Source organism: Ostrinia nubilalis, chromosome 14, assembly GCF_963855985.1.
Source record: "Ostrinia nubilalis chromosome 14, ilOstNubi1.1, whole genome shotgun sequence".
In the NCBI taxonomy this organism is placed as follows: Eukaryota; Metazoa; Arthropoda; class Insecta; order Lepidoptera; family Crambidae; genus Ostrinia; species Ostrinia nubilalis.
This window is the reverse complement of record NC_087101.1, coordinates 14182836-14254379: the sequence shown is the minus strand read 5'-3', so window position 1 is coordinate 14254379 and position 71544 is coordinate 14182836. Positions and strand designations below refer to the sequence as shown.

Below are 71544 nucleotides of genomic sequence, written 5' to 3'. Positions count from 1 at the left end.
TCCTTGATGTGCTGTCGCCCGTACAACCTGTATCCTACCCATATCTACTTATTTAACAGCCATCGCCATACCGGGTGGAATCGCACTCGAGTTTACGAGCCGCCGGCGCGAATTCAATTTGGGCCCGATCCTAAACCTCTGACCCTCCTCATAAACGAATATATCGAGCCATGACAATAAAGGGCCACTATGGGCTATTGTTTTATCGAGATTGCGTTTACGATGTCCTGAGGTTTAGTGGGGTTTAATCGAACTTGACAGTTTGGCCACACATTTTTGTAGCAGGCCCACTTATACGAGTATAACCGACTCTACACGTTAAGGTTTTATTAAAGAAATAATGTTACTGATTGTTATTAATGGATAGGTTCACAAGCAGCTTATTGACTGCAGTATGTGGAGGAACACTATATGTGGTCGCGAACCTTACCAGTGAGGGACCGAGGTAGAAGGTTCACCCGCAACGCAACGAGTACCTATTTATGAACTTAATAAAGCCGCAATGAAATTAATCAGTATAAGATAGGAAAAGTTCGAAGCTAGGATAAAGCAATAGTTCGTTCGTTCGTTTCAGCCAAATGACGTCCACTGCTGGACAAAGGCCTCCCCCAAGGTTTTCCACAATGAACGGTCCTGCGCTGCCTGCATCCAGGCTCTTCCCGCGACCTTTACCAGATCGTCGGTCCACCTAGTAGGAGGCCTGCCCACGCTACGTCTTCCAGCCCGTGGTCGCCACTCGAGAACTTTCTTGCCCCAACGGCCATCGTCTCTACGAGCTATGTGCCCCGCCCACTGCCACTTGATTTTAGCAATTCTGCGAAAGCAATAGTACACTGTGAAAATTAAAGACACATACTTCGATTGTACTCTTTTATGACAGTTTCCATATTTATTTCTGTAACCTTCAGGATACGTGAACCATGTCAGTAAATAAATGAAAACGCCTTTACATAAGTATCCCTAATGAGTTTACTCTAAATCCCGAACAGTAGCCGTTTTGTTAGCCTCCTATAACGCCGCAATAAAAAGTGATCAGCGTCGGCCGATAACGGTCTCGCCCGAACTGCTCATCCCATGTGTGTGAGCACTTGTGGGCTGGTGCCACCGACGGTTAAACTAACGTTTTGTCAATGTTAAACGATTGGTTATGACGAATAAGGCTGGGTATTTTGATTCGTAGTTAAATTAATCAATGGTCAAATTTGACAGATGAAAATGACAATAAGTGTCAATGGTTAAATATCAGAAAAAAACGTTTTTCCAACAATGGTTAGCTTGACTTTTACTACATTTTTTAACTATTAGTTAACATTTTGTTAATATTTAACCATTAGTAGCAAAATTTAACAATTTGTTATTTTAACTATGAATCAAAAAACTGGGCCGTACATTAAATTTTTTAACTATTAGTTTACATTTTGTTAACATTTAACTATTAGCAACAAAATTATGACTATTAGTTATCTATACTATTTTTTATAGTTACTTTTGTGAAGCCTCAATGTAACCTTGTTGGTGTTCAAATAAATAAATAAATAAATATACTTATAATAAATCTGTAGAGAGGTCAATTCTGTACATGAAATATATTTTCAAAATAACTATCAGGGGGTGATTAGTGATCGATACTGATGCCAAAAATGCAATCAGTAAAATTTTTGCCTGTCTGTCTGTCTGTCTGTATGTTCCTTATAGAAACAAAAACTACTCGACGGATTTTAACGAAATTTGGTACTAATTGTACCAAATTTCGTACTCCTGGGCAGGTTATAGGATACTTAGGAACTCCCACGGGAACGGGAATTAGCGGGAAAATCCTTTTGTATGAAAAATCTAAACCGCTTAAGTTAGACGCTTGAAATTTGGCATGCAGGTATCTTAGTAAATTTAAAGCTTAGTTGTAACAGGATATTGCAAAATTCCCACGGGAAAGGGAGTTAGCGGGAAAAAACATTTGTATGAAAAAATCTAAACCGCGTAAGATAGATGAAGGGGGTAAAACGGGATCCACGCGTACGAAGTCGCGGGCGGCCGCTAGTTTTAACTAAAAATCAAAAAACTGGTTCTAAGTAAACGTAATTTATAACACTGACGTAGAATTCTTTTTCAGGAATGTTAAAACCTCAGCTAACTCTCAGCTTAAAAAGTTAACTAATAATAAATAAATAAATAAATCTTTGGACAATTTCACACAGCGCCAGCTAGCCCCAAAGTAAGCAACTTAATGCTTGTGTTATGGGTGCTAGCTTAACGGATATACTACTTATATACTTTTTTTTTTTTTAAATACATAAATATTATACATAGTCACACCCAGACCCGTCACAGAAATTAAAATTCATCATTTCAATTTCTGCCCGGCCGGGAATCGAACCCGGGACCTCTCGGCATAGTAGTCCGTTCTGAACCACTACACCATTTCATTAAGCCAAGTTATTAGAACCGAATGACTAATGTTTACTTGTGATCAATAAATCAACCGTGTTTTTATACTTCAATTTGTTCCGGTGAATTTATTGACAACCAAATAAAATATTGTAACACTGATTAAGCATTGCTCTAACACTTTAAACTGCGCAAAATTAGATAACTGTTTATTGTTAACTATAAATTCGTTATTAACACAATTTTCGTATCAGCGAGTCGATTTTGGCGCAAATTAGAGCATCGACGTGTGGATAGATTGTAGTTTATTTTAAAAAAGATATTCACCAAGCCTGTGTTTCGTAGAGATACGCTACTAACGCGCGGTGGCGGCGCCGGCCCGTAAACAGCGCTCTACCCCGATGACAGATCAGATTCAGACCGCCTCATTACCAGCTTTTTTAAACAAAACTCATGCTTGCAACACACCAAAATATCATAAAAAACACACACTTCAACAAACCAAAACTTATTTTATACCTCAAAGATAAAGCTCAGTTTCGTGTTTTACTCGAAGAACAAATTTTCAGTTAAGTGGAGCACACAATAGAATCTTTAAAGCGAAGATGCTGCTATTATTAGGTGTTAGCGTGATTATTTGACAGTTTGAAAACGTTTACAGATTGTAGGTATATTGCCGGCAATCTGGCTTCCTGCTTTTAATGTAAACAGTGCTTCGCCGGGCGTTTGGTTAAAAATTGAATATTACAAGATCTTAATAAGATTGAACGGGTAAATAAAACAATACATATTTGCCAGGATAACGTTCACTTTACATAACAGAATCATTATCAAGCCTTAATTGGTTTTAATTCTTGATTGGTAACAAATCTCTACATTTTCAGAGCGAGGTTAATTTCAGGATATAAGCGTGATGTTTTAAAGTAACTAACTTATTACTTATTTCTTTTGTTACTTAAGGCAGTAGTGTAAGTTGTAGTGAAATATTTTATTAAAGTTTCATCTTTAATTTACAATACATAGAAAGTGTTGGGCGTGGGTGCATCATCCATTGTTAATACTGAAATAAATTGTCATGCTTCATAATAAATAGTTTAATCTAATGCCAGTCAGTCTTTATTACGTTGTACAAACCGATATTTCATTAGTAGATAAACACAAGTTGTGATTCCGCGAATAATTGGTTCATTAGTGTCCACCTTTATCCGCTTGACTCCACTTGGCATATCCTTCACAAAACCGCACCATTGCATCGAAGAGTTGTTCTGGGGGTATATCCACAAAGTTCGCCAACTCGGCATTTCTTTTCTTTCGTCCGTAAGACGACGAAAACTGAGGTTGAGGTTTCTTCTTAATCCCAGCACTGATGAAGAAGGCTGGGGTCGCTGTTGTTGTGTTCTGAGATTCCTTAGCTTTAACAGCTTGCACGATGAGACACAGTAAATAGCCACCAAACGCGAGAAAAGCCAGCGTCGTTATCGACATGGAGAACAAAGTACCCAGCTTGCTCTGTCCACCCTTCTTGAGTTCATAATCGGTTCTCTTTATTGGTGCATTTAAAGCTAGAGCTTGCGCGCCAAATGTGTTATAGGCAGGCGTAGTCGTCACGTTATCGTAGTTCGCCGTCACCAGCTCTTGCAGCGATGATTTCAGACTTATCAATTTATCCAGGGGCAATTCATTGAGGTAATCCACATCTTTAAGAGACAGGTCTGCTGATGCGACCTTGAGAAATGTAAAAATGAACAAGACAAGCATTTTGAGATGCTGTGTGTGCTAGACTGACGTCGGCGACAGCTAGGGTGGTTAGCGTGGTCTGCGGACCAAGACGTAGCGGTTCATGTCAGAGCATATCTTCAAATGACACTTTCAGTGCGACGTTTTCTTCGTGACAAACTAATAAGCATTGATGTCAGAGTCACAGTGATGCAGCATATTGAAGTGTTATACTGAAGTTTAAAGGCATTTTTCGAGGTAGAGAATAAGATTATAGGGGTTATTAATTTCGCCTAAAACTTGAATTTCTTAGTGATTTATGATGATAATTATTTCAATCAATCACAAACGTTGACAATGCTTTGTCTATTAAGCTGCATGTTCAACAATTTCACAATGTTTTAGCAACATTAACGTCTTTGTTTACTTCGGACCCAGTCTTACATAAATGTTAATTTTCAGCAACGATGGTGCCTCAAACCTATTGAGATTTCCGTGTCTATTGTTCTCGTTTTAACGATTTATTTATGCTTACAAGGTGTATCCAAATAATATTATTTTGTAGTTTATTTTCGTAAGGAAACAAATAGGTAAAATTATTTTTGAAATAAAGAGTTTATATCTCCCGCATAGAATCCATACAAAAAAGATTTTTGCGGTATCTACAATTTAAGTGTAAAGTTATTGATCATGGCTATGAAACGAGATGTAGAAGATATCATTTCCTACCTTTAGAAAAAAGACGGCAAGTATCCGATATTTCTTATCTGTTGAAAATTGTTAGTGGCGATGTCGACTGTCCAGATCTATTACAAAAAATAGATATCTGGGTTCCGAGAAAACTACCAGTAAGACGTACTCAGCCGCTAGCAATTCCCAAAGTTAACACAAATTATCGCCTCAACTCTCTTTTTTTATTCGTGCGAGTAAAATGTTTTAAATATCAAAAAATTATAGTGATCTAGAATTATTTCGAACCAAACCCACTACTATAAATAAATTATTCAATTCAAACTTTTTCGACTCCCACTCCAGCGGCGCTTAAAAAGTATTGTTGACTGTTAAGTTTTCACTTGTAAATTATTTAAATGTCTGCTATGGCATATGGTCTATTTGCATCTTGACTTCCATTTGCGATTACCTATAAATGGCTAAGCAGATACATAATTTTAAGGTCCCATTATTTGTATTGTATTGCTGTTGGTTTTCCGAATAAAATAAAATAAATAAAATAAAACTTCAGGACCTCTATCTACAACGTCATTAATATCTTACCAAGGAAACATAATTAGAACCAAAAAAAAACCTAATAAGGTACAAAGTATATTTTCTATCGATCGACCTTACCTAACACCGATCTCTTCATGAGCTTTCGCAAAACGATCGATCGGATCTCAATACTACTAGCGCCATCTATTCATCCTGAAATGCAACAAGTATCCAGTCTTCACAAAAAAAAACTCCTGAAACACTCTTCTAAACAGAATAAAAAATCTCAGACATAAATTAGTTTCCAAAACATCCTGTACCATAAATGATAGACACAATTACCTCAAAAGATATGCTCTACTGCGAGCATTGCACACGCGTGGTTGTTAGGCCACCAAGCGGAGCGTGCGACGCGCCACTGTAGTTCCGACGGTCGCCGCGAGATGTCGCGACTGGTGTGGTTAGTGTTGGTGCTCCAGGCTGCGTGCGCGCAGGAATATGCCAGAGAAGGATTCATTGATAGACTTAGCAGTGGAATGAAATTCGCTACGGATTTACTTGGTGAGTAGAATGTGAATATCAATAATTAAAGAAAAACCTAAACTTTGGCTCATAGTCCCTGCCCATAATTCCTGTTGCAAATGTGGATAAAAAATTATTTACTTCATTATAATTTTTTTATTTACCTAATTCTACAAAAAATTTGTGTTTCAGGGCATATAAATTACATAACAATAATGCACATATTATAATAGAAGTTAAGCCACACATTCTAAGAAATAAAGTCCCTTAGTCAAAAGTACTTAAAGATTCCGACATATGTATAGGAAGAAATACGCTAAATGACACTCATAAGATCCTATTACCTCAATATTCAGAAATCAGGATCAGGATACATAATTTACCCTACTTGTTATTTAGCGAATGTTACAAACACCATGATTATGCGTTTCAGGAACCGAATCCGTAGCCCAGAAGGTTGCCGAATTCGTCGTGAAAGCTTTCCAGATAACGAACAAGCCTTTTCCACACAAGCGCCCACCTTTGGATACTCTAGAAGAGTCTAGCGAAGAGAGCTTCGCAAGCGAAAAGCGACCTAACTACAATGTGGAAGAGGCTGCAAACCCTATGTCACCGCTGAAGTACTTAGTGAGGCTCTTTGGACTGCAGCCAGGCCAGATCAGCGCAGTGGCCGTGAATGCTTTGGTCTTCGTTGCGCAAATGGTAAGAAAATTGTTCCTTGCTCTAACAACCTCTACGTTATAGCACACCAAACATAAGAATAATTTTAAAAGAGTACTCTTTTTTACAGTTATTTTTACCTAATTAGGTTCTGTTACTAAGTTGACAGTTTTGCAGACCCCTATTTTTAAAAGCCCACTTAGTAAGAGTACCTTACTTAGAAAGGAGAGAACACAATGCAGTAGTTTAAATACTTAACGTTAGAACTCCTCCTGTTCTTCTGATTAATTTCGTTGCGGGTCCAATGACAGTTTAACTTTCCCCCGGGACAAACTTGAGACCTTCACTGGTTGGGTTTTAATTCAAGCTGTAGATCCTGCCTACACAGGAGTTACAGCGGTGGAAACGAGAGGTGGGAATAGACCCGTTCCTTTAACAACCTCTACGTTATTACACACCACACAAATATGACACGAAAAATGAGTTAGAAATAGAAGAGCACGAAAGATCTTTTACAGTTATTTATTTACCTAACTAGGTTCTGTTACTAAGTTGTCAATTTTGCAGACCCCTCTTTTTAAAAGGCCACTTAGTAAGAGTACCCTTTTGAATAAAACCCTTATAAAGGAAAGAAGACAATGCAGTAGTTTAATTACTGAACGTTAGAACTCCTCCTATGTTCTTCTGATAAATTTCGTTGCGGGTTTTCCCCCGGGACAAACTTCTTGACCTTCACTGGTTGGGTTTTTATTGGCGGTCAATCTGTAGATCCTGCCTACACAGGAGTTACAGCGGTGGAAACGAGAGGTGGGAATAGACCCGTTCCCTTAACAACCTCTACGTTATTACACACCACACAAATATGACACGAAAAATGAGTAGTCTCTTTTACCTACAGTTGTTTATTAACCTAACTAGGTTCTGTTACTAAGTTGATAGTTTTGCAGACCCCTATTTTTAAAAGGCCACTTAGTAAGTGTACCCTTATGAATAAAACCCTTAGAAAGGAGAGAAGACAATGCAGTAGTTTAATTACTTAATGTAGGCTTACCTAAAGGCTTTACTTATAAAGGCCTTATTTTATCTCAACAAGAATCTGTCTTGTTGGTTATCTTCATAAATAAAATGAAATAAATAAATAATTAAACCAATTTATGTATCAAATCTGCTAAAGGTAAGAATTTTTAATTTACGAACGCATACAAACATCATTTCCGATCGGAAATAAAATAATGCCATTTCAATCGATGCCAAGGGATACGACGATTAAATAGTTAACTTTCTTCTGCAGCTTTTATGTCAAGTTCTCACACATAATTTTCCGACTGAGTACATAATTTCTCTGCCTTGATCAAATTGAAAACATAATTGATTTATATTCATTAGATTTCTAATGATCATGTGCATAATAATTCTATTATTGAACTATCTATCATTTTACAGATATCGACGTTCTTAGCTGGGAGCAGGCGCCCTAATAGACCATATCGATCCGATGATCCGATCGAATGGGTCCTTAACAAGAGATCTAGCAGACTCCAGGAACTCATCTTCAGAGCTAAAAATGAGTCTTTATTCAACGACATAGAGGGCATAATCGAGGAGCAAGGTTCAAGCGAAGAAACCAGCTGCATAAGACTGCTGGTTTGTAAAGTAACTCCGTTCGTGTATAAGATGCAAGAAGTCGTATTTGGCAAGGAGGGGAGGGATGTGAAATCGGGGAAATTTCGCGGCGCGGCGACAATGTACCGCCATCTACCGTCGGCGGATGAAATCAAAGAGCGGAGCGACATCTGTGAACGAAAGCATAGAGACTGTGATCTAAATCAATAGTATTATATTGACTAAATAAATAATGAAGTTCTTTCACCAATGCCTTAGTTGGTAGTTACAGTACAAATCAATAATTTCATTGTCTTTATCTCAATATGTCTTATTAAATATTGTAACATCTTTATGTGTGTAGTTGTTATAAGTTATATTGTGTTTTTCACAATAATTATAGTAAATGAATCCTCTGATGTGCTGCCGACTCTAGTTTTACACTTGTTGTACCCAAGAGTTATAGATACGTATGTGCGTCCGAGGACTTTCTTGATACTAAATATCTAAAAGGGTGCATTTGGAACAGCATTAAAATCTCACAGAGTCGTAGAAATGAACTCAAATTCTTGTTGCTTTGATAATTATAAACATCAGGTATTAAATGTAGGAGCACCTGCGTTAGAAGGCGAGGCCACAAGCACCTGTTCTGTTATGCGACCTGCTGACCCATTGACGATTCGTCCACGTGCCAACGAGTGTAAATACTTCGGTGGTTCCTATTCAATCGATGGATGAAAATTCACAAGTTGGAAGTCAGTAACTAAAGTAGTAGACAGAGTGGTAGCGTAAAATCAATCACTTTATGTATTCGTTCCTAATTCGTTAGGCTCAAGTCTCAACCTCTGTGGTTGAGGATTCCGGATGAAACGCGCTTCCACCTTCAGTTTGATCATCACTTTCCCGTTGTGGACTTAAAATTCCGAATAATTATTGATTTATTCAATTCCAGGATAAATTGTGTTAAACGAAATCTCTTCAGACTGGTTTGAATTGAATTTGCATTCTTTGAAAAGTGCTTTTTTTGGTATTAAACTTTAATTTAAATGTAAACAGTAACTTTGGCTTGGTAACTTCTTTTCTATTTTTGTTTATTGATAAACAAACATTACATAGGCTCTAATATGTGAAAACATGTAATGGTTAAAAGTTTCCTAAAATGTTTGTCTACATAGTTTATACACTGTATTGTTTTCCTTGTAAAATAAAATAAAATAAATAATAAATAAAAATGTATGCTTCGAATGGCTAGCCCGTCGATCCGATAGAGACACAGCAGATGCCTATGGCATTTAATTAAGTCTGACACCAAGGAAGGATATTATCTCGGTTGGTGAAAACCACACGAAAGAAGAAGACTGTATTCAGTACTAAGCAACAAACCTTCAAATTTTAATAAGCTAGTTCTTTGACTTTAGACGAACTTTGGATGGGTGTATGATCCATCTTTATACAAAGAGTTGTTGACATGTATAAACAACACGGATCAAACCAAATCAAAACCAGGTCAAATCATAATTCGATCCAAACATAATTTTAGATTCAATGTAACACTTATTAGGAAAGTGGCCTGAGATTCAATCAGCATTAAAACAGCAGTTACGGTTTCCTTTCTCATTCCATCGGCCTCAGGACATGATATGACATAAGAGGTCGTTGGCAGAACACATGCCAACGACGTAATTGACATGTGTTTTGTAAGTGTTGCGCAAGAGTCTGCGCAGACTGCGCGGCGGACGGCAAGTTCAATGGAAGCTGGCCAGCCCTGGTTCGAAAACGATTGATAAACTCAGTGGATTAGCTATAGTGGGTGGGGCAAACGCGAAGACGGTCCGATAGGAGGAAAGTTCGGTGCATGGAGAGTAAGCCACCAGCGTATCCGCGAAGTACTTGTACATAGTTTTTAAAGAAAATTAAACTACGGAGGTTTCACGCGTCGGCAACAGAGAGAAACGCTCAATTTATGTTTTTTTTTTTAAGATTATTAGCAATTTGTCTGGGACAAATTACTAATAGTCCCGTTAGCCCCTCGTGTTAAGCTAAATAAGTATGCTTGTGTTACGAGTGGGCTCACCACAATATTCAAGCGGCGGTGGGATTCGAACCCGTGTTCCTCGGATCTCGAGTCGGCCAGTCCGACAACTTCACCATTGGGCTATCATAGCTATATTATTGCAACATATCAAGGGACGCCTCTGTGATGGGTTAATGGGTATCTATTGGGATTTAACCTTTCATGGTCGCTAGATCTTTAATTACTCCGTGATCATGGCGTTTGCAACAATGCCGAAATATCGGATGCTCAAACTCAAAATTATTTTATGCTATTCCACACGTTAAAGGATGTTCTAAGATAATATTATAGGTACAGTATACCCTGTCGGGCTAACTACTAATTTGAGGAGAGGAGTGCTCGTAAATAAAAAGGTACATGGTAGCAATCCCGTAGATAACTATTGCAATTATTGGGTTGATCCTCACTTACTCTTGCTCTGCTATTGACGTATAAATTTAAAATTCCTTATCAATATGATGACCGAAACCAAATACTTCGTTTACCGAGCATGCGTTTTGTATAGCAATTGGACTATTAGACAGCGCGGAATAGAAACCGGTTAAAAACTCCAATTTAGCAGAACTCAAATAGATTGCTCATCAATTTCACACTCAGCAGGTATTAACACTACAGCCTTCAAGCTATTCTGAGGGCAACACCACACCAAACAGGACTTGGGCGGCAGTTTGAAACCTCAATTGTTTAGGAGACTTCCCCTAACAAACAAAAGAAAATGTGTACGGAATATTTTACGCCATTACGAGAGAGTAATTTGTTAGATTGTTACATTAGATTAGTCATCAACTAAGATTCATTGAAGAGTTCAAAAAGAGAGAAAGTAAGCCTAAAGTAAGGTGTTTTAAAGATGTTCAAGTGCTTTATTCATTCATTATTCATCTTCGTTAAGTTCGGGTGGGAAAGTGAACGCGGTCGTTGACCCCACTCCTGCGCAGCCTGCAGCTAATTAACTCAAGATTATGAAAATTTGTTCGTTTTAAACGGACAGATTTTTCAGACCTTAAGACATTGGAATAAGGTTTTAAGTACGGTGGGAACAATATTCCCCCTGCCTTGTAAAGGGTTAATATCAAGCTGAGGCACGGTAAGGTCTATTTCTTCATCCTTATCCCATATTATTATTTGAAAGCTTTCCTTGCCATACGTCAGAAAATATTCTCCCGCATTTTTCTGCATTTTAACTGCTCCAAGTAGGTATTTTAATACTTACCCTAAAAATCTAAACGTTACCAATATTTTTTAAAATTCTAATGATACAATTTTAATTTACTTGATTACTGAATTTCTTATCATGGATATTAATGAATATTACGATACCCAATTAATTTTATAATTACCTTAAGAATTGATTGTATTCGACAGACTCTAGATTTTATTATTAGACAAGTATGAATTATTAATATTGATGTGAATATAATACTTACACAATTTAATTTTAATTGTTTGACTATAAATTATAAAAATTCTGCTGTTAACAAGTAGCATTTTTAGCTATTTATATGCATATACCTACGTGCATCTAATAAATTATTTTAAATTAGGGCTAAATTTAATAATTTTTTGCACCGGAACATTCTAAATAACCACAAATTTTATTATATAAAAATAAATTACCTCGTACGAACTACTTTGTGCCTTTATTAAACACTTAAATTCAGTTCGCAGTGCAATAAATAAACAAAAGTCATACAAATTCAGCCCGAGTACAAAAGACATCAACGCGTCAGCACCGGCATTGCCATCGGCCAACGCTTGTAGTACAATACTAATCGCTAATGTATGATAATAGTAAACATTATTGTTTACGTAACGCTAGAAAGTCGATCGGTTGTTTGAAAGCATCAGCTTTTATGTTTGCCGATGACATGATAGAGAAAATTTTGTAAATGATGTTTGGACAGCTTTACTTTGTGTGAACTCCGTAATTCACTTGTTATTTAATAGTCGTCGTACAATCTTTTTGAGCTAGTTTGAAATGCGTAGCCACTCAACCAATATCAATAAGTGAAGTGCTGCCCATGCCTAACTCGAGGATCGGTGAATACAAGTAATAAACATTGACCAAAGCCGACAACAATGGCACTGATTCATCGTCGTTTCTTTTTAATAGAATGGAATGCATACTGACAAATCTACGCGTCATAAGCGAATTACTGTCAATTCCTTACTTGAGGATCGGTCAACGCAAGTTGTAAACACTGAACTTGACTAAGTAGTTGCATAGTATAATGCAACTGAATCATCTAGTTTCTTTCTAACCAAGGGTGGAACGCATTCACTGTCAATGCCTAAGGCCCAGTTTCCACCATAGCGGAGCGGAGAGATGTTTGAATAACCAATTAGATTTCGTTATTTCAGCAGGGTACTCATCTAGCTCTGTAGCATGTAATGTATCAGATACTGTATCAAGTGAGGACATAGGCACGAGCGCGCTGCTCGCGCGTGGTTCGCAGGGAGATCGCAGCGACCCGCCGAGTGGCGGTATCACTGCGAGCACAAGGGTGGCTCGCAGTAGGAGGATTCAGGAGCTCGCGGCCAGATACGCGATGACCGTGGACGAGCCGTACTCACTTAAAGGTTGGTTACGTTACATGCTACGTTACGTGCTACATGGCAGGTGAGTACCCTGCCTTCCACATCACCTCCTTCGCTCAGATTAGGTTCGGAAATCTGATGGTTACTCAAGCACTTCTCTTCTTCCTCTCAGCTTTGGTGGAAATGGGGCCTAAGTTGGTGATCGGTCAATACAAGTAAACACTGAAGAAAATCAACAACAATGCTACTGATTCATTCACTCAATCATTCTTTCTTTTCACCTAGAATGGAATGCATACTACCAAAACTACGTATAATCTATGTACTGTCAAGTCTGTCAATGCCTCAGTTGGTGATCGGTCAATGCAAGTAAACACTGAACATAGTCGATCTGGCAAGCGTGGCAACCGTGACGCAACAATTAGATAACACGTTGCGCAACGCGTTTAGACGAAAGTTGACCGAGAGGACGTCGACACTTGTGACGAATGTCCGGACACCGGACATTTCGGCGATTCGCTTGACGGAATGATATATGATTGTGAAGGTATGTGATAAGTTTTCGAAACGTATCACCATCACTTGCCTGTGTCATAATAATCATCTACATCGTCCGCACCAAGCGCTTTGCTACATCGATCGTATAGAATGTGCACAGCAAAAAGGATAATTCTTACCGACGTCAATAATCTGGGCAAGCCCTTCATCATAAATCGCACATATTATGTATTACAATACGATCAATATTATAACAACTAATTACCGTATCCGTCTGACTATTGCGGGAGATCTACCAGTGACATTACTGAATCCGCTCCAAAACTATCTAAATCACTGAATGTTTGCAGTTTTGAATCACATAAAGCTGTCTTCAATACCATTTCAATGTCCATTCAGGAACACGTTGACTCCATCGGTTATCAGTTTTATGTGACAAGGCGGGTCGCATCATGTGAGCAGTATGATCCTACGACGGCACATCAGAGTATGTGGTTGAAAAATCTACAAAACTATAATTGACTTCAGATGACTGACTTGAGTATAAAACACGATAAAGGTTTATGTGTACAATCCATTCATAACTCACAATACACCCGTGCGAATCTGAGGCGGTTCGCTGTCGCTACCATAATTGGCAAAACGAAATCGCTGTAATTGCTAGCGCAGCGGACCGCGGTAAGGTCTCGCTTAGAAGTTCATTAACAAAAGGCGCGCGGGTAATTATTACCCACTGGGTCAGTGTGTCGGTGGAATGCGTAGAATAAACTCTACGGCGCGTGGGCATATGTTGACGAATTGATAACTGGACATGTTAGTCCTTGCTTGTAGCTCAGGAAAGGCAGTGATGCGATAAAGCTGAGACCTACATCATCATCAACAGCCTTTACAGTCCACTGCTGGACTATGAGCTTCCTCTACTATAGTGGAGGGTTTTGCTATAATCCCCACGCTTGGCAGGAGGGTTGGAGATCGCAGTTTAAAAGATTGATGTTTTTCAGAGAGCGCTGCTGCCCGTTCTCTGTTTGATGTGTAGTCCCTAAGTCGCCTCTTACGACACCCGTGGGAAGAGTAGGGGTTGGTGACAAATGTATTCTACTCTGCCGTCACCACACGGCTTAATAGGCCTACATACGCCCATCAAAAACATTTCTAAAAAAAAGTAAAATAAGCTTTTCTGATCGTAAGATTTGTGTCACACTTCGCACGGCTCACTTCCACCTTATTTAGTCTGAATGAGCGGGCAATTTTGTTTAATTCGATGCTGCTATTTTAACAATGAAAATAATTTCTCATAGGTACAACAGAAACACAATGGATAAATAACATTCCAAAGAAGAGTTTTTGTTCCGTACACAGTAATAGTCATGAAGATTGATTAGTGAAATGGTGGATGTTATAATTACAAAACTGATTACCTAAATAGATATCCACTGCGTTTCAACGTCGTCTCTGTTTACAGATGACTGATAACCATATAAAGAAAGGCAAGTTCTTGAAACGCAAGCGAAGCTACGACTAAAATACGAAGATTTGTAGATCAACGATATACTTCAAGGATATACCGATATTTATGGTGTGTAAGTGCAAATACTGCCCTCAATACTGGCTGGTTATCAGAAAGCAAATTCTGAATAATAACAATGTAATTTTCACTTCTGCCTTTTAACACCTTGCCCTACTTCGATAGCCCATGTAAGTAGCTGCAAACCGAATGTTATCTTTCTAATCGTGAAATACACTGGTCATCACAAAAATCGGCCCACCTACGTTACAGGAAAACTCGTTTGACACAATCATGGTGCCCCAACAATATTGGTGTTATTTGAAAGCCCAATAAATATCCTTAAAGAAAAACACATTTAATTTATTAATAAACGATTAACATATACAATAAATGTGACTTGAAAAAAGACCTCACTTTGGGCTCACCTCTGGGATCAATTAGAACAATTTTTATAGTTATAAAACCAAATAATGATTTCACGTGTCCTCTTTAACAGACGGATAGCGATTAATCCCAACTTAACAGTTTTATAGCCATAAAAGTTGGCTCAAGCGTAACTACCTATTTTTTGAAGAAGTGACTCTGGATTCTTCTACAGACACATTTTTGGGGTGAAAACCTTTCCTTTAATGAAATGAAGTTTAGAACTAGGCTTTAAAACGGTGCCAATATTGGTGGGAAGTGGGGATGCATACGTTTAAAAGTGCTTGTCGCGGGAGGGTCAATTTTGTGATGACCAGTGTATTTTGCGTAGTAGACGAAGAGTCACCAGAACTGATAGACTGTCTTGTTGTTCTTTGCATCATTGTCATCATTTACTTTCTTCCACTGCAAGAAGACTCTATCAGAAGCCAATTAATGACCGCTAGCTGACCCGGTGAACTTCGTAGCGCCATAAAATATCATAGTCAGATTTTTTGTTTTCAAATCAGTCCTGTAGTTTCGAAGCCTATTCAATACAAACAATGAAATCTCTCCTCTTTGTAATATTAGTGTAGTTGTCAAAGTACATGTTTATCGGTCCCAAGGGGCGTGATGGCATAGGCCTTGTATTGTCCACGGTGCCGTCCTGCTTGGCATCGGGCCCGCTTCACTTTCGCCGGCGACTTGCGCGCGCGCAAGTATTGTGGGGCCTCCACACGACGCGTTTAGCAAAGACGATAAATGATATAAATGGACGCAACTGTTCAAGGAATAAATTAACCACTTCTTCGTCGTCTCCCACTGATGCCGACAACACTGCTGCCCGCATACAAGACAACTACGAAACGTTGTTTACGTAGTTTCGGATCTCTCCGTTACTGTCGATCATGCTGGCATCTCGCTTTGCGTGAGCCGTGAGGGGAATGCAACATTCGAAACTTCGAATAACGTTTTTACCCTAGTCCCGCCCGCAAGTGCGTCTTGCAACCTTCACCAGATCGTCTGTCAACCGACCGATCCTACCTTTTTATGTAGTTCAATTAATAGTCTTATTCTATTCTATTCTAATTAGGTGAAATTTTGCAACAAAAATGTGTATTCCGATTAGCTGTCGACTGTTTAAAGTATTTATTACAAACACTGGAGATCATGTTCGAAGCTTTTAGGTAAGTGAGTAAAGGGACTACAACGGTAGTAGATATTAAAAAAGGACACCGTTGACTCTCAAACTTTCGTTATAAGGAGAATACCCGAGGTAGACTCGTAGATATATAGACACCAACATCGCTGTACACTTGTCTCAGCCTCTGAATGAAGCTGTTTCCCTTTACGTTTACGCACAGCTACACTGTTGTATGGTCGAACGTTCGAAAGTCGTCGCATGTAAAGGGCCGTATTGTCCATCCGTCACGGTCGTTAGTGAAAACGAAGCGAGAACTTGTTGACGGCTGCGCTCCAGCCCAAATGACCATCGCTTGAAATGGTGATGCATCGCACCCAAACACAGATTAATGTGGAAATCTACTAAGTTAATTGCCCTACTGCCATAAAGATTCCGTTTATTCTACGAAATGGCACATTATAATAATACCGTTTTAATTTGTTTATGATTAATCTAGATTTTAAGCGGACATGCAAATTGCATAGTGTGTGTGTAATATAACTAATGCTTCTAGATTAAGCATTTAATGCTAAGGTTTATTGTAGTTAAATTAAATTGTTTTGAATGAAGGGTCCTTTCCTTCGTATAAGTCTACGTACTTATTTAAAGAAAGATTCATGAAGATACCTTCTCTTTTCTTGACAAATCGAAAAGATCGCGAGTTCGCGAGCAAGCTTCAACATTTTTCTATCTACAATGGTTTTGAATACTACAGCAAAATTTTGATGAAAAAATAAAAGCTTCTTTTTATGTCAAAACATGAGGTCAGAAGCATCAAGAACTCAATCCTAATTCAAATCCTAACGTGCGCCCGCGCACAAGCGCCGCGCGCGCAACTAAGGCCTTGGAATGTGTCCTTTTGGGTCGATCGAAAGCATTTCGCCGCCCCACTGGCCTACTCAGGTGTTTACACGCGATACGACCAATTTTATTTCATGGAAACAATACGTTACACCGGCGATTTGAACAGAAAATAACACCAATTTTGTTGGTGTAGGTCTAATTTGGTAACAGATAAAATTTGCGAAAAGTATAATTTGCCTAATACATGCCAATGTGTTCTCCATTTGCCTCTGGTAATCTAGAGGAGAGGATCGTGCCCCTACAGTATGTACCATCATCTACACCAGGTGATGATGATAATATATGTTCTACTTAAAACTAATTGTTTACAGCTACTTATTTCAGCTATTAGAATAAAGAAGTGCTACAGCAAGTATTACCACCACAGCTTTTTTGGTATTCCAACCACCAATTTGCACACAGATTTCGAGGTAGATAACGTCCTAGCCTGCCTCTTATGGATACCATAAATATCTAGATAATTAATCTACTCAAACTATACAGTTTTTCTGCAAAATAGACTTAGTACAGTTAGAACCATGCATCAGCCCGTATTTACCTAAAATGAAGTGTAATGATACTGCAATAAACATCAGTTTGTTCAAGACAGTTTTTTCTAAGAGTTCTAGTTGCAAATGTTAACCGTTAAAAGTGAATGGTGATTTTGCTACATATAACCGGTGCAAGTGACATTTACCCAAATCTTTCTCTGAAATTATCGTTAAAATAAAATTAACCGAGCTTTATTTGGCGCCGGCCCAAGTGAAAGTTGAAGTGGTGGGGGCGACTCAAACATCGCAACCATTGTAAACAATACGGATTGAAGAAAATATTTATTTCAAAACAAAATGGTCTGTAGAGTAAGCACTATGGTACAAACAATTAATATGTTTACTCCCCAGAGTAAAATAATAATGAAAACTACTTCAATTTATTTGATACAAATACAAAATCTTTATTTGTGAATCATAGGTGAAATGCTGACATGTTACAATAGTATCATCATGTTCCACTCCGCTTCCATAGGTCCGAAAATCGATTCCATAGACCGAACATTCGCAAAATGTACGTCTTCACAGAATATAGCCTTATTCTATTCAAATTCAAATCAAAAAGAGCATACAATTTGTCAGACAATAGAAAATGGTAGGTACATAAATTAATTATATTTATCGTCAAAGAATTCAGATATGTATATGTTACGGTCAAAGTGATAAATGTGAAAATTATGAATAATCGCCGGTTATTATGAATAATTACCGCATGATTTGGTAAATGTGATTAATATGAGGTCATTTATGTGTGTATAAAACTAAATAGGCGGCTTAGGGGTGGCCCAAGGGCCACCCCCGCCGCACCTTAACCTATTTTTCACTTTAAATCAAAAAATTATGTTATAGGCATCATGGAAAAGTAGTATTATGCAAGAAACGTTCCAAACTCATTATGCCAAATTATATTAATATTATGATATCAAAACGTTCAAAAGTTTGGCTGTACACGAACATGTACACAAGATGTTGTTCTCTTTTATGAAATTTGTTAGTACTAAGGTTGAATTATTAAATAATCACTGTTAAATGTGATTAATTTATCACTTTCACCGCTACTGTCGGGAATTATTCATAATAACCGGTTATTATTAATAATTTTCAATTTATCACATTAACCGTAACATATACATACATATTATAATAGCATTTATTAATTAAATATTGTTCTCAAAGTTTTTTTGAATTTAAATTATATCGGTATTTATGTATTCTGATGTAAATGTGCTAGAGAAATTAAATAAGTAAATGAATTTACTATCGCAGTTAAGACACGAGTTGGTTGGTACCGTTACTTAGTAATTGCCTACTTATTCACAAGTTTATAGTTTAACTAACTATGAAACTACCACAATATTATCCTGCAAGCGGTTTTACTACAGGCAATCTATACATATTACACACTTTATAGACTTTAGTTTAATCAACGTGCAAAGTTACAACCGAGAAACTGCACTCAGGAGGAATTGCTGTTAACGCCACTCTTGTGGCGGAGTTTTGGGCTGACACTGTGTAGGTTTGTTGTCGACACGATAATAAGAAGAAGAACGTGCAAAGTAAAACCTAAGCCAAATGCATAGATATAATATATGTATTTACCTATCTAATGTAATAAAATAAAATTAATCGGTACGAAAGGAAACTCTTGTATTAGACATACTATAATTAGGTAGGTAGGTATTAAAGTGACACAGACTTCTAAGGCAACCCAATCAACGCACCCTCTCGTCTAATCGTTAGTTAACTATTGATTTGTTTTCCCTTAATCAATGAAAGTATTCGATCATGTACAGTAATTCTTGTTTTCTTTCAGTTAACTAACTTTTACCAGCTATATTGAATCTATCTACGTGATGTAAAATTTAATCACTAACTCCTACAAACAAACATAACAGAAATATGTTATATTTTTATACTATTACATCTACATAGGTACATAGAAAAGATTATGCATTATAAGTAATTAGAGAAATGTTCTTAACCAATTTACGCTGCACCATTTAGTCCCAATCAAAGACAACTTTTAGGTACCTACCTACTATGGGTACCAGGCAACGGATAAATAAATCTTTTTAAGGGTGGATTCGACCAAAGAGTAAATATATTAATCTCAGAAAAAATCGTCCGTTTTGACATATTTGCCATACTGAAACTGTCAATGTGCCAGTTATACCATGAGTTATTCTCTGATAAAAGTTTGGTCGAATTGAGCCTAAGGCTCTCAAAGACTAACGAGTAGTACTGAAAGGTTCAAAAATAGATCTTTAATTAGGCATCCACGTTATAATTCACTCACGGACGTAATCAATGATGTTAATGGTTGTTAAATGCCGGCACCACTGCGCCACAAATGCGCGCACTCCTGCGCATAACAACTCGCCGCCAAAAGCAGGCCTGCTATACAGGGTGAAATTACAGTGTTGCCAAATTTTTAGAAGCGACGCAGGATCAGTAAGATAATCGATTTACGTAAAGAAAACAACATTTTTTTTCTCATATTTTATTATTTTTATCAGCTGCGTGCGGTTTCAAAATTGACTTACGTGTATAATTTACTTCTATCATAGAAATATACGCATAGACGGTTAACTGCAAAGCTTAATAGACAATTTATGGTGCGTGAAAATAAGCCTTAGCCTTTACCTGGTAGTGGCAGAATTGTTGCCACCATATTTTGAACCTTATTGAGAAAACATAAGGTACAAAACTAATGAAAAATATTTTTCTCTATACCAGATAAAGGGTAAAAACTTACGATAGGCACCCGCGAATTACACTTTATATTTTTTTCTCGAAAAATACAACGATTCAAAATAATTACGATAAAGTTATATTGTTTTATAGAGCTTATCAAAAAATTTTGGCAACACTTTGCAATTTCACCCTGTATAGCATAGCTCATATGAGCTCTTCGCTAAATCTAGCTCCGAAGAAATCTAGGATAATACTGTTGACTGAATTATATTTCCCAATAAAAAAACGCTAACAATCGGACACGTGATTTACTCGTAGGTGTTATTAATTTAATGTCTAATATTATTAGAGTTATGATAATGAAAACTACATTTGGAATTATAAATAAATCTTCTGCTTTATTGATCTGATACATAATGTAGCATAGATTAGCGTGGGACTACATTGGTGTAATGTAGAGCTATTGAAGTGGAGGTAGTGTTAGTCACCACTCTACTAATACTCATATGAAGGACTTATAATACTCTCCACTTTCTAAAGAGTCTTGAGTAGCTATTAAGGAATCCTGAAAGGCAAGCCTTCGTTTACATGCACACCACTATATTATCTTCAATTGGGTTGACACCATTAATCAGTAATTTCAACACATAACTTCTTTAATGTCATTGACTAGTGGTATCAGTTGACCAGTTGAGAGAGATGATACGGAGTTACTATTTTGCCCGTGACACCTCGAGATACTTAGGTGGCCCTGCTAAAGATTCTCGTGTCTCAAATTGTTGAGAGTGGCAATTCGACAAGTTTCAACGGTACTGAGGGAAGTTACCATTTGCAACATTTAACACGAGATGTTCAAGTGCCTACTTAAGATTCCCGTGTCTGAAATTGTTGAGCGGCAATTTGTTTTCCGCAGCCTGTTACCCACCCATCGAGGAGCGTGGGCCCGCCCAGCCCTTGCGGTCGCGTTGATCACGTCCCAATTGCAAGCAGTTCCGTTTATGACTGCACCGCGTTCCGGATTCCGCAGCTGTTGTAACAGGAGACTTTCTAATAAACTTTAAAGTCTATCCTTCGAAGGTGAACGAACTCCGACCGAGATTGTTTATATGATCATGAGTCATGACTCAGTGATCAAAGTTCAAAGTGAAATGGCAATTCGATACACGAAGAAACATATACAATTTCTGCAAAACTAAAAAATATTGTTCGTTTACATTTTACTACAAGGAAATACTTAATTTTCACGTGTATGTAACTAGGTCAACACCAAAGGCGACAGTGAAAGGATGTAAACATAAATTCTCTGTGGGTATCGATTCACTGGTTTCAATAAATAAAAGCTGTATTAACAAGAATACTTATTAAATACAGATCAAACTAGTGTTTCATATTAATCAACCGGGCAGACGTCAATTAACTGCACTTGTTCTGCAGAATAACTAGCCCATTAGTGATTACTATAATCGCATCATCTGGCTCCATTTGCATCGCGACCAGTCGGTGCTTCAATCGCATGTTATCATCACAAGTAGTATCATTACTAGTTCAAGCATATTCAGATCACCGAAGTAGGTGAGGTCGCATACCAGCGGTACAGTTATAGTTGGAGATGCAAATTGACAAATATTACCGGATCCACGACTCCGGTTTCGTACCAGCGTGTTTATTTATCTGATTTTAGTTGTGTGGGTCAAGTCGATATGATAACGAGTGGTAAAAAAGAAAACACGGCGGCGAAATGGACAATACTAAAACTACTACTTTGGGGTGCTACTTCTACGTCTGTAATGTTTTAGGCAAGGCAACCTAGAATGGACTGGGACAAGCTCTCGCCATTACCTACATGTGCGTTCTTAATTTTACACAAGACAATATCTCAGTAAATGAGCACATGTAAAACAGATAACAAAATATATTTTTTCCTAATGTTGCGACTTCATATAAATTTGATTGACTCAACAGCATTTTTTCGAAATGCTTCATCCTTCGGTTACGAAACGCAACTCAGGTCAACCAGTCAGTCAGGATCTTCCAAAGTTAGACGAGCTCGATACTGACTCAATGATTTAATTTTATTAATGACTGCGTCAACTCTGACCAAAATCCTCAAGGTCACTTTCTCGCAGGAAAGTCATGGGATTCCTGAACCCACGCTAATCGGTTATTGTAAGTCAGATAGGGCTAGCAATGGTCCAGAAAACGTAAGGGTTAAGACTCTAGGATCTAAGTGAACTATTCCGATAAGACTTTAGGAGGCTTCTAAAGCAAAAAGGATGGTCTTACAATCTAGTTATGAGTAAGACTTAGCCCATTTTGTGATAGTGTGATTTTCGGAGGTTGGATAAAAAGGGCAAAAATATTTTCTAAGATGACACAAAATTAACCGACTCTATCAGACGCGAAATCTTTACGTGTTCATTTTAGCTTGACCTGGCAACCCTAATATTAGTGCGTTGACGCCGAGAAAGCAATTTGTCGGGTAGTGTTCAGCGTGAAAGCCCGTTGAAGCTCGACGCAAGGGCACAATGGAGCTTGGGAGGTGGGCGCTTTCGAGATATTACCTTATGCAAAGCTATTGAAAGAAATATTTAGACGCTTAAAGACACTGCAAGAAATTGTATAACTTCTAATGTAACCATGCCGAAGTTTGTATTCAAGACACACACTGCATTATAGAACTGCGATGGACAGAGGATTATGAAACGACATCCAAAGCTCCAAACAAAAGCCAACCACTTTGGCGAATGAAATTGACGTCATCTGTACTGTAAAGCTCATCTCAAACCGTCAATAAGTGACGCACATTATGTTCTTATTACGAAAGTGAATCGCACAATGTAATTACCCGAAATAAGAAAGTGAAATGAATCACGCGCAGGTCAGTGTAGCAAGTAAGTCCTGCAGTGTGCAGTGTTTGTCGCTTGTGAACCCTCAAGTATAATCGACTATACATTTCTGTTGCAAGATAGCTCTTATTACGGCTACGTCATCTGTACTTTTTACCTTCTAATTAGGCACGTAATTACAATTTTGACGCATTGATTTATCTCTTACGTCTGGCTTACTTACATAATAATCTTAGTTTTAATTTAATTGCCTTTCATCATTCATTCATTCTAGTCAGAATTCGAATATCATTCTATCAAAAAGTTAAGTTGAATTCTGCCAGCAAAATTAAGTTGTTAAAAATCATTCATGAAGTATAAGAATGACATACTCGTATTTTTAGCATTCAGACATTACTCACCTGTACCTCTATTACGAAAAACTTTCGAGTTCGTTTCGTTGCGTATTCAAAGTGTCATCGAAAAATTTTGTATGAAAAATTAAACAGCGCCCCCTATATTATAGCCGCCCTAGGGGGCGCTGTTTAATTTTTCATACAAAATTTTTCGATGACACTTTGAATACGCAACGAAACGAACTCGAAAGTTTTTCGTAATAGAGGTACTGTTTAGCTACTTTTTACTTTAAGTTACATTTAAAAAGTAAGTATGACGAATGTCCGACTATTGTCGAGGACTTTCTTTTTAACTAAACAGTAATTAGCAAATGAAATTACTGTCAGTTTAAAGCCTCTTTGATTTGTAAAGTTGCAATAATTCTATCTATTGGCAAAAATGTCAGATGTTTTCATTTCGTGAAAATACAATGCAATGTTTTATACATTGTAGAGTTCAATTGGGAGGTTTTTTGTGGACAGATTATTAATCTATGTGGCCAGATATTCCAGATCTGGTCATAAACAAAAGAAGAAGAAACAAAGTACAAAAAGATAGCATATTCTAGAAAGGTATCCACTCAAATGGATGCGTCACAACACTCACAACACATCCTATTTGCAATTTAACGAGACGTCTTTTATAGCGGGCCTCTCCTCGCCGTTCAAGGAACCCAGCGAAAGTATTCTTTTGTGTTTTCCTCGTACTATACTATAACACTTTCATCTTATTTGAGACACTCATTAGCTTGCATAAGAAAATAAACAAAACAGTCATTATATCACCCAGTGTGTTAAGTTTAGAAAGTAACCTAAGTAATTACAAACGGATACTGTTGTAGCAAGAAGTCCATCGTAAGTAAGATTGTTGTAATATTGCAGTAAGTAATATTATGGCAATGTGTTGCCAATTAGAGACTTTATTAAGTTAAAGGCCTTACCTTTACCTCTTACCTATTTTGAGACAAATAAATACTTTCTATCTTAAATCATGAAAGGAAACTCAAAAATAAATTCATACTTAACATAAAATTTAGATTAGTCGTTGGCATCCTCTTAAATAAGACTACCTGTAGGTACTCATGATATTATGTAATTCCCCAAATATGAGACAAATCTGATGCTGTGATTTTTGTCTTTATGTTTACTATTTATTTGCAATAGTGTGTGTTGTCTAAAATGCTTCTCTTTACGATAAAAAAAACTCTTTTCTGAAATAAGCAGTTAAGCAGTATCTGGAGAAATAATGCTATCGTAATGCTATCTTAATGATAGAATAGGGAGGCATCGAGCCATTCGATTTCGCATTCTTTAGTATATTTCTCCAGCTTATCACTCGGATCTTAATTAAAGGGTCGTCCAATAAAACGCGGCATTTGAATTAAGTAATAATTTATTCTTGAAAAACAAACATGCAACGTATATCCACTAGAACGGTAGCTAATTTGCCAGCAATCGGTAGATAAGCATCGGAATAAGAGCAATGCGCAAGCACAAGCGGCCAGTACCCCAAGCACGAACAACTCGTAATCGTAAACCTCCTTATTACAAAAAGAAATTAAATTGACTTTTAGCATGGAAATGTCATTTTAAAACAGAGTGTTCGTCCCGGGTTTAACTTTTTTTTACCAAGGGAGATAGAGATGTTGTGGTCATGACAACGGATTGTTTGCTGTCACAAGAGAAAATAATTTAGTTAATAATTTTCATAAATAAAGTGTAAAAAGACATCCTTCGGCAAAAAATACCTGAAATAAAGACTGATATTATTATTAAAAGTTAGTGACTCACGCTGTTTTTATAGTTTTCTTTTTTTATCATTTACGTAAATTAATAATACTTTATCTTGTGACAGCAACAATCCGTTGCCATGACAATGAAAGCTCTACGATTACGAGATTTATTCGTGCTTGGGTTACTGTCTTATAAAAGACATAAACCACTCACAACATCCTGCTGAACCGAACCGAGACCTGCGGGAAAGACGTACCTTGTAATTATTTGCAAATAAATTAAACTTATGGTAATTAATCGAGTGTTTACTCGTTTATGATTGAAATATTATTTTAAAATAACATTTTATTAATATCGTTAATTAATAATGGTTTAGCATACACATTTCCTTTTCATATATTTTACTTCAATTCAACTTTTTTATTTAATAATAGGTACATACACATCATAAATGGAATGTCACATAGTAAATTGCAGAAATTATTTCCAATGATAAAGACACTTAAATTGTTATAAATTATGTTAGGGTTTGTTAGTGACGGAGTGCATGCGAACAGCGATCCTCACGCAGAGGTATGTTGGTAACTTTGAAACATGATTGCCATTTCATCAAAGTCTCTAACCTAACGTAACCATATCATCATCATCATCTCAGCCATAGGACGTCCACTTCTGAATATATGCCTCCCCCAATGCCGTTCAGCGCCTTCCAGCTACCTTTATGATTTTGTCGGTCCACCTTCTGAGTGGACGTCTCACACTGCGTTTTCCGGTACGCGGCCGCCACTCTAGAAACTTGCTGCCCCATTTCCGTTAAGCCTTCCTCCGAAAAAAATAAAGAAAAAATATGGTAAATGTTAAGACCTGGAAGTATGAAGTTTGGTTAGATTACTTACCTTATAGAATGTCCTTTTCGTCAACCTAATCTTCATACTTAGGCTACTCTAACGCGTCTGCTTTAAAATATTGCTTGATCTATGTATAGCTCGATTATTCCGGCATTTCACTTTAACAGACAAGCATGCATGGATCTGACCACACCACAATTTCCGTATTTTTCAAGCAAAATTAAATGAATATGACGAGACATAAATGAATGACAACATGGGTCTTATTAATGCGTGCTCGCAATTATGCATTTATTCAATGCGCATGAGTTGTTTCTATATTTCTTCTGTGGCAGCGTTAGAGAAATGATTTATTGATTTAGAGACAAGCTCGTGCATTTATTAGAATAAATAAGCTATAAAATAAGGGTTCTGTCACATTCAATTAGAGTACCGCAATCTGTTAAAATCAAATATTCATTTAGGTATAATAATTATGTTCCAAGTGTAGAAAATTTTCTTTAAAAAAATATAATAATATTCCTTTTTCACATTAACATTCCTCCAGCTTTCGTTATGAAGGAAATTGTAGGAACGATTCATTATTGGGATAAGACCCTCAACATCAAAAAACAGTACATCTGAAATCTGAATGCTTGGTCTGAATGTGACATCACCTTTACGAGATATGAAAGGCAAGGCATTAGGCTCGTAAGCATAAAGTCGTGGGACGTAGGTAAGTACACGATTACGGCAAGCAATGTAACATGAAGAGGAATGACGTACACATATAACAGAGAATGAAGCATCTTTTTCAAAATTTATTAGCGAATTGAGTCGCTTCTCAAACTAAATTTTAAAAAGTAACAGTCGCCAGACAGGCAAGAGCAGTCGCCCGGCAAGCGGAAGGTCATGGGTTCGAGTCCCTCCTTAGGCAGTTCGATTTTTTCAAGTTGTTTATTTAAAAAAGAATGAAGCATCCTCTTGAAACTAGGTTAGTAAACATAAGGTACATAATTTGAACGATTGAAACCTTTTAGCAATTCGTTCAAATTCAAATTGTCACACCCTTTCATCAATTTCGCATGTAGCAGTATGAGCATGTCTCTACCAACAGAGATGGTAGAATATTGTGTGGAAAGCTGTATCCGCCTCTACCACCCAAATGTAAGCATCAACGTGACCACGACCACTCTAGCATAAATGAAAAAGATAGGAAAGAAGAAGAGAATAGATAAAGAAAATAAGTAGGTACGATTTCCTAAATCACAATAGAAGATAGAAGTTAGTGACATACCTACTCCAAGGCTCTAAACTTGACTTAAAAAGTAGCGTAGTGGTAACAATACCCCGACAACATGCACTTCACCCGCAAGTCGGCTAATTCATAAGATCGTACGCTAATTAACACACTTATAGTCGGCAATTGCCCCTAAAGCAGTACAAGCGACGACAGAACAATTAGTGTCGTGAGAAGTGCCATAACTAAAGTATTAGCTTCCCAAATAGTCTACTTTATTATTTTTACGGAGACCATGGGGCAGAACTAATTCGTTCTGGAACGGGCTATGGTCAAATATTTTGCCTCAATTTATGCGTAAAGCGATCTATGAAAGTATTGCTACGTCAATGACTAATTATCAATAGTAGTAATATAATTATTACACTGGCCTACAGCCATTTTGGTGCCGGGGATTTAAGACCTGATTTTAAGTATGTCTTACATGGCATGGTGATATCCAAAATGTAATCAGTTTTTCTCTATCAGCTCTAGTCCCCGAGATAAGTGAAAAACAATTTTCACAATTAATATTAATTTTTATTAGCATTAAACATCAAGAAATTGTCTTTTGAGTGATTTTTTCGAATGAAACTTACTTGGGCAATCTCGCATGATTCCCAACAGTAGTCGACCATCATATAAGTGTCCCATCTTCCTTGGTATCTACTCTCCATTGTTTTTATATCTTGGTGAAAACGTTTTTCTTGTTCTTCGCTTAGTTCTCCTAAATTTTGTTGGAGTGGATCTGGGTTACTGTTGAGATAGTTTAATTTTATACCCATATAACAGCCTAAATCTTTGAATTGAACTAGCACATCCTATACTACTCTACATAGTTGTCAGCCTTATGTTGTCCGAGGAAATTTTGTAGAACTGGTACAAAAGATATCCATGCAAGCCGTTCCACATAATTCATACAAATCGCAAATTTAGTGGTGTCTTTTATTAATAGACTCATTTGAAGTCCATCAAAACCACCTTCTTTTAGTACTTAAACCACGAAAATTCTGTGAAATTAACTGCAAAAATTGACTATTTTTGCCATATCATAGGCACTCCAAGCTTCAAAAACTTACGTGTGCCTTTCTCCCATCGTCGCAGATGTTCAACGCATATTTTACATACAATATGAAGCAGTTACACTTAATTTTTGTGCCGAATTTAAATACTAAAGTGAGCAAAATACAAACGATTTACCGTGTTTTTAATGGTTTGACGCTGATCTTTCAGTAGTATTCACCACAAACTTATCAAAATTAATCAGGATCGTTAACACAACATCTGGCAGTACTAGCCATATTAAAATAGTAACATAAAGTTTATCGATATTAATGTAATAATTACTATTTGCTAACAAGGCGGGAAAAAAATTAAAATGAGGGTAGTCGACAAACTAGAGCTGATGAGATGAAATGAAGTATGTGAATATATTCTCCATTACCCATTTTATCGACCGTATAAGCAAAAAGAGCTGCACCAAAAAAAAAAAATTTTTTTGCAGGCCTGTGTTATCAATACACCCTGTATTGAAGAGTCTGATCGTGATCACTCAGAAGCTCCAAACACACACATACACATAAAACTGTACAAAAAGGCGAACTTAATGCCATGAGTGGCATTCTCTTACAGGTAACCTTAGGCAAAACAGAAATTCTGAGTAAGCGGTGCAAAGTATTATTTTTCAATACATAAAAAGTAAAAAAAATATAAGGTGGAATGATGAATATTGTTCATTTAAACTCAGAACACAGTAAATAAATAGCTCATATATCTACTGTGCTCAGAATTCGCTAGACCTTCAAGCGTATTTGAATAATGTTATTCTGCCAAATTGCCAATGGCTGGACTTGTCGTCCTCTTTCAAACCACTGAAATCATCTTCGGCTATTTCATATAATATTTATTGACAAAAGGTTGAGAATTCATGGCTTTATAGCGTGTTCTATAGCACGGGCTAAATGCTTGGTTTCCACGAGGGCTGTGCACTTTTCCATTTAACTAATAAAGCATGCTTTTTATTGAATCCATGAGAAAGAGGACAGAACAGACTACATAATGACCACACAAGAGCTACAGCAATTACTGTGCATTAGCGAAAAGCTAAAACGCTTTCTTCATTGTTTGAATATTTGTCAAACGTTGTTTATTGTACGAGTACGTTTAGGAGCATGCAATCAATGTTAGAATTGTTAATAGGGTGTATTTTAAGTACCCAAGGGCTTGAAATAAAAAAAATCTCCCCTTATTACAATAACAAGGGTCGTAAAGTAACATATTATAAGAAAGATACATTTGTACTCTGGCGAAGAAACATCTGGCATTAAAAAGAGAAGCAGAACAAAACGGTTAACAGACGCAAATGTATGATAACCAGCATAATAGTAAAAAGAGTGATGTATGGTAGGTAAAAGGAAATATGAATTGAAAATAAGAAATATTGAAAATCTACTCCGTTCCACATGATGGTGTCGACGATATGCAATAAATTAACTAACAAATCATAAATTCATAATAACGATAAGTAATGAACTCGAATATCAATAAATTCATTCAAAAATCATCATAAAAATGTGTTAGACTTTCTAATTTGCACTAATTTATTAAAACACCGTTAATTAAAAGCATGCAGGCGATTGTTATTGAAAAGCAAGATAATCGCATTCTTCTAAAGGAATTTGCAAGGATATACGGGAGTGACGTCAGAATAGATATCAGCTGAAATAACTGTAACAAGCCTGCAGAAAAACAAATATAAATCGTCCATAGCTAATTGGAAAACTGTCTAATGAATAAATACAATGAATGCCAATATGATTGTAATTAAAATATTCTGCGCATTAAATTGGTCTACTAATGTACGTCTCACGATGAAGGTTGTCTGAATTTTGCTTTATAATTTATTTTTCGTTTTTTGTTATTCAATTATAAAAAAAAATCACTACTAGTAGACTTTCATAAAGGGATGAAATAATTTTGATAACGATTTTTTAGGTAATTGTAAAGCTTTACTGATATTGTTATTATTGAATTGGCCTGTTTGTACATTTAGAAAAAGACTTTCAGGTATGTTCTTCTTTGCCATCTCCCATTTCCTTTACGCAGGGTCAGTTTTCTCTATCATGCGGCGCCATTCAATTAGCTGTTATGCATCGTTAAAAAATCCTTTTACGTAGTTTGTTTAAAAGCTGTAAGAGTTTTGTTAACCACACGGGGTCTCTCTGACAAGTTGGTAGCTGATCTAGGAATACATTTGCTAAGCGATACGGAACCTTATTACCATCGCTGTCCGAACGAGATAGGTAACGGTCAACTCACCTGCATCTGCTCACGCCGCTACCTGTAACAAATACAACGCAATTATAACACTTGTCCGTACTAATAATTATACTAAACTAGCTTTCCGGCCGCGGTTTCGCCCGCGTGGAATTTCGTTTGTTAAATTTTCCTGAATTTTCTTTGCTATAAACCTCACGGAGCCCGAGACCTTTCCAACGAATGCAAAACCGTGGAAATCGGTTCGTGCGTTCTGGAGTTATAGCGTCAGGAAGGAAAACCCGACTTATTTTTATATAGTAGAAGATAACTGGCCGATGTGTGGAGTTCTTTACTAAGATGTTCCAACTCCAAGAAGAGTGAATTATAGGGACTCTTCTTTCATAAAGACGCTATAAAGGATATCGGTAGAGCAGTTGTTGTTTTTAATTCGGTTTTTGCGAAATATAATTTTTGATTCGTTTAATAAAGGTCGTAGTAGGTACTGAATTCCATAATGAAAGCATTTCAATTAGATAACGTATAAAATATAAAATCAGTATAAAAAACCATTGAATTACGGAATTAACTCTACAAAAACATTATTAAGGATCCGTAGGAATTTAGTAATTATCTTTTGTTTTAAATACACATTTGCGTGGCCGCGTAATAATAAGTTTCTCATAAACCAAACTATAAATAAATAACAGAATAATATAAGGTTACATCAATTAAGCTTACTAATTGAATAATTCTTTTTACTTGTCTACCGACCAAACACATTTGTGTTGGAAGAGGTTGGAAGCTTATCTCTATTGATTAATCTAAAGTGGGCATTAATAAAGGTTCTAAAGATGTGCTTGAAGCGCTTTCTGAGATCTTATCAGATGGGATAACATCTTCAGGGTGTGAGGTCGTAGGGGCATTAGAAATAAATTGAGGTGTCAATCGCTTTATCGACGATATTTGTAGTACTATTATCTCTACATGGTTGTTGAATGAGTCAATTGTTGTTTTTAAAGCTGAATTTAGAAATAGTGACAAACTTAAGTTTGTTGTTCTGGAATCAGGTTATAATTATCTGGAATCTTAAGATGTAGGTATTTTTATTTACAAATCTAATGATATAGAGTTCAATTAGAAACACCTGATTTAAAACAATAAACATGTAATTAAAGGAACTTATTAGTTGAAGTTAATATTAAATAAGGTACATAATATTGATGATTCTCGGTTAATTAACACACTAATAGAAGTCTTGCACTAAAATACGAGTATAATATCCACATTAGATACGTAATTTGGATTATTTTAAATAATTAAATCTCTTTTACTGATAGAGCAGCTAAAATCTTCTAATCAAACTAATTCAAAGCTTTTTTTCCAAGCTTCTCCTCTATTTGTCCTCAAGGAGCATTGAACCCGCGTCCTCCCAGGCGTCCTTGGTCGGGACAACGGGATGCGCGGGCGCACGGACGCACAGTTAGCCGCCGTAACTAGGTCACCATATATATAAGTGAAGTTCAAGGCATAAAATCCATTGCAAGTCGCACGCTCAGACAAGCACCACGCACTTTCACCGTGAGCTCAAGTGTTGTGAGATAGTGATATTGCAAGCAGATAAAGGTGAGTTTTAGGATAAGTGCGTGCGAGGTCAAAGGATAAAGGACATTTTGTGTGATAACTTGCTAGTGATTTTTGGTGGTAAAAATGTGTTGATTATTTTTTTTTTATTAAAAAAATGTGGTGATTTTTCAAAGCAGTGGTGGAGTGTTTAAATTTTTGAAATAGCTTTTCGAAAGCTGGAGTTGAAATGGACAGTTGAAATAAAACTAATTCGAAGAAAAGTGAGAAAATGTGGCGCAAGAAAATTTTGTTTCAGTGCATTTTCCTTTTTTACTTTTTAACCGACTTCAACATTTTTTGTGAATTTTATGTGTGAAACATTATTGAATGAATTTCAATTTCGAATTAAAAGTTTTTGTGGCTGTTAGATTTTCCTTTTTATTACCATATAAAAAAAAAACAACATATCTTTTACCACCAAAGCAAGTAAAATATTGTTTTTGGATTTAACGTTTTGGAACCGAAAAATCACAAAAAATATTTTAATACGAAGAATAGAATATTGTGTGAAAATAATGTGATTGGCATAAAATATTTATCGTCAGTGAAATTTTCAACAGCAAATTTTAGAGGTTAAGTTCCACGTTGACCCTTAGCTATGAAGAATTGACAAGTTGCTATTTTTGTGTTAAGATTAATATTTTTTTCAGCATTCTAATGAAAATGTGCTTCTTTTCGGAAGTTCAGTAACACCTGTGCAAATTATTTAACAAATTACCCGACAATGCCCATTAAAACTTAAGAAGACTTTTAAACTCGTGTCTAACTGCTTCGCTATTAAAAATTTTACACATTACACAATCCCAACAAAGCACTGTGTAAATTCAAAACAAAAGCCACGTAAGTAACTCGAAAACTTTTCTGAATGACTAATTTTCTTTTACTACAAACGTAAAAATACCAATTTTCACTCTTGCTGCGGTTACAATACGGTTCAATGAATAGCTTCTGCGATGAACTAAAGAAAAGGTATAATTTGCGTCGCTTCAGTCATGTAAATATGAACCTTCACTTTCTAAAGTGAAGTATTCGTTATACTGGACCCTGAATTAGGCACGGCTACGAACTGTTGTATAATGTTTTAACACGATGTTGTTAATCTCTTTTGAATTTGAAACTTAAAATTTCCCTGTATTTGGCAGTTATTATTTTGACTGTTTATAGTCACGTAAAAGCAGGGCTTACTTTAAATTCTCATGTTGATGCTGGAGCAGCTTTACATATGCCGCGCTTCTCAAAGCGGTGATAAGAGTAAGAGAAATGGTTCTCAGTGTTGAAACGGCTTAATCTTATTGGACTATTGGACGATAAAGTGAACACCTTACATCGTAAAAATAATTAGAGCCGCTGTTCGACGCGTATGAAGCTGGATCTCTGCGATACGGGACTATCGGTAGAGCGTCAAGAAATAAAACTGCCATCGAACTTTAGAATAGTTTTGGCGTTCATTGATGAATGAATTATATTCAAGAGAAGGACTGAAGAGACTGGGTTTAGTTTTTGACATCAGAAATGTCATGAAGAAGATAATACTTACCTAATTAATTTAGAAAAGTGTAGTTACTAAAAAAGAAGTAAACGATTGTAAGTTTCAATATAATCAATTTGAAAAATTAACGAAGTATCAGTAAGTTATCACGCAAACCCCCAATACAAACACTCTAGGTACTCTTATTTAATATCCTAGAATTCAAGATGACGGAAAATCCGTGAAAATTTTCAATGAATCTGCTTCCTCGAGAACGAGAAAATTTTAATATCTACAAATTTTATAAAACAAAACGCAAGACTTAACTTGCTACCTCTCGCTTATCGCGCTCTTACCATCTCTCTCTTCGTGAATTCACCCCACCTCGAGCAATGATTGTTCAAGTGAAAAAAACATGTTTACTATTATAAATGCAATTAGATATATTTAATGAACCCTTATAATAACTAATTATTTTAAATCACGAGTAAACACGCCGCCCGGTGTAACTGTAATCGGCCGCAAATTGCGGCTCTAGTTAATTGTTCCGATCTGCAAATGGAGCGCGTCGGTCGAGTTCGCCTCTCAGTCCGTGAAAAGGCTTCGGGGAATCAAACCGAGACCGAGTAAATTAATATTAATAAACATCTTAATTTCCATGAGAACGGATGATTTAAGTTACAATTCATTGCAGATTTCGGTCTGTCACAGAAATGATTCATCACCCACTTTTGCATTTGACATAACTTTATTTTAGCCAGTATTCGTTCTTAATCTTCTTCTGTAGCATTACGTAGTGAATATGAATATTCAAAAGATATCCTGTGAAACAGGGTATTAAAGAGCTTATAAGTGTAATTTGGTTCTAATAATGACGGTTACTTAAAACACACCTTGTTCTTCCAGTTCAAATTATAACCCATCCTAACCCAGCCAAGCGTATCAACGTGAGACGACTACGTCCAAATACATGGTCCTCATTGCATTAGTTACCTATTGATTGATTCAAGTTCTCAAATAGATAGAGCATCTTTTAGGCGTACTTTAAAAATCGGTCCTTACTGTAGTAATAACGTAACATATACATAAACAATAGTCCACAATGATGTAGACGTCGATGTTGAAGTCATAATTTACGTACCAAAATCAGTTTTACTTTCACGTAATTATAAATGCATGATCCCAGCTCCCGTGGTTGAGTGACCTGTTAGCCCTACTCATTCACCAAATCCGGTTTCAATGTTTCGGTCCAAATTGCTCGTCGCTACTTACTTTTGATTTAGTTTTCAAGCATTTAATTTTAAGGTTTACTCGAAAACAACCTCAATTACTGTCTCTCTGTATAAGTGCCCTGAAAATGGCCTACATACTAATAAAGAATTTGAATTTGTTTTAGTTAGACCTAAAAACATTCCTTGAATAATATCTGGCTTGGTCAGCATTCATGAACAGTTTAGAAGCGTTTCGATCAGTTTATGTAGATTCGCTTAGCAATGTAGGTGAACAATGCGCGATTCTCGATTTGCAAGTGAGATAAGACACTGAAATCCGTATTTGTTAGTATTAAGAAGGCATTTTCTGTAGCAATAGAGGAAAGCCGCGAAGAATGAACGAGAATTTATAACATAATCTTAAAGTCACACCTGCTGTAACCTGACTTCAATAAAGTTATCTGATCGCGGATTAGAAAGCACGTTCTTACATATCAGTGTTTTGATCTCCATTGATTTGATCTCGAGACACCATTCAACCACGTGTCACAGACCGTATAATGGTAGCCGGCATCTTCAGATATATGAAAGATGGGGATTAAACTCAGCGTGAAAACGATGTAACGTAACAAAGCATTGGAAGACCGTATAGATGTGAAACGTGGTAAATCAATATTGCATCAAGATTCCAGACCATACAAACATCATTCATGACATTTGTTGCTAACTGCACTCCAAGACAAAATAAAAACGATTTAGAGAAATGTGACTCGTTATATTTATTAACTTTAATACTTCATAAAGCTGACTGATCATTTCGACACTAAAATAATTAATCACTTACAACTTTTGATCGAAATGTAGTTTCAGTTTTAATAGGTAATCTGCTGAAGTTAAAATACCAATCTATATTGTAAAGTTGATAAGAGGAAAACAACAGTATCTCCAAACGCGGCCGCCGTTTCACTTTGGCGAGCAATTGCGATCTCAACTTAGCGCCTTCTTAACCCAACAAGAAACGAGTTGGCTTTTTATTTATTCCAGTAGCTCAAGTTATGACGACGAGACAAGTTCGGTAATTAAAAGTCTGGAAACGGCGACGAAAGTGGCGGGAAAGCTGTGGAATGGTCAATGGTCTTGCGTGCGAGTGGTTTCTAGCGCGCCTGCGCGACGTCTCGGAGGAACGACGTAATACGTTTTTCAAACATTTTTAACGCGGGAAAGCATTTTAATACTGCAATAAATGTCAAAAAATAATTACAACCTTCTAAGTTATCGTTGCAACGGCCAGTGATCCAGAAATCAAGCGCTTCGACAACTTGTTGTGACTCTATTTTGCTCTCTCCGCGAAGTGATAATATACCACATATTAACCATCAATCGTTTGAACGTGAACATCATAAAATTTTAATTGATAAATCATTATTAGATATACGAAGGACACGTTGACAAGCTCATCAGAACAGGGAGTATAAACATTAAATTTCATTTAGAATACATACACGATGTTTATCAATCAGTAAGTAATTCTCATCGTGGTTTTGCTCATTAGATAGGTACTCCTCATAACTAAAGAAGAGTTTATAACGAGACTGAAAACATAGAAAAGACACGCGCCAGATGCTAACCGAAAACTATTTTACCTTTTCTACAGAAGCTCATCATCATCCCATTTTCTTCCAAGTTACAGAACGTGTTACATATCAACCTGCCATAAGATCTAGCAGGTACAAACATTCAAAAGAATCGCACCTACTTACCATTCACACGTTTTTACGATCGGAAACGGTCGCAAGAGACCACGAAGGCGAATGTCACCGGCCGACGCTCGCGTGTCCGAAAACCAAGTGAAAGTTGGGGAGAGGCACGTCACGTTGGGTAACCAAATCTTTAGGCCACGCTCACACCAAGGCATCAAGTGATTGATGTCCAGAACAAAATTGCAAGATAAGATATATCATCCTTGAATGTCTTTATGTGGAGTTCCAAGCTAACCACGTAGAAAGAGTGATTGTGTGCATTGAGGAGAGTTACAAAGACAGCAGAAGGATGATAGTAAGGTGGATAATATTTGTGACAGATAGAATCGAACTACGCAACACCTCTCGATTAGAATAAAAAATATAGTAACCACAACAATATTACCAATTAGTATCCAATTAACATTACCTATCAAGACGAACTTTCGTAAGCAGAATCCCATTCAATAAAATGTTCAAAGCTGTTAAGCTGTCCAAAATGCTTTACGAATAAATTACGACCTGCGGGCGTTCATTACGCGCCTCGGTCTTTTTATGCCGGAGGAATGTAGAGTCATTAGTCGGCGAGAAAGTGACGAGGAAGACCTCATATTCGGACGATTGATATGGGAGAGATACAAATCGGAGGAGGAGTACAAAAAGAAGCCAAGGCAAAAGCCGACTTCGAGCAGGAGTCTGAAAACACTTTTAGTAAGCCGCTTGAAGCACAATTCAAAGTTCGACCACAGAATAGATTAGCTGCGGCATCAATTTCAACTGAACAAGACCTACACCAACATTAAGCTTCAGCCAATGAACTTGCATAGCTTTACGTAAACCGGTGTAATAGTTTATTCAACAACTCTCACAGTGATGTAATTACAATTTGCAAAATTGTTAAAAGGCGGGGCGTCATAAATATTTTTCACGTTATTTAGCATTCAGGTTGTGTGCATGTTGCAGCTTATCTAATGTTTAAAAGGCTCAGCGAATGAATTCGTCATGGCCACAGAGACCGCGACTAATTTCAATAAAAACCATTATAAAATCACACATCATTTAAACAATACATGGCATAAAATTGCCGTCAAATGACTCGATTTCTTCTCGAGGTGAAACCTTAAAAGCACCATATATAGAGCGCGGTTAACTTGATCGTTTGACATTAGAACAATGGTTGCGGTGAATAATTTAATGCTGCTAACGTGGGCACCTGCGAATGCATCAAACGTACCGTATACTTATCGGCAAAGAAATAGTGTTATAGCACGCAAAGATGCAGTTCTTCAGGCATTGCAATAAGGTGTATAGTTTGCGTTAGATAGTTATAGTTTACGCGGACGACTGTGTGATCGGTCCACTTCGGACGCGTAACGGTGAAGCTGCGCGCACGCATCCGATAGCGTTATTGATAGGTAGAGCCGCGAATTGAATTTTATGATTACCAGTTGAAATTACTAACGACTTGAGTATCTTATCTGGTAACAGTTATGTAGATAGTTTCTGTTTATATTCAATATCGACTTGAAAAGCACGAGTTATATTTGAACATGCTCTAGTTCTATCATAATTATAGTTTTTCGTTACGGTTTTACCATAAACTCAGAAAATAAAACCGTGTAATTAAATCATGGCTATTTCCTCGGAAACTACTTTGATCTAGTTCACAAGCTCTCATCGTCTAAGTACCTAGTAGAGCTATTTGCTTACAAACATCTTTAACTCGTATATTAGTATTGTATTTACAATAGATTTGAAGGAATTTTGTTTAGATGATCGAGTAGCACCATTGCATAATTTTGAAACTTTGAAAAAATGCACGCGAAGTCACCAGTTCACTACGGATATGACATGCATTCTTTATAGAAACACCACTTCGATTATGGAAATCATTTTAAGAACCGTCTTCCTTTTATAATTAGGCTGCTGGCTGACCAGCCGAATAAATGCTGGTGGTGCTGTGTTCAAAAATGGATCATCAGAAAGATAAAATGGATGCTAATCGGTTATTTTGCTAGTGGCTTCTCGACACATTGTTCCAATTTCAATATGAATCACTAGATTAGTCCAGTAGAATTAGCTTTTAAATCGGAAATAATTCCTACAAAAGATTTTATTGTTTTAATGCCTTCATTGGTTGCCCATTAAGACTCTCCTAAGTTTTCGACTTCGACGGAGTTGTGCTTAAGTGGTGGGGGCCCCCGAAAGGGGCATTTTTTCGGTTTTCCGGTTATATCGCGTAAAGGACTTACCCTATCAAAAAGTGGTCTTCATGACGGTTGAAGGGCACTTAATCCTGCATTGAATAAGACCAAATTCATATGTTTTGGCCAAACCGTTCTCGCGCTAAAGTTCGGCAAAGTAGAAAATATACGTATAATTAATGACCCTCTTCACGTCCAATGGTTTGTTACCCACAGGCTTCCAAGTCTTGAAAAGGGCCACCTCAACCAGTGTAACCCTATCAAGGCTTACGAGCTTGATGCGCCTATCCTTGTTCGTCCCAGCCGTTCCTTAACTGCGGTTGCTGCACCTCTTCCTGGCACTCACCTGAACGACTCTGTGTTACCTACTGTGGCTGCCCCTCTTCCTTGTATCCTCCTGCATGACTACGTTGCCTAGCCGTATGCCTAGTCTAAGGTTCGACGCCAAAAATCAACAACAACAAGTTCATATTAAAACGCTGAAGAGTTTTTTGTTTGTTTGTTTGAACGCGCTAATCTTAAGAATTACTAGTTTGATTGAAATCATTATTTTTGTGTTGAATAGCTCATACATTGAGGAAGGCTATAGGATATATACAATCACTCTACGACTAATAGAGGCGAAGCAGTAAAGAAAAATGTTGCAAGCACGGGAAATAGTAATTAAACTATTTTCACTCGTACGAAGTTGATTTTGTGGCGTCGAACCTTGGACCAGGCATATGACTAAGCAATGAAATCGTACAGGAGGGTACAAGGAAGAGGGGCAGCCACATTAGGTAACACAGAGTCGTTCAGGAGAGTGCCAGGAAGAGGTGCAGCAACCGCAGTTAAGGAACGGCTGGGACGAACAATGATAAGCGAATCAAACTCGTGAGCCTTGTTAGGGTTACACTGGTTAAGGCGACCCTTTACAAGGCTTGGAAGCACGTGGGTAACAAGCCATTGGACGTGGAGAGGGTCATTAATTATACGTATATTTTCTACTTTGCCGAACTTTAGCGCGAGAACGGTTTGTCCAAAACATATGAATTTGGTCTTATTCAATGCAGGATTAAGTGCCCTTCAACCGTCATGAAGACCACTTTTTGATAGGGTAAGTCCTTTACGCAGTATAACCGGAAAACCGAAAAAACGCCCCTTTCGGGGGCCCCCACCACTTAAGCACAACTCCGTCGAAGTCGAAAACTTAGGAGAGTCTTAATGGGCAACCAATGAAGCCATTAAAGCAAAAAAATCTTTTGTGGGAATTATTTCCGATTTAATCAATTTTTGTGTTTAATTCTACTGGCCTAAGATATCGTTTTCTAAAGATAAATCGTCTGTACGAAGAATATCATGACTGCATAAGTATGAATCGCTCATATCCGTGTACCAACACGCACGGCGGTTTAGAAAGCGGGCTGCGCGCTGGACCGGTCGCCGGTGGGCGAAAAAACAACCGAAAAAACGCGGAACAAACCGACGCGGAGAAATGAAATTTATTTTTCTCAACGCTTGTTAGGAACATCTCAAACCATCGCAATATTGTTAATTAGACAATATGATACAAGCTGCCACGTGGCGACTCATCAATCCGTGGGGTGTGTAATCTAGCGTAGCAAATAGACGATCGCTAGAAACTGGTAAAAATGCGTCTGTGGTCTTGTTATAGCAGAAAAGGCTATCGACACAGAAGCATTCAGAAAAGTAGAGGTGTTTTCAGGTGGTGCAAACAAAATGGGGAAAAGACCATTTCATGTTGCATACCAGTTTGTTAAGGATGTTGCGGTGTGATAAGAAGTTCCTATTTTACGAAGACTCAAAGTCTACCAGCAGAAAGAAGGCATAATTTCATAGCCGCCGACTTAACAAAACCATATTACCCACGTAAACCAAAAGCAGTTCTCACATCAATAATCGTAATCGCAACTGATGACAAAATAACAGCGCGATTCGCTTTCAGTTACATACGCGAGTTAAGAAAACCTCGTCGCTAGAAGAAAATTGTCTCAGGAGAAATCTGCGATTCTCATTTTTCCACGGTGAATTTCCGATGAAAGCAGGGACAGGTTGATCACAACGTAATAGCAGGTCCGAGTCCTCGCTCCGAAATTAGAAAAACGTTAACCTTCCACGGCGACGCGGGCGCACGCGACCGCCTGCTTTCTCCGCCGCCATGTTGCCTTGCGTCGTTCTGCGTTACTAGACAATATAATTATACGCCACTACAAAAACGACTTGCGACTGATCAAATGTATAAACAATTCGTCATCTTCAGTGTTTTTTCTATCAATCAAAAATTTTGTTATTCAATTACAAGTAAACGTTTTCACTTTTTAACGACAAACAACTAATCGCTCATTAATCGTTAGTCAGTCAGACAGAGACAATCTTTGCCAAAATAATATAGCAACAGAAGAAAATAAGAAAATGATAAAGTGGTACTATAAAGTGGGCCGGTGACACCAAGATCCGTGTAAATCGAAAGTGAGGTTAGTTTCTCGTTGCACCGCGAAGTTCAATTGCATGCGCCCGCGCGACTCAAGGTCACTGGGTCATGGGGTCGATGCCACTTCACCCTATTAACGGCAATAACAAGCCCTTAAGAAGATGCGTCTAGAAAATTCATCACGTTAAACAACTACGAGTATTAACAAATCAATAAGGTCTATCTATAAAAACGTGGCATGGTGTCAATTGCCTTTTTCAATGATTAAATTTATTTTGCCATAAAGTTCTGCAATACATTTGCAAAATTACTTCCCGCTTTCACCACTTAATATTGAGTACGTTCAAAGTTACTGCGTTACATGTTTATGCAGCATTGTATTTCTAAAACCATATAGACGCCGTTATATGAAACGACTGCGTCGGATATAGTAGGCAAACGCTAAGAAACAAAGCATACATAAAACATAAGCGAGGACGGTTCTCGCCGTGGGACGACAAATTTCTCCGGAAAGAATCTGGACAGACGCGCTATCGCTAACGACCGGTGCGCCTGCGCCACTCAACACCTCAATGGCAAATGGTGTCCGACGAGAAATTGCACGGCGTTTACTTTCTTAGCAGTCAACCAACTTAAACATGATGCAACATCTTCATAAATTTTCAACAAAACGCAAGTGTATTCCTAATTTGAGTTCCATTTTGAAGGGTCGAAGAAAGTCGTCCACGGCTATTCGTGATCGTGACTAACGGTCAATTTACGTCAATTTATATAACTAGCGCCTTATTAAACAGGTGGAGGTGACATCCGAACTACAGTTAGAAAGACCGGGTCACCTGCATTCGAGAGTTGTCGGACACACCGCTAGCACACTTGCACACCGGATAGGCAGGCCTTGGCTCTGCGAGTACATGTTAATAACAGAACTTACACCTTGTTGTAAACACTCACACGTAATAACTACGGCAATTACATACGTTAGTGACATACGTCCTCTAATTAGTCGCTGTGCCTCGTAAAAATGCAAGACGAGCGACTCAAGGGGCCACTTTCACGACTGCTCTAAACGCAGGCAATCAATTTGCGCGAATCACTCATCAGAACACTTTCTAATCGACGCCCAGTGCGCGAGAGCACAATTAAATTAAAAGAAAGTTCGTTTAGTTTAAGTAAATACGATTTTATAATGGATGCACATGGCTCGTTAGGTTATGTAATCAAAATCACGACTCCTTTATGTGCTTTTTAGAGGTTACTTACCGATTCGGTTGTTGCAGGATGCATCCGCAGACGGCAAGTTGGGCGCTATTGGCCCTGATCTGCTCATCGACGATACTCCAGACGATCGCGTACCCGCGACAAGTTCCATTAATATCACAGGTAACTAAAGTTTTCAAGTACTGTTTTATACTCACCGTATTCTATATTTTATTTAACTTATTAAGGTAAAGATTTGAACACAAAATCTTCAGTTTGTTAAGATTGTTTTTGTTGAAATTGCTTTAAAGAAAAAGAGGTGTAGGTTTAATGGACGTTACTTGTAATAAAATTAAAAAATAAAGATAATAAAAGATTTATGGCCCGAATAATCTGATAATTCAATCGGTTTCTTGATGTTTAATTGAAAATCTCGTGTTTCCAGGCAACCAGCAATGTCCGGACACAAAACCCACAGTACTACAGCAACTCGTACCCAGTCCAGGAGCACGAGGTTGCCCAGGAGCGCAAGTACGCGGAGAAACCCAACGCGCTGAAGAAGGTCGCGCTAGACGACCTCGACGACATCCAGACCAACTCCATATCAGACGGAGGCTTCTCTTGGTCTAACATGCTTGGTAAGTTTGTATTTAGACTTCTTTAAAAACCTTGAGATTCTCTTATTTTTGTTTGTCGTAAAAGGTCCTTCGAGGCCAAAACACCATGTTGGGCGCCAAAATTCAGATTTTTCATAATTTTTACTTTCTTCTTCCAGGCATGATAATGCAAATGATCTTCAACCCCGGCGGCACGGGCCCCAACAAGAGTGACAACATCGACACCGACTCGGTTGCGCCGTCCCCCTGGGCTAACCTCTTTGCCATGGGCCTTAAGATCCTTACCGCCTTCCTCAGCGGAGGCGCCTCAAGCGATGGTATCGACAAGGTCGACAATGGCTCTTCCCCCATGCAGGTACACTTACACGTCGTTACCTTCTCCTCTCAGCATGTTATGAACGATGACAAGACTATCAGGACCAATGCACTCAAACAGGAATTGTTGAGAGATTTTATTGTATAAATATAAATTATTCTTACTTTGCAATTAATATTTTATTTATCCATACTGATTTACTAACATCCAATAATGTAGATAATTTTAGTTTCAGTCACTTCGATAGTGTAAAGCACCTTGCAAGTTGACCCTCACCTGTAGGTACTTTTAAACCCCGTATGGTAGTTGATAGAAACCTAATTGACAAAAATAATAAGTTCTTACGACCGGAATACCTCACGGTAGTCTTCCTTGTCGAGATCCATTTATTTCTTGAGGTACTCCTGTCTTATGGAATGTAAATAGTAAAATTCGGTTATGGATATGGTGTCGCTTCTCGCTTGCTTCAGGGTATATTGGCTGCGGTACTGTCGACGATGCTCGGTGCAAAAGACCCCGACCAAGTCGCCTCCATGGCAAAGCAGGCTGGAGAGGTACGCCACCTACCCTTCCTTCTCCTTATAATGAGTCAATACATAAATGCATTTAACTATACCAACAGGTAACATTCTTCTAAGTCTAACTGATTCTTCATTGCAATAAAAACATCGTTTTCTTTTCAGTTTTGTCAGTGATAAGTTCACGTTTTGAACTTCTGTTTGTTTTTTCAGTTCATCAACATCGTAATGAATCTTCTGGATGCCCTGAAGACCTCGTTCTCCCATAGATCTCTGACCGCCCGGTCCATGGGTCGCAAGGACTCTGTCAGTGACGCCGCTTTGGCAGGTATCGCCATGCTGAAGACCTACGTGCGATCCTTCGGCACGAGTGACGACAAGTGCCTCCAGAAATACGTTTGCGATGCCAACAATGAGTGCTCCTCCGACATCGGACCCAAGAGCGTGTTCTGTCAACTTGGAACGTAAGTGACCTTCATCTTCTATCTTCTGATAGTTTCTTTTCCTGAAATTCTTTAATGACTCTCTATTTCAGCAGTTCTTGTTCTTTTCAACGAAAGACTACTTTTGCAATGAATTAAGCTCATTTTTGGCCTTGCTCACTTTGAATTTTATAATCCCAGTCAGCGTTTACCCATTTCAATCTTTTTCTCTTTTTCACAGATACGCTGCCAGTTTCGTCTTGGAAAGACAATCGGGTGGTTCATTCGAGGAGTTCTCAGAGGCCGGTCGCCGCGGCCGCGCGGGAGTGGACTGCCGCCAAATGTACCTCCAGTGCAACGAGGTCTAACCCTCTCCGCGCCGCCAAATCGTACGCAGTAACAACGCAGCAGTGATAAACGATTTAATGTTATCAAGATCCGAACTAATTGGAAACAACAGAAACATCCAATTGATTCCAGTGATTAGAGACATAATATTGCAGTGAGCAGTAGATTAGTCAAAATTGACGCTATCGGCGTACTGAATTTCGTTTAAAACATAAATGAAATTAAGTACACAATGGTAATCTACATTGGTGCCTTAATGATTGGAATGTGCTCAAAACTTATCCCATCGGTTAAGAGCGCGTCAAGCATAGTGTTCTATTAATTTATTTAAATTATTTATTTATTTAACTTATTTTAGAAGTTAATAAGTAGGCAAACAAAGATTAAATGTATCCAGGAGATATTGATTCCGTCCAGTAGTCACTTTTTGAGTTAAATTTCAGTTATTGGCACAACTAAATGCATTTGTGTTGAAACAATGAATCCGCCAGTTTCTCGATAATTAACGACTGATGTAAAAATAATTCTGTGTGATATACGAATGGTATGAATACCTATTATTTATATCACTTACTAGTTAGTATTGTATATTTTGTGAGATCGAATGAATGGGGACGTCCGTGTGTGTATGTTATTTATGTGAAATAAAAAAATGAAAAATTATTTGTTTTTTTCTTAAATCCGTAATCATCTCAACGAGAAGTTAAGTACAGCTTGTTTGCTGTAAGGTTAAGCTCTAATTTGTCGAAATCGCAGATGACAATGGTGAAAATACCGCTATAGCGATGTCACATGTTAGGGGCCGAAGTAGAGCGTGTAGAATGTAGATCGCTGGATGCCCGCCGGGGCGTGCGCGCGCGCAGTGGAACCTTGACATTCGGCTGACAGGACGTGCGCTTGCCATCCGACATGACATTCGGTGTATTGTCCCAAATGGGGGCGGGAAGTAAGCAGTTTATAGACAGGTCAGTTGAGTGTTTTTTAAACAAGTAATTGTCAAATTAAGACAGATCTGTTTTGTCCCAAATGGGAACGAGAAGCAAATCATTGACAGGTCAGTTGTTTGATAGTATCTTTTTTTTATAAACAAACGATAGTGGTAGAAATTTAAATTTCGGTGTATTGTCCCAAATGGGAACGGGGAGTAAGCAGTTTATTGACAGGTTATAGGGTTGTTTGATAGTATTTTTTAAACAATTGCAAGTAGTAAAATTTACATCAAGGCTTGTCAAGTTAAGACAAGACGTTTTTGTTCCAAATAGAAACGGGAAATAGGCAGTTTATTAACAGGTCAGTTGTTTGATAGTGTTTTATAAACAAGTGCTATTAGTAGAAATTAAAATCAAACCATGTCAAATTAAGATTGCTATTGATATTATGCGAAAACATTTAAATAAGTATTTATAGTTTTTAAAACTGATGATGAGAGAAAAGTCCAGATAAGCGTATCGTAACGATAAACGAATAAAAATACAAAGCGACAATGTTAGGAGGCAAACGACACAATAATATTCTGGTTAATAATTTTGTATAATTTTTTATCACAAAAAATAATACGAACCTCAAAACTTACCCGCAACCAGTGACTTGATTGATGTTGTTCTGCAACGCTATAAAATGTAAAATACTGGACGTCTTTTAACAACTGCCGTTTTTCATGAAGAAAATGGCTCTAGTTAATATTATTTTTTACCACAGTAAAAAGCACTTCGAAAGACGTTCATTATTTTAGTGTCTGCAATCTTTTTTTTTTATTCTTTTTTTTTTTCTAAAAGCTTATCGTCTTCGAAATCGTCAAATTTAAGACAGATTTAAAAGGAAAATCCTCCCTTTTTGGGACTTAGATCGTGTAAAATGGGCCGAATAAAAATATCTATCACCTTCAGAAGTTCCAAATAAACTATTTTTTCAGCTTTTATTGTAATAACAAAAAGTTATTGTTAGCGCTAACCAGACGAGCGTAGAATAATCTGGACAAAATGCAAACTTTAGACTTCGAAGTCAGGCAAAATGAACTTTGCGGTATCAAAACTGGAATACCATGTAGATGTAACATTTTTGTTTAGGATTTTTGTCGTAAGTTTTCTGTCATATTTTTGCACTTGCAAACGAATGGCTAGAACAGTGGCGCCAAATGGTGAGCGCTGTTGGCGGATTTACACTGCGCGGAAATTAGTTAAGTCAAAAAAACAGTGGAGTGGGGATGAAATTCATTCATTTTTCATCCCCACCCCGCTGTTTTTTGACTTGACTTGGCTAATATCCGCGCAGTGTAAAAGCGCCTTGTAGAAGAAAGATTTTATGTCGCACTCACTAGGGGTAGTGTTATTCTTTCTTTTTTTGTTCACTACATTTTTTAGGGTCGTGGTTTTTTGTTTTATTAGTTTATTTTTTACTTGCCGTTAAAGTAAATTATTAAAACAGGTATGCAGAATACGGGACCCCCGTAGCGGACCCACACGTGGTATACGCGTACGAGCCTCCAACCCAGGGGCATGTCGAGGCTTCTTCCAAACAGTAAGTTAAATAATGAGTTATTGTGGCCAAAAAATCCGGAAAAAAATTAATAGTTAGAGTCTTAAAAGTCCGCAAATTACTGGACAAATCCAAACGGATGTTAAACTTTCTAAAAATCAAATATTTAAAAAGATATTTTTTTAAGATTATAATTAATTATTAAACAAAGGTCCTGGCAATTGAAATTTGAAAGGAAGAAAGAAAGAAAAAATATTTATAAACTGCCTTTTTCACGAATTTCGTAAAATCTTTTTTTTTCGCAGCACATACGGCGGCGGACACAAAAGCAATGCGGCCATGTCGGCGCTCACGCTGCTAGCTTTCCTGTTCTTCCTACACATCTTGCAGCAATGCATCAAGGACCACATGGCATCCATGAGCACCCCACAGATCACCATCATGACCGCAGGCCGGGAAGGCGAAGCCGCCGTCAAAGAAAAACTCGACAAAACTGGCCTCACGGACAATAAAAACAAAAACGAAAACGAACTGGCCGAAAACGAAAAATATCTGACGAAAATAAACACGGCGCAACCGCCGCGGTACGGAGCAAACTACAAACACGCGGCGAAAACTTACGGCGAATTTGTCAACGCTATGGACGAAAATAACTGATTTAAAGCCTGTCGTATGGGATGCAATGAAATAAAATATACAGTAAAGTTTAAAAGACTTTATTATCAAGCATATCTAGGAATAAAATACACAACATCCATACTTTCGTAGTTATTTTCATAATTCTGCCTATCAATAGATATCAGATAGATAACCCCCCAAAATTCGACCCTGCTCTAACGAGTTTATTTATAAGTACTCCTTCAAAAATAAGAATTTTATGATCACAAATATTTTGTAAATTAGTAGTTACTTTACTTTCAGGTAGTCGAAACATTTAACAAAGATCCATACAAATGAGAATAATTTACTATATACTTTTATTATGTACTGACTACAAACATTATAAAACTTTAGAAGTTATACTGCTCCTAAAAACCTCATCATACATCTACAATCACGCTTCTCGTTACTGTTTGTTTATAATTATTATTAATTATGCTAGTTTAATCTTAACACATGGTTAAATCCTACTTCTTGCAACTATGCAAATAGCAGACCGTTCGAACAGTACTGCATGTAAACAGAAAATAATTGTAACCGACAACTCATTTGAAAATGCATCCGAGTTATCTTTAGTCACTTCTACCTATGACCTTAATTAACATAAGAAAGAAGTTAAATTGTATTAAGAATTTAATAGCCTAGACACAGCTCACTGGACTATAAGTATATTTTTTTACTTCCACTTCTAGTGCCATCTTGCGGCGTAGTGCAGCTAAACAAACACTTATTGACCTGACTGTAACGGCATTACTTCGCGAGGCATGGGCATTGTTAGACGGACTAAACTAAAATGCAAAGACTGCGATAAGTAGTAGTCTGACAAAAGAAAAAGGCTAGTCGAGGTACTTTTCAACAAATAAGGTCAACCTTTAACAATTAAGGTCTTTTCGCAATTCTTCGATTTGTCGCCATACAGTTTGTAAAAACATACAAATCTAGACTCTTAACCGATTGAGTCCCAGACGGCATTAATTAATGTCATAACAATTGATTATATCTATTGTGTCTAGATTCGCGGAGCTTGAAGGATTAAGCGAGGTTTAGACTAGCAATAAAACTTGCAGAAGTTGACTCCCGCAAGCTGTCACAACTGTGCAAATCTTGCAGAAGTTGGCTTGCCACTGCTAGTTACACAGTGGTAAACAGCTTGCGGAAGTCAACTTCTGCAAGTTTTATTGCGTCTAAACTTCGCTATAAACTTGTCACAAAGAGGTCACGTGTCGCACATGCCTCGCGAAGCGTTCTGTCAACCGTCAATTTGACGCTCAATTTTTGCGCACTCGCTCGATATATTTAGTCTGAGTGAGCGCACTGGACCCCATGGTGGGGTCGGTCATTCGGTTCCAGTCGGTCTGGCCGACAACGAAGCCGATAGCCCGCATCTTTTCCTGCTGTCTTCGCTCTTCAATGTCCGCCCAGCGTACCTGTTTCAATGATAAATGATGAAACCACACACCGTCACACTTGTCGCAGCGCAGAAACTCACCTCGTCAAATTTTCGGAAAATTATGATAGTGAAATCTAAAATTGAACTCACGCAGAAAAATTTTTGTAACAAACATTGTTTTCAGTTAAAACCGAATTTGGCTAAGTTAAAATAATAATATGGTTGTATAACTGTTTTTTTCCAGCAGTGAAGATAATTCCAATATGTGTGTAAAAAGTTTGAAAGTAAAAAGTAAAGTCAACGTCACGCGAAAAATCACGTATAAAAGCAACGTTTTTGTACCTTGGTCAAAAAAGCAAGGCTCGAGGCAGAAGTTTAAAAACACTTAAAATTAAGGCATTATAATTGTGAAATCGCCTTCAACGTTCGAGCGAATCCGCTCATGTATTCAACCACATCGTTTCATAGAACGATTTGAATCGAGATAACGAATATAAACTTTTTTCAACATGTGTCATGTTACCATAGATAATATCGATAGTTATAATTTGAGAGAGTTGATGCTGTGCTAATTTGTGGGGTCTCCTAAAAAAAGGTTAACTTATAAGGAGACTCCAGCCACTTGTAATATAATCTTAAGAGATACCAAACAAAAGATTTTTTCATTTTCATTTTCAAATAGAAGTAGTAACAGTAGTGACACATATACTTACAGATTTCTTCCCCGGCTTCGCCTTGTTCGGGGTCCATTCGTCTAGCTGCAAGTAGTCTTCCATGGAGATCTGTGACGGCCGGAGCGGTTTGCTGGTTCCGTCGAGCCGCTCTGCAACAACACAACCAAACACTCAGGGAGAATGCTACTATAGTTCCAAAATACTGAACTACTGTCCTATGCATGACATTGACAGTGGGGCGCCACCGTCAATACCGGATCGCTGGTTCCGATTTTTGCCATGTTGGAAACCATATAGTTGAACGATGGTAGCGCCCCCCTGTCATTGAGTTTGGTGGGACAGTTCAGCGTGGGTCATCTATACTCGTTAACTAAAGGGGCAATATGAATACGCTGACGAAACAAAAGAGTATACTGTCCGGGAGTCAATAACAATACAAAAACAATCGACAGTGCAAAAATAAAACGCGACGAAAGATTCAACATGAAAATATTTTTTTTAATTTCCAACCGCTTTATCAAAGGCTCTAAATAGCCAATGAACCGCCCAAATAATAAGCTCCGCCCACAATACGAATTATACGGTTAGTGTTTTTTCCGTGGATAAAATTTATTGTCATATTAATCAAATCTCCAAAGAATGGTTCTTGTATGCCGTAATTACGCTTTATTTTATGAAAACATCATAAAAAAAACAAAAATTTAAAATAAAAACAGGTCCCCATCAGCGTTCGTTCTAAGAACGAATAAAGCTGATCCCGCATCTTAAAATTAAAAAAATAAACCTAAAAAACTAAATCTAATAAAGCAAAGAGCGAGATCAATAACCTACCTAGCTGCGTTGCGTCATCCATTTTCTCCCACTTCGAAGTAAAAGAGCTTTCGACCTGTATCGGGCAGCACCTTACAATTTTAGTTACGAGGCTGGAATAAAAATGATTAGCCCTACCCTACACTTACAAAGAAACACACACAAATAGGCAGATATAATTCAGCAAAGTTAAGAGATATAAAATGATATTGAAGCTACCATTGCTATATTACCGTGTTATGGTGCTGTACTAATTGGGACCAACAATCACTAGCATTAAAACCCAATGGAAATATTAACATATTCCCGACTCTGCAGAGGTAGAAAGTGACTTCATGCTCACTATTGCATTATTCTGTACAAATTATCAGGCCAGCACATACATTCCGAAAGTTTCTGTACATTTTTCCAGTTCTGAAAAGAAAAACTTCTAGCACGTGTGGTACCGTATTGTATGGAAAAATTCCAAATGTATATGGCTGACCTAAGTTCGTCAATAAGCACCTCCCGTGTCGTGTCTAACATATACAAAATTATGGCAGTCAAGGAATTGGCAATGGTACGAAAAAAAAATTCAGCAGATTTTTTGATGGTGTAGTTTAGTTGATGGATCATTGGGAATCTCCTTTTGTATCTTATTCAGGCATAGTATAGGTGCAGGGTTAAGGTCCGAAAAATGATGCAATTCTATCCCAAGGACCCCCAATACGTTTTGTCACCTTGCATAGATCGTACTCAGTCGGTATTGACCACTGAGACCTTTTCAACCTGAAGAAGCCCACCGCTGAACAAAGGCCTTTTCCACAATGAAACTGTCCTGCGCTGCCCGTTATTTGTTTCCCACAACCTTGACCAGATCATCAGTGAATTGGTAGGCTTGATAATATAGACCTGTTTTTTTTTTGAGGTGTAAACGGGCCTGATATTCTAGATATAGGACACCAGACCACTCAATATCACCAGGTTGATATGTAAACGGGCCTAACATGCAGTGTGGGGCCTGGCACCATCAGACCAAGTTAAGGTATGAACTGGCATAATAGGATGTCTATAATATCGATCAATACCAATGGGTACCACCAGGTTGAGGTATAAATGGGCCTAATATTTTAATGAGGCCTAATGACCAGCCCACTAGATATCCACCGGGGATCTGCCCACCTCCTGTTGTGCGTCGTCCATGACCACGGCATCGTCTGCGTCTTCCATGTGCACTTCTCTGATAGATGCACTCTGCAGCAGCGTGGTGGCGTCCAACTGGATGTGGTGCGGCGGCGTCGGGAAGAACCGCGAGCACACCACTTGGATGTCACCCAGCGAGCGGTTGTGGATGTTCCGCCGGTGGCACACGTGCGGGTCCAGCTCCATTGTGCATACGTACACCTGGAATGGACGGGTTGTAGATTGGTCGGGTCGTTATGGACCTTAAGACGAGGTAGTAGCACAGAATAATAATAAGTTTCCATAGTGCATACGTACACCTGGAATGGACGGGTTGTAGATTGGTCGGGACATTATGGACCTTAAGACGAGGTAGTAGCACAGAATAATAATAAGTACTACGTACAGAAGTTTTACTTCGCGAAGGTATTTAAAAAAATGTATGCTCAATGACATTAACAATATGGTGTAATTTAGCTTGTCTCAAGAGTCAAGCACCATTTTATTGACAAACGTCAGTGATCGGCACTGCGCCGAAGCTATACAGGGTGTTTGGCGCATCGTGTGCCAAAATGATTTCGCGGATAGAATGGGTCATTTCCTATATTTTCAGCCCCCATAACACGTTCCATGCCAGGCGGCTACTTTTATATTAATTTTTTTAGTAATTTCACCAAAATACCCAAATCGCATCATTTAATTTCGATTTAAAAAAAAACTACTAGGCGTAGCCTCAAAGTAAATATTTTGTTTTGACGTGCATTGATGTAGGGTTGCATCAAATCTAAATTTACTGGCAAATATCATCTAGTTTTTTTTAAATTCAGCTTTGAAGTTTTCCGAAAAGTTAAAAATGGACTGAACATTTAAGTTTACATGGCTATAAAAAAATAAATAAAAGAGATAGCGATCTTCGGATTTTATCAAAACTTTTCTAGTCTATCCCCATTCAAACGGTATACTAATCTTATTTAAATAATAACAATAACTTCACAAATTCCTTAAATTAGTGCATTGACTCTACTCGGACTGATTTGCGAAATTTGTGTTTATAGCCCCTTTTTGTGTAATAGCACGTTATTAAACACCTAACAGGTAAAAATTATTTATATTATGCAATGTGAAAACCTTTTCCCTATCGTTTTTCAATGTGGATTTCTTGAATTTAAAGACGAAAATAATTATTTTGATCGTTTATTAATTATTACAAATTTAGTTCAAAATGACCGCCTCGGCAACGTATACAGTCACGACATCTTCTTCTAATTTCGACTGTTGTCGTATGCAGCCACATTTCTCTTTTTATTACTACAAAGGCGTTTTTTATTCATTGTTGTAGTTCTTCTATTGTTTGAATCCGTTACGTACACCAGTTCTTTAGCTCGTCCCCAGACGTAAAAATCTAACGGAATTAGGTCTGGGGAACGTGCAGGCCACTGTATAGGGCCATCTCTTCTAATCCACGAGTAGAAAACGTCTTTGTAGTAATAAAAAGAGAAATGTGGCTGCATACGACAATAGTCAAAATTAGAAGATGTCGTGAGTGTATACGTTGCCGAGGCGGTCATTTTGAACTAAATTTGTAATAATTAATAAACGATCAAAATAATTATTTTCGTCTTTAAATTCAAGAAATCCACATTGAAAAACGATAGGGAAAAGGTTTTTACATTGCATAAGATAAATAATTTTTACCTGTTAGGTGTTTAATAACGTGCTATTCACACAAAAAGGGGCTATAAACACAAATTTCGCAAATCAGTCCGAGTAGAGTCAATGCACTAATTTAAGGAATTTGTGAAGTTATTGTTATTATTTAAATAAGATTAGTATACCGTTTGAATGGGGATAGACTAGAGAAGTTTTGATAAAATCCGAAGATCGCTATCTCTTTTATTTATTTTTTTTATAGCCATGTAAACTTAAATGTTCAGTCCATTTTTAACTTTTCGGAAAACTTCAAAGCTGAATTTAAAAAAAACTAGATGATATTTGCCAGTAAATTTAGATTTGATGCAACCCTACATCAATGCACGTCAAAACAAAATATTTACTTTGAGGCTACGCCTAGTAGTTTTTTTTTAAATCGAAATTAAATGATGCGATTTGGGTATTTTGGTGAAATTACTAAAAAAATTAATATAAAAGTAGCCGCCTGGCATGGAACGTGTTATGGGGGCTGAAAATATAGGAAATGACCCATTCTATCTGCCAAATCATTTTGGCACACGATGCGCCAAACACCCTGTATATTGACTGACATGTTTATCGTATAGTACAGTCAACTCAACTATGAAAATTAGCTGTGGTTTGTTTCAACTACCTATTTTAAAGTTTTTTGTCACTTTGTAAGTGTTGAATTTTATGGAATTGGGAAAGAAGTACCGAGTTTGAAGCGTTCATGAGCAGACATTGTACTTAGTTGAATATTCAAGTTCAGAATTTGATTATTGATGAATAATAATAAAATCCTACTTGCTCGATTGATGGTTTCATTTAATTTATTGAAACCAGTTGACCTATAATATAATATTTTTTTGTTAATTTATGAAAATATTAAATTAGCCCATAATCCTGAATCCTGATACATAAAGTTAGCCTATTAATTTAATACAGGTACGACTGTACCCAGTGTTGCACTATCAAATGCAATTGACGCGCCTCTATGCCAGGGTTTTTATGTTCCTGGTCAGGCTATATTTAGTATAAGTATAGTAGTATAGTATTTTATTTTCTTCCATCATACACAAGAATACGCGTGCGTGAGTCAATGTTCGCTCGTATGTGAGGCCTTGTCGAATAGTATCCTGTAGGTGGGCCATCGTGCGTGTTTTGTTTTCGATGTAAACTCGCGGAGATGAACAGGCCTGGTAGTAGGTACTTACTGTAGTTCTGTTTTTTTTTTTGGCAAGTACAAATTCGAAGTTTGTTAAATTTTGAACTTTATGGCAAAGAACAGAGATTCAACATTTGATTGATTGTAATAGATTTGCATGCATTATTCACTACACATTGAACCCTGTACAGAGCCTTGTGTAGAGATTCACGGTTAATTGGCACCATTTAACTGTTTGAACCATTTAAAGTTGGCTATTCAAGCAATTTTTACACCACTTTTCGACTATAAGACGTTGTCGCAAAAGTTGGCTATTCAAGCAATTTTTACACCACTTTTCGACTATAAGACGTTGTCGCAAAGTTCAAAATACCATGGTATATTGCCATAGTGCATGTTTAACTGTTTAGCAATGGGAGATTATTTAAAGACTTCAAACCAAATATACCACACAAAAATATGAAGCAGGATTGGACTTTATGTATCACATACTTGGAAACCATTTTGTCTTGCGTAGTTCCAAACATCAGCGTAGCTTCTGAGGTGATCGTTCACAGCGTCAAATATCAAGAAGTTGAAGTAACCGTCGGTCAAACTTCTCTTGAATGCCCGCTTCAAAGAATTCAAGTAAGACTCTTCGAGACTCTCGTCATACTCATATTTTAGCGTAGGTTTCTTCACCTAAAACAGTAATTGACAGTCAGAAATAGGTCTAAGGAGACTGTGTAAGGCACTCAAAACATCTTGGCACATCCCTGTAAATCAAACAAGTAATTAATTACATTTATTAATTTTATTGAAGTATGTAGGTGCATTTTAATAATGCTAGTATGATTTTCCAAACCTCAATCTTTTGGCCAGTGTATTTGTGAGAGGTAAATGTGGGTTTGGAATCACTGGTTTGGAACAAGACACTTTATTAGAAAGTTTATTTACTAAAGCCAATTATAGCAAAAAATCCTGTATTGTTCTGTGTTAATTACCCCAAAAATATTAGTCTAAAGATTTCAGATTAGCAATATTACTATTACTACTTTTACATACAATTTTGCCTGTAACAGGGTCCTTCTCCTCGACTTCGCCCTCTTGCATGAAATAATCATCGATGGACATGATTCTAGCAGCGCCGCCATACTCTGCTTCTCTGTCCCTTATCAATTTAGCCAAATACGATTTTCCACTTCCAGGTGGTCCTGTGATAACAAAAGTATTTATGAGATATAAAACATAAAATGTTAAAGTATAATGAAATATTTAAAAAGAGCCCTACCTCTAAGAATAATCACAATTTTTTCAGGTCTCATTTCACGCCCAGGCGCCTCCAATAGATCGTCGATCATTACGACAGGATTAGCAGATCCGGAATTCCTTTCCGAGCTATTATGTTCCCTAGATCTTTTCGATAAATCATTTGTATCGCTTTCTCTACTATGCCCTCTTTTACGAACATCCCTTTCTCTACTCCTGCTGCGAATTCTGGGTTCTTCTCTTCTGTTGGGTTCTTCTCTTCTGTGATACCTGTCTCTCGAGTAGAACATGTTTCTGTCTCTATCTTTGTCCCTGTCCCTGTCCCTTTCCCTCTCACGTTCACGTTCTCTGTCTCTAAAAACATCCTCCCGCCTGCCGAATTTATCGCGGATATCGCGATCCCTGTCATCACGTCTCCTATCGTCATATCGGTCGTCAAGCCTTCTTTTGTCTTCGATTTCATCCCTCGGTGGCCTGTGGCGATAATCGTCTCTAATGTCATCCCTTGGAACCCTTCTTTCGAAATCCCTGTTATACCCATCTCGTTCCCTCGGCCTTTCATGCATGTCGTATCTGTCAGGTGCCCTCTGGTCCTCATCCCTATTCCTTCTCGGCTTCCTCGAAAACAATTCATCCACTTCCTTTTCAAAGTCCCTCTTTTTTTCGCCTTCTTTCGACTTGTGGTCGTAATCGAACATATGCACTGGTTCGATAAATTCGCGAGCTGAAAACAGAAAACCAAATGTTAACCAAAATATCACCGAACAAAAAAGAAGCAACAAACAAATAGGGATAGAGAAATACACATCTAATACACACACGAATTCTGTTCCTGTCAAGGGCAGAGATTCGGTCTTAGGTTTTAACACCGATTATATAAATTGAAGTTTGAAGAGTCTCGCCTAAATCAAGATGAATTTCAATAACTACGTTCTCATCCGACGTTCAGCTGATTTTTTAGATTGTTCCTTTGCAAACACGTTTTTTAAATATGGAGAAATAATCTTAGACCTATTGGTGAAGTGAGCACTTTAGAAAAAATCAGAGTACGGCATATAAAAATATCCACCCATGAGATTTTCCTTTACATATCTTACCCCTCAGAATTTGTGTGTATATCAAAATCTGTACAACCAGTAAAGCACTTCAGTAAACAACAGTGAACCCAAACAGTTCTATATCCAACCAAGATAGTGTTAAACAAATGGGAATGCAACTAAATCAACTTTGATAAAAATGAAACAGTTACACAATATTCAATTACCTTTCAATCTCAGAGGTTTGTGTTCATATTCAACAACAAAGGATGGGGTGAACAATGGCTCCTCCTTCCATTTTGGCCTCGGAGGGGATGGGGGCTGATTTGGGGGTGGCATATTTGGTTGCATACCCCATTGCATTGGATTTGGGGGTGGTCCTCTATTTACATCACAGTGGATGTCCATATTTGGTGGAAGATTTATAGCCATTAAAGGTCTTGGACCTGGTGCGTTCGTTCGTGGCCCTTGGTCATTTCTCTGTGGTGGCATATTAGGACCTCTGAATTGAGAATTTCTATTATAGTACATATCTTGGCCACCAGCCCCCTGTCTGTCATCATACATCTGGTTTTGCCTCTGGTTGGGAAGGTATCTATTCTGGTCTTGGTTTTGTTGCATCGGATAGTTTTGTCTGTTGCCAAACTGCTGATTGTTATTATAACCCTCATTCCTGTTCCACTGATTATTTGGAGGTATGTTTTGATTGTTGTGGCCCATTGGTGGACCACTTTGTGCGTTTGGAGCATTATTACTATGAGCACTGGTATTACTCTGTGGACTATTTCCAGAAGGAGCATTGCCACCTACTACCATTGAAAGTATATTCATTATCTTTTCATCACCTAAAATGTTGTTGATGCCTTTTGAGATGGTAGTGTAATCAGGCCCCCTTCGAGGCTGGTTTCTATCAGCCTTTTCCTCAGTAATATCTATGACTTCCTGCTTCTGCACTGGGGGACCTTTTTCAGAGTCTGGGACTAGATCTAGTCCCGGTATACTCTTAGGAGCTCCACTAGTCGGAAGAAAACTAGACTGTTTAGGAGGGTAAGTTTCATTCAGAGAATTATGGTCCTCATAGGATTCGTACCGATCCTGGGGGTCAATGTTGTCTCTGTTGCCCCTATTATACATACCCGGAGGTGGATTATTGAAGTGTTTATATGAGGACGCATTCGGATCTGAGTAATTTTGATCTTGTTTATTATAGTTCTGTTGGTTCTGATATTCCTGCCTGTTATTGTAGCTTTGATTGGGATTATTGTATTGAGATTTATTCTGGTTGTAGTTCGGAGGTTGGTTCTGATTATATTTTTGGGGTGGGTTCTGGTTGTTACTGGTTTGTTTTTGATTGTAGTTCTGATTTTTATTCTGGTTGTAACTTTGCGATTGGTTCTGGTTATAGCTTTGCGACTGATTCTGAGCGTAGCCCGCGGGCGTGTCGTTAAGCGGTGGCGGGACGGCGAAGGAGTTTTTACCTGCATAGGGCGCGTCGGCGGCGGCCGGGCCCGTGCCAGTGAGGCGGGCGCGCTTTTGCTTCATGTGCTGGCGGCGCTCCATGAGCTGCGCGCGGCAGGTCTCGAACTTCTGCTCGTATTCCTTGTAGGCCTGCTTGTCGGGGTGGTTCACGTTCTCGAGCCGCCACTTCTCGATTTCCTCCTCCCATTTCTGAAACTGAATATCGAAAAGCTTCTCCTCCTCGGCGAGTTTCTGCAGCGCGTCGGAGTTTTGCGGCGTCGGCGGCGGCGCGTCGTTCCGGTAGCCGTGGGACCACTGATTCTGTGCGTTACCTGAGGTGATGTTTACGCTAGTCAGATTGGAGGGGTTGGAGGTTCGGGAAGCGGGTGGCGGGACCGGGGTGGGTTGGGGGTTGGCGGGGGCGGAGGCGTAGAGGGGCTGGTTGTTCTCGCTGGGCGGCGGCGGCGGGTGGTCGGGCGGCGGCGGCGCGGGCAGCGGCGCGCTGCTGGGCGGGACCGGCCCGCTTCCCGCGCCTTGCATTTGTGCAACGTACTGTAAAAACGTTTGACTCGTCAATGCACAATTTACAACATTAGGTAATTTGTATTGTGTAAACCATGGTCTTCATAATACATTTCACTAGGAAAATTTTCATGTCCACAAAAATTTGTGGGATACATTAGTTAGACCAAATATTGAAACACTAGTAAGTATAGTTAATTCAGCTTATGATGGTGATTTAGACAGTTGAAATAATTTTGATTTTTCGTAAATAAAATTAAAAATCAACAAATAAAAAGTCGATTACATTTCTTAAGAAAATATTCACGATTCTAAAAAATATCAACTAAGTTTAAAAGAAGCGCCTCACTAAATAGAACTGTTATAATCACTTTCTTACGCTGAATGGACTATAGTAACCATTTGATTTTTGCTATTCTAATGGAATAACTTTGAGTTTTATCTAACTAAAAGTAATATACAAAAAAAACGAACTAGAAAATTTTATATAGGATCTTCATCTTTATTTTCTTGCCTTTCAGTGGCAACAACAATAATTTAGATTACCTTGAAAATAATTTAGTAAAAAGTAAATTCAATATCTTTGATTAAATTTATTACCTTACAAAGTTTTTTGTTTTGTCCATAGCTATTCAATCTAATATTTTCTTACTGATAAAATCTAAAGTTATAATACCGGTAGGAAATGGAGCACAATAATGAGACCAAAACAACTAGGAATTATTATACTTACTTCATATAAATCTTAACTGTTTCTTACCATAGGAATTGAATAGTTTGGTTTGACACCCTTTACTGAAGTTTACATGATCTACAGATGGTTGGTAAATAAGAGAGTCCACCATCTATCCTTTTCCAATACAATTTCACCAAAAAATTGTTGTTGTTTAACAATTGCTGGAGTTTTTCAGTATTCAGTTATTTTATGTGATTATACAAGACTTACCTTGGCTCCATACTGGCTCTGCCACTGCGCATACTGCTGCTGCCACTGGGCCCATTGCTGCCAGTTCTGCTGCATAGCGGCCCATTGATCAGGAGTATACGATCCAACGTTCATCATATCGGGAGTCATGCCAGCGCCCGGGGGCAGCTGACCAGGTTGTGGCACAGGCCACGACATTTTGATTGTTCAACGTAGTTATTTCATAAAAAGCTTGCAATCATTACAAGTTTATCTACAGTAATAATTAAAAATCTTGATTGATTAAAAATAACCTCATGACATTTCTCAACTCAACTCAAAATTGGTCGGCCATTTTAGAATCGGTAGGCTTGTGCCGCGCGACGCAACGTAGCACAGTGATGCACGAATGTCGATAGTTTCATTAGACAAAGTCGATATTTCAAAATAATCTGAAATATGATTGTAAATTGCTGTTTTAATATTTAAACTTATTAATATAACCTTGATTTTTATCCCCTAAATGGCATTTTTCAAAATATATTTACTATTGTCCATAGTAAAAACAAGTACATATAAAAAATGGTTCCGATCCTAAAATATTGGTGTAAAAGCCCAAGAAAAAGCTGGGATTTTTTTTGCATTGTTTGCTTTACAAAATGTGGCAGTTTTAATTTCGAAATTCCTTCACTCCGACGTTGTTTTGTTTTGTTTATGTAGTGTAGATTAATGTTGTAGTTAGGTACCTACACAGAGACCAGAGTGCTGGGTAATTACTTTGTGAGAAAAAAATTATAAATTACAAATACTAATTGTTTCTCTAGGGGGGTTGGTGATATGGGCCTATGCTATGCGTGTTCAGAAAATTATTTTATGTAGGTATTTCGTTGTTTCTATTGCCTTTTCGTATGTTTTAGATATCCACAGATTAAATAAACTTAATTTGTACAAAGTGGTTGATTCTTAAATTGCTATAAGGAGCGCAATTTTACTTTGATAATAAATTAAAAAAGAATCTTAATTTAAATGTGAATACTTATACAAATCTTATTTAGCGAGACCAAATAACTTGCCTATGTGTTAATTAATAATTATAAAATGTTTTTGTGGACAGTGGAAGCGTAGCATGGCTTGGCACCCGGGGCGATACATCCATCCCCCTCCCCTATGTAGCTGGGGCTATGGCACCCCAGAATGGTAATCTAACTAATCTGCGCGACTTTTGTCAACCCCTGATGCTTGGCACCCAGGGCGGACCGCGAGTAATGTAGTCGAGTGACGAGGAATTTAGTCGTTAAACGGGTCTGAACACCAAAAATTTAGTCGAGTAAGGTTACTATATTGTTTAGGCGAACCAATTCATTTTGTTCTATTTGCACTGATGAGTAGCACCCCCCACCATGCGTCCCTGTTTACTCACTAAACGAGTCTAAACCGGATATGTATGTATTTTGGTCGAGTTTATACGAAAAGACAATTTCTTGTAAACTATACTATTTTCGACCAAAGTGCGAAAGGCTTTTTGGTCAGTAGCGAGTGTAGTTCCAAAATACTGAATTGTCCTATCCATGACATTAACAGTGGAGCGCCACCGTCTATACCGGATCGCTGGTTCCAATTTTTGCCATGTTGGAAACCATATAGTTGAACGATGGTAGCGCCCCCCTGTCATTGAGTTTGGTGGGACAGTTCAGCGTGGGTCATCTATAGTTTAGTTATAAAGGGTGAGTTACGAGTTATCAAATTACTCGACTAGTGCGGACAAGGCTTTACAATATCTCGTCATCTTTCCTGGTGGTGGTCAAGTTCAGTTCACTCATGGTTCACTCTCATGAAGGGGGTCGCCAACAGCAATCTCAAGTTAGTTTGTCTATCTATTGCATTGGTGAATGTCCACGTGCCCTCCACTCTGGCCAGCACCATTAGGCGCTCTATCGCAGCACTGTTACGTGTCTTAAGAAATTGAGGAAGAAGATTGAGGAATTTACACTAGTGTACTCGTATTCATGGTACTCTAGGCAGAATTCCTCCAGCACTAGACAGATCTTAGTGGCTTAGTTAGGTCATATAAAGCGTATGTGAAATACGTTTTATTTGACTGCTCTTTGAGTATGTCATTTGACTGTGGTGTCAACAAGTAACACATTTTTTTTTTACAATAAGCCTAGGCGCAGACCACTGATTTTTTGTCGGCCGATAGTTTAGTCGGGTAGTTAATGTATGGAAGTGCGCACATTACAACGATTGATTCTTCATACAAATTAGAATCGGATCCAACTATTGGCCGACTAAAAATCGATAGTCTGCGCCTAGGCTAAAAATATAACAATAACCATATCGTTATCGTAGTACCAAGCGACATAGCCGAACGGTGAAGGTATCGGACTGGCCGACCCGTGATGTAGGAACGCGGGTTCGATCCCCGCGCCCACCGCACACAGGTGAAATTTGCTCAAAAGTTGGCCAAAATTACGTTAAGTGTGTTTATGCCTATATATTGCTGTAGTCTGTCTAAAATAATAGTTTAAAGATGATTTAAAAAGAAAAACTAACAAATGTTTTCATTGATGTATTTAGTCTTACTAATAATTTGGTAAAAATTTGATAAATTTAAAAAAATACAATTACTATGCAGAAGTTATTTTTGGTTCTTTTAAAAGTTTTATTACATCTTAAGGATAGGGAATACTAATGGAATGCTATTCTGGGAACTGCCTGAAAACATATTATGAGTATTTTTAAAATTCATAAAAATTTACAGTTTTGAAATATTTTGTTTAGGTGACGCAGTTTGACGCAGCTAATTTTGGTGTCATATGAAAGCCATAGATATGTTCTTTTGAAATATGTAAAAGAAACGGGTTGATCGCGCTTGATCATGAACTTTTTCACTGTTTAAAAAAAATAAACTGTTAAAATATAGACTTCTATTCAAACCTATATATCTATAACATAGTAAGTAATGTAGACTGTTTAGCAATACAGAAATAATAAACTAACCTGGAAGTATAGAATCCATATGTTTTATACCAAATATCAACTAAATAAAAGTTAAACGTTGTTGTTAAACAAGAGCTAAAAATTATAATAAATTACTCAACAAGAAAAACTGTTTAAATCAAATGTTGTGGGTATCTGGATAAAAAGTGTTAAACTTTTTAAATATCATTTATAGATGGCGCCATATGTCTTGTTCCTATATTAGGTTACTAATTTAGAATCGGAGTAACTTTGCTTTTTTTAATGTTGGCCACAAATTACGTAAATTTCACCTGTGTGCGCCGCTGTGTCCAACTCACTACGAGCATAATATTCAGCTATTATTATACATTTGTATTTACAAATTGCTATGTATTCTTGAAAAAGTATCATGATTCTTGGATTAAGCCTGGGTGAATTAAGATGGTGCACATCTTATTTTAACCTTAACAAACGTGAAAAATCTTTCAAACTCCGTACAAAAAACACTAGTTATAGTATTAATTAATACAATTAAAGTAACGTGGTACTACTCAGCCTAAGATTTTATGTAAACCATAAGAATGACAGGTTTACAGATTTGAGATTGCGCAAATCATTGTATAGTTCCAAAATACTGGACTGTCCTGTCGATGACATTGACAGTGGGGCGCCACCGTCAATACCGGATCGCTGGTTCAGATTTTTGCCATGTTGGAAACCATATAGTTGAACGATGGTAGCGCCCCCCTGTCATTGAGTTTGGCGGGACAGTTCAGCGTGGGTCATCTATAACCATATTTTTTCATTAAACTTTTTAAATAATATTTTAATACAAACACATTAGGTATTATTTTGTAATCAATAACTATAATTTGACTCTCGTAACAGTCAATCACTGCCTTTTTTTCTCTGATAACATTTTGAAACATTGGCATTTTAACGTCGTATCTTTGTACCAGAATACTTTTTTTTTAATGAACTTACTAATTTTTGATTAATTTATTTTGTATTTTTTTATTTAAATACTTAAATCTACCGGTGAGAAGTCGGGGCGGGCTGCTAGTAAATACTTTTAATATCCAAATCCTTTTGAAATATTAATAGCATTATAAAAAATAAAGACGACATCACATCAAGACATCATCACGAAATGTCGACTTTATAGAACGGAACATCACTACGGTAACGCCATTTTTGCTTTGAGTTTGGTTCTGGCGTGTGTCAATTGCAACAAAATATTGAGATTTTCGTAATAATTTAACAGTTTCATGAAAATGAAAATAAATTAATATAATTCGTTAAAAGCCGACTATTGTGATAGACATAAAAGTTAAAGTGTTTATTGACTATCTCAGAGAATATTGCATGCGCGGGAAATGTGGTTGTGTCTGATATCATTCCCGTCAAACAAACTTATCTGAAAATAATTTATTAGGAAAAATAACACGATGATTGCGCACCGAGCGCGTGAGAATCGAAGGTTAAAATCCCTTAAATTAACCAAAAATCTTGAACGTTTATACAAGGAAGGGAAATGTCGCGAGTGTGCAGTGGTGGTGACGCGTATGGACTTTGCAAAAATATTAGGTAAATTCACCAAGGTGAAGATACAGTATGAAAGCAGCAGCACTCCCAAAACGAAAAAGAACTCTAATGCCAGTTCGCCAAATGCAAACACGAGGCTAAAAAGCAACGAGAATGGTATGGTGCTCATTCGCAGAAATGCCTACAATCAGCACCCGGTCAAGGAACCTGCAAGCCCAGCGAAGGCGAAGACTTACCCAAAACAAGGTAACAATGTACTGAAAGAAAATAACAGGTTAAAAAAGACACAAATTATGAAAGATAAAAATTCAAACATAAACATTACCAGTAGTAATCAAAATAAGAAACAAACCAATTTAAAACGATATGGTATCGTATTTATGGACCCTACATCAAAAAATCACAACAACAATAAAAGTAAGACATCATTAGAAGACTTGCTGCCATTGGTTAATAAAAGTATATTGCCTTCAGAAGAGTGGTGCATTGATTATTTGCCTCGAAGCGTTGAACCTATGGATGATAAGGTTTATGACAGAATAGCAGCCGAGCTGGAAGACCTAATGTACAATGAAAAGGTTCCTGCAAAGCAAGAAACTAAGACAGAATCTGATAGCAAAGTTGAGGAGTTTCCTTCAATAATGGACATATTGAATGATAATACTAATGATAGTTCTAAGACTAGTGACCAAAGTTCTTCCATAGAATATAAGGGCAACTTAGAATCTAGTGACGTTGAAGCGATACTCCTTGGCAAGGCAACTACTCCCAAGAAAGATGCCATGGAAGTTGATAGTGCTGTTATGAATAACCTAATTGAGGATGTCGCACAACTGAATGCCATTCAAGAAGCAGTCAGCTCTGAATCTGATTCTAAGATCTCTGGGTCACTTGCAGAGATGGACAATCCCCATAGTCCATCTATACTTGACGAAGCTCTTCAAAAGGGTATCGAGGAACATCTACCTTGTGGACAGGACCCCGCACAAAATAGTGACAACAATGAATCAAGTATGGACTCTGGGAAGGATAAGGATATATCTGAAGAATCTAAAAGCATAAACTCTGATACATCTAGGAAGATGAATTTCCCATCAAATATAACTCATTTGATTTTCAAGAAGACAAGCCTTGAAAAGTGTGTGAAAACCGTTACATGCCCTAAAAATTTAAAATACAGTATTGATTTGGAAGGCAAATCAGTAGAATTCTTGGGTGCACCGAAGTTTATCTCGAGTATAGAAGATTTACAAGTGCTATTACAGATTGTGAATGAGACTGAACTGAAAAATCTATATGTATATCATTAGTAATGAATGAATAATATTGTTAAATACTGGCTATTGGTAAATTAATACACTAATGAATTGGAAAGCTATTAGAACATAGTGTCTTAAAGACCTCTTAATTATGCATAAAAGCTCATTGATGTTTCTAAACCAAGTTGGTTTTTTATGTAGTATATTATTTTATTATGATGTCTTGAAATTGCAGTCTGATCTAAATAAAGGTACATTGTAAAATAATGATGTTTGAGTCTTTAAAGTTCACTATGTATAATGTTATACCCACTTTTGGCTGGTAGTAATCTATTGCTTTTTAATCTGAACAAAAATTTATAGATTGATGAATATACCATGCAGACAGAGAATATTATTATGAAACACTAGGTACTTAGTCATTTGCAATTATTACCAAATATATTTATTAACCCAGCCAAGAACATTTCCTCTTGATTAATCATTTAAGCTTCTATTATAATAATGGCAGACAAACAAAAATATAGATCTTGACTAGATTGAAGGAAATAAAGTTATTTTTGTAGAATTGTTTTGGTAAAGGACAAGATCATCATGCATTGATCATGACTTCATGAGGATGCCATCTAGATGTTATTGTAGAAACAAATGTATAACAGAACAGTTTTAAGTTTCACACTAGTATTAGTACTGCACACAACAATACATATACTTAAATAATTCATCTTCATAGAGTAACATAATTTGATAGACTGACTTGCAGTAATAAAAATATTTCAAATGGATGAATGGTTTATTATAAAACATTGTTATAATTCAAATGCTATTTTTTTTGCTGTTTTATATACATGTCTCAGATTGCATTATCCTAAATGACAAAAATATATGCCTTCACCCTGCTTGATTTTATAATATTGTTGTTTGGTACAAGTGTACCTAGTTACTTAACTTTAAAAATATATATTAAATCTATTATTGTAAGTATAAATTTGTAATTATGACAAAACAGAACTAGAATTTTAGTAATAAGTACATTAGATAAATCCAATGGTTACGTTATTATTAACATCTTGTAAGGTTGATGTATTGATAGTTTTATTATTTCCTATATCTTAACATGTATTATTATAATTATTCACTAGGTTTTCTACTAAATTGCTGCAATTTCTTAGAATGGATGTCATTTTCAGATTTATGTAAAACTGGATAAATAAGTTATTTCTGTTAAGGCCTTATTTCATAAGATTTGTTCAATAAAACCTTGACGGTTTGTAAATATTTTGTTTTATTTATTGCAGTTTTTTATAATTATATGGTTTACTGAAGGGTGTGTAATTGGTTGGGTAGCTTGTCTGCGTTCCTTCCTTTGTAACTGAAATGGTGGCTACTTCACAAGCTGCTCCAACTATTTGATGAATTGGGTGATCCTTTTTGGTCACCAGGAATGTAGCTAGAGCTCCAACAAACGCATCTCCTGCTCCCTGGAAAAGAAGTACATACATATTATCAGTAAAATTTCATGTAGGTCTTGAAAATCTAACAAGACACCATTACTAGAAAAAAGATAGTTACTGTAGTGTCCACTGATGGTACAGATTCACAAAATACATGAGTAGGTGGTTCCTCCTTTGAAGCATACACGGCTCCTTTTTCTCCAAGTGTGATGATGACTAATTTACATCCTGCACTCAATAACTTGTTCAAAGCATCAACTGCATTTCTGAAAAGTAAATAAGTTTAAAGACACTAAGTAGGTGCAAATTAGCTAAAATGTTTTACATTAGGTAATGTTATAAACTTACTCAACACTGACATCAAGATTTGTAAGCATTGAGGCTTCTAACTCATTCACACATAGTATAGAACAATGAGGTAGAATGTCTTGAATATCATTCCTAGCAGGAGCAGCATTCAAAAGCTTTATCTGAAATTATAATAAACTTTAGTGAAAATGATATGGGTAATTTTCTATGAACATGACTAAGTTAAACATACTCCTTCATTAATTTTGAAAGCTTCCAAGGTAGTTTCAAATGGTGTTTCCAACTGACCAATGAGAACATCAGCAGATTTTATGAGATCCTTAGAGTGTTCTACATCATCCACACTCAGATGGCCGTTTGCACCTGGAACAATGACTATTTGATTCTCCCCATTCTCTGCTACAGATATTTGAGCAATACCAGTGTTTACATTGGGTGTGAGGTAAACATGTGACACATCTACTCCATTTTCAATCAGGTTGTTCTTATACTTTTCTCCCCATTGGTCCTCTCCTGCAAAGAAACAATAATTTAACATACAACTTGTTGCACTAAAATAACCTGTTTGAAAGGTAGACTATTTTTAGAAACATGCATCCAAATATCATAGTTAAAATCTTAGAACAGTAAAATCATACCTACTCTACAGATCATAAAAGTGTTGCCACCAAGTTTTGCAGCTGCTACACACTGGTTGGCACCTTTACCGCCATAACTCGTGGTGAACTTCGTGCCGTGAAGTGTCTCTCCAGGTGTCGGCAGTCTTGGAGCATAACTAAGAAAGATAGAACGGTAAAAATACATCCATGCATTTCATCTGCAAGTTAAGATTTCGTCCTCTTGATGTTACGTAAATTACGTAATCTAATGGAGATTAGTGATAGGTCCTAGGAATATCGTGACATTTTTAACTTAACTAATGTTAGACGATTAAATAAATAATTTTATACATACGTTGTAAAATCTACAGAGCAGGAACCCAAAACCACAATCTTTGGTGCATTTTTATTCTGATTTGAATCCATTTCACTAAAACAACGTAGGATCCTCAGAAGAGTCGACTACTCTGCGCGGCGTTTGCTTTATTAATTTCAAAGCAAAGTGTGGCAAAGTGGAGGTGTTTATGATAAGAAATTGATAAGAGAGCTATTGTTTTTGTTGTGACATTTGTGATAACGATAACGAATGTCAATTGTCATAATAATATTAAGGCTAGTATGCACTACATTTATTGGAATTATTGGAATCTTTAAAAATCGACAGAACATTATTGAACAGAATCGAGTCGCCTTGTTTTTCATTCTTGAGATTTCAAAAATCTTAAGAAGGATGATTTATTTCCTCTGAACAGATAAACCAACGAAAGCATCGTATAGTAGGTATGTATGTATTTTAGACAAAAATATTTAGAATCATTATTTATTTTGAAAGCAAATTTGCTCATCTGTGAGATTCGCTACGAAATCGCTTGTTACGAAAGGTCAACAAGTCGAGTAACTCGCCTTTACTGACCAAAAAACCGTTCGCACTTTAGTCGAAGTAACTAAGTACAGTTTACAAGTAATAATTGTATTTTTTTATATGAACTCGCCTAATCCGCCCCGGCAGGGACGCGTATAAGAGTAACGTGGTTGTGCTACTTGCCTGTCAAAATAGAACTAAATAAATGGATTGGCTCAACAAAACGATTTAGTAATCTATTCGACTAAATTTTTAGTGTTCGGAGTCGGACACATTTTTAGCTACTAAATTATTCGCTACTCGAATAAGTTACTCGCCGTCGCCACTCGATGAAATTACTCGCCTCTCGATTAGTGCGAAAAAGACATAACGCAAGGTATTTTAACTAAAAGTTCCTTTAAAACTTAATAGTGCATTCTCGGCCTTATATATTTTTTTCTTTTCGTTATGGCTTCGTGCAATTTGAACATTTTTTTAACTTAACGATGGGCTATCAACATAATATAATATAATAATATTGACACATTTTTCAATTTCATTTCCTTGCTATTAGATAAAATCAAGTCCCAATGTCATAAGAAACACATAATTATAACCGGAGATTTCAATTTGAATGCCCTACAAAATTCTAACGACTACAGAAAACTGGTACTATTAATGTTGGAATATAACCTGCATCAAATAGTTACAAAGCCAACAAGAGAGACGCCTACTAGCGCTTCTTGTATTGACCTATTATTCACTAACAACAAGCAATTTAGTCTGTCTGTCGATGACTTAGGTATCTCTGATCACAAATGTGTGTCTTACAGTTTTGATGTAGCTCCACAAGCACCACCAGCCCCCTTCTCTAAGTCCGTACGCCCCATAAACAACCCAAAATTTATCTCGGCTTTTAAATTAGAACTAGGTAAAATTGACTGGAACAATATTTTGCATTCTAATACAGACGTAAATTCCAATTACAATAATTTTGAGGATAAATTAAAACATATACTTGACACTCAAATCCCATATAAAACTATTAAAATCAAAAACATCAACGGAAAAAAATGGCTAACAAAAGGATTGAAAGTTTCCAGTAAGCATAAGAGACTACTCTATCGGAATTCTTGTTTAAATGAAAGCCCCATAAGTAAAAGTAATCAGTGACATTTATTTTTAACTTCTCAATTATATCTAATTAAACCTACGCACAACACGTCCGCCATTGCGAGTACGAGGGGACCGGGGATGAGGGTGTCATTTTGACAGCTCCACAGATAAAGTATTTTATCGAATAAGACCAAATGAATGATTATATTCAACACCCCGGCTCAAGATCAAGTCTCAATTTTCTTGGCCAAATTGACTTGAACTTGCAGACAATAAATTTAATCTTTAAATAGCAACACTTGGCATGAGCTGTCACAATGACACTTGACATTTGACATTGACACTAAAATTTTAGGTTATACTATACTTATCTTACGTCTCGATACAAAACAAGTCTGAAATATTCAAAAAATCAATATTAATCAACACAACTCTGATGCTATAATGTGGTTAAAACATAATACAACTAAAATATTAATCGCAAACTAATACAATCCAAGAGATTTACAGAAATAGTTATGTTTAACCTGGCACAAAGACTTTGTAAGTATATCTGCTTTATTTTCATTAGTACACACATATTTCAATGTAATTAAGCCTTTTTTAACAATATCCTTAATAAAATGAACTTTGATATCGATATGTTTCGACCTTTTGCTATTTTCGTAACTTTCTATCATCTTAATTGTACTCTGATTATCTATATATAATGAGCAAATCAAATCTTTATCACAATGCAAATCTTTTAACACTTCTCTAATATATACTGTTTCACTTACAGATAACGATGCTGCGTAGTATTCAGATTCCGCTGTGGACAGTGAGACCGATGATTGCTTCTTGGAACTCCAACTGACCAAGTTGCCTTTGTGGAAGATTGCAACTCCACTCACACTTTTGCGGTCCATTTGCTCGGATCCCCAATCTGAGTCTGAAAAAGCTATTAAATTATTATTTTCTTCTCTTTTATATATTAATCCCATATGTTTTGTTTGTTGCAGGTATCTGAGGATTCTCTTCGCAGCTGTCCATAAAGTTGGTGTTGGGCAGTGCAAGTATCTACTTAAAAACCCAGTGGCATAAGCGATGTCTGGCCTGCTGATAGTAGCCAAGTACATGAGTGAGCCTATGAGCTCTCTGTAAGGGATGTTTTCCATGATTTCTTCGTTTTCATTTATTTTTAGTCCGACTTCCATTGGTGTATTGCAACCCTTGCAATCTTGCATATGAAATTTTAATAAAATCTTTTCAATTATTTGTGTTTGTTTTATTTCTATTTTATCCAGTGTTTGTGTTATTTCCATTCCTAGAAATTTGCTTATATTTCCCATATCTTTAGCTTGAAATTCTTCTTTTAATTTATTTATTATTTTCTGTCCATCTCCAATTACTAGTATGTCATCCACAAATATAAGTATGTATACATTTCTTCCTGAGTACAGACAAAAGTCACTTTGAGATTGCTTTAGTCCATTTTCTGTCAAAAACTGAT

The 71544-nt window shown here is 37.2% G+C and overlaps 6 protein-coding genes and 1 long non-coding RNA gene across 9 annotated transcripts; 5 read left to right on the top strand and 2 right to left on the bottom strand.

Moving 5' to 3' along the window:
- The first annotated feature begins 5753 nt into the window (after positions 1-5753).
- LOC135077915 (uncharacterized) lies at positions 5754-8325 on the top strand. The gene is made up of 3 exons (XM_063972445.1): positions 5754-5871; positions 6266-6534; positions 7936-8325. The coding sequence occupies exons 1-3, from the start codon at positions 5754-5756 to the stop codon at positions 8323-8325; spliced, it is 777 nt and encodes a 258-aa protein (XP_063828515.1).
- A 23903-nt stretch (positions 8326-32228) lies between these two features.
- Positions 32229-45456, top strand: LOC135078210 (uncharacterized). Of its 2 annotated transcripts, XM_063972795.1 has the most exons (7): positions 32229-32322; positions 42653-42755; positions 43018-43210; positions 43348-43544; positions 43976-44059; positions 44237-44487; positions 44687-45456. In XM_063972795.1, exons 2-7 carry the CDS (start codon positions 42654-42656, stop codon positions 44811-44813), a joined length of 954 nt encoding a protein of 317 aa, XP_063828865.1. In that variant the 5' UTR covers positions 32229-32322; position 42653; the 3' UTR covers positions 44814-45456. The 2 variants fall into 2 exon arrangements, with proteins under 2 accessions (XP_063828865.1, XP_063828866.1); XM_063972796.1 differs by lacking the exon at positions 43976-44059.
- Positions 45457-45649: 193 nt separating this feature from the next.
- Positions 45650-48027, top strand: LOC135078212 (uncharacterized). Of its 2 annotated transcripts, none has more exons than XM_063972797.1 (3): positions 45650-45758; positions 47218-47310; positions 47574-48027. In XM_063972797.1, the coding sequence occupies exons 1-3, from the start codon at positions 45703-45705 to the stop codon at positions 47923-47925; spliced, it is 501 nt and encodes a 166-aa protein (XP_063828867.1). In that variant the 5' UTR covers positions 45650-45702; the 3' UTR covers positions 47926-48027. The 2 variants fall into 2 exon arrangements, with proteins under 2 accessions (XP_063828867.1, XP_063828868.1); XM_063972798.1 differs by lacking the exon at positions 45650-45758 and adding an exon at positions 45915-45956.
- Positions 47969-60334, bottom strand: LOC135078213 (YLP motif-containing protein 1-like). Its single transcript, XM_063972799.1, has 9 exons — positions 60011-60334; positions 57312-59094; positions 56070-56771; positions 55844-55992; positions 55292-55480; positions 51964-52185; positions 50824-50878; positions 50032-50141; positions 47969-49355 (listed from the first exon to the last, which is right to left on the bottom strand). Exons 1-9 carry the CDS (start codon positions 60185-60187, stop codon positions 49197-49199), a joined length of 3546 nt encoding a protein of 1181 aa, XP_063828869.1. The 5' UTR covers positions 60188-60334; the 3' UTR covers positions 47969-49196.
- A 3729-nt stretch (positions 60335-64063) lies between these two features.
- Positions 64064-67009, top strand: LOC135078208 (uncharacterized). The gene has a single exon (XM_063972793.1). The coding sequence runs from the start codon at positions 64378-64380 to the stop codon at positions 65782-65784; it is 1407 nt and encodes a 468-aa protein (XP_063828863.1). The 5' UTR covers positions 64064-64377; the 3' UTR covers positions 65785-67009.
- LOC135078209 (ribokinase-like) lies at positions 66508-68670 on the bottom strand. The gene is made up of 6 exons (XM_063972794.1): positions 68451-68670; positions 68135-68271; positions 67729-68009; positions 67536-67657; positions 67306-67453; positions 66508-67214 (listed from the first exon to the last, which is right to left on the bottom strand). The coding sequence occupies exons 1-6, from the start codon at positions 68519-68521 to the stop codon at positions 67023-67025; spliced, it is 951 nt and encodes a 316-aa protein (XP_063828864.1). The 5' UTR covers positions 68522-68670; the 3' UTR covers positions 66508-67022.
- A 1389-nt stretch (positions 68671-70059) lies between these two features.
- On the top strand, positions 70060-71307 carry LOC135078207 (uncharacterized). Its single transcript, XR_010258581.1, has 2 exons — positions 70060-70595; positions 70834-71307. It is a non-coding gene; the product is annotated as an uncharacterized LOC135078207 (long non-coding RNA).
- Positions 71308-71544: the final 237 nt, after the last annotated feature.

Excerpts from the sequence above, each read along its gene's own strand:
- LOC135077915 (XM_063972445.1), top strand. The coding sequence starts at position 5,754 with ATGTCGCGACTGGTGTGGTTAGTGTTGGTGCTCCAGGCTGCGTGCGCG. Across the intron at positions 5,872-6,265 it reads ATTCGCTACGGATTTACTTG|GAACCGAATCCGTAGCCCAG; the intron begins GTGAGTAGAATG and ends TATGCGTTTCAG. Across the intron at positions 6,535-7,935 it reads TGGTCTTCGTTGCGCAAATG|ATATCGACGTTCTTAGCTGG; the intron begins GTAAGAAAATTG and ends ATCATTTTACAG.
- LOC135078210 (XM_063972795.1), top strand. The coding sequence starts at position 42,654 with ATGCATCCGCAGACGGCAAGTTGGGCGCTATTGGCCCTGATCTGCTCA. Across the intron at positions 42,756-43,017 it reads AAGTTCCATTAATATCACAG|GCAACCAGCAATGTCCGGAC; the intron begins GTAACTAAAGTT and ends TCGTGTTTCCAG. Across the intron at positions 44,060-44,236 it reads TGGCAAAGCAGGCTGGAGAG|TTCATCAACATCGTAATGAA; the intron begins GTACGCCACCTA and ends TTGTTTTTTCAG.
- LOC135078212 (XM_063972797.1), top strand. The coding sequence starts at position 45,703 with ATGACATTCGGTGTATTGTCCCAAATGGGGGCGGGAAGTAAGCAGTTT. Across the intron at positions 45,759-47,217 it reads AGTAAGCAGTTTATAGACAG|GTATGCAGAATACGGGACCC; the intron begins GTCAGTTGAGTG and ends TTATTAAAACAG. Across the intron at positions 47,311-47,573 it reads GTCGAGGCTTCTTCCAAACA|CACATACGGCGGCGGACACA; the intron begins GTAAGTTAAATA and ends TTTTTTTCGCAG.
- LOC135078213 (XM_063972799.1), bottom strand. The coding sequence starts at position 60,187 with ATGTCGTGGCCTGTGCCACAACCTGGTCAGCTGCCCCCGGGCGCTGGC. Across the intron at positions 55,481-55,843 it reads ACCCTGTTACAGGCAAAATT|GTGAAGAAACCTACGCTAAA; the intron begins GTATGTAAAAGT and ends TTACTGTTTTAG. Across the intron at positions 50,879-51,963 it reads TGGACGACGCACAACAGGAG|GTCGAAAGCTCTTTTACTTC; the intron begins GTGGGCAGATCC and ends TGCCCGATACAG.
- LOC135078208 (XM_063972793.1), top strand. The coding sequence starts at position 64,378 with ATGATTGCGCACCGAGCGCGTGAGAATCGAAGGTTAAAATCCCTTAAA.
- LOC135078209 (XM_063972794.1), bottom strand. The coding sequence starts at position 68,521 with ATGGATTCAAATCAGAATAAAAATGCACCAAAGATTGTGGTTTTGGGT. Across the intron at positions 68,272-68,450 it reads TGCTCTGTAGATTTTACAAC|TTATGCTCCAAGACTGCCGA; the intron begins GTATGTATAAAA and ends TATCTTTCTTAG. Across the intron at positions 67,215-67,305 it reads TACCATCAGTGGACACTACA|GGAGCAGGAGATGCGTTTGT; the intron begins GTAACTATCTTT and ends CTTCTTTTCCAG.